We start from the raw sequence: 72,089 nt of genomic DNA, 5'->3' as shown, positions 1-72,089 counted from the left end.
AATTATCTTGGTGCTTCTCACAGAAGAAAACTATCAGGGTATGAGGGGCAAGTTGTCTGAGGTGCACTGGGAAACTACATTAGATAGTATGGTGGGAGACAGGAAATCGCTAACATTGAAGGAATTATTACAGATTTACACGGGGATCGGTTAGCTCAGTTGGCTGCAATGTGGGTCATACAGACCCATATCTCTGCTAAACGCAGACGCCAAAATACTGGCCAAAATCCTAGCCAAAAGGCTAGAAGACTGTGTACCTGAGGTGGTCACAGAGGACCAGACGGGCTTCGTCAAAGGTAGACAGCTTACCGCGAACATCAGGCGCCTGCTGAACGTGATAATGACCCCCTCCGGGGAGAGAACACAAGAGGTGATCGTCTCCCTGGACGCAGAAAAGGCCTTCGACAGAGTCGAATGGAAATACCTCATAGAGGTACTGGAGCGGTTCGGGCTTGGAACAGGGTTCACCGCTTGGGTAAAGCTCCTATACAACGCTCCCATGGCGAGTGTACGGACCAACAATACCAACTCCCAATACTTCCAGCTGCACAGGGGCACCAGACAAGGATGCCCACTGTCCCCGCTGCTGTTCGCACTAGCAATCGAACCGCTAGCAATCGCGCTCAGGGCAGCAAAAAAAATTGGAGGGGGATCCGAAGGGGAGGTAGAGAGCACAGAGTCTCACTCTATGCGGATGATCTGCTCCTCTATATCTCGGACCCACAAAGCAGCATGGACGGAATCATAGCGCTCCTGGAAGAGTTTGGAGCCTTCTCGGGCTACAAACTCAACATGAGCAAAAGTGAGATCTTCCCAGTACACCCGCAAGGGGGGGGGGGGGGGGGGCAGCACGAAAGGGGCTGCCGTTCAAACAAGCCCGAAATAAATTCCGCTACCTGGGGATCCAAATAGCCCGTGACTGGAAAGGGATCCACAAATGGAACCTCACCAGCCTGACGGAGAAAGTTAAAAAGGACCTGCAAAGATGGAACACACTCCCGCTCTCCCTCGCGGGGAGAGACCAGACGATCAAAATGAACGTACTGCCCAGGTTCCTTTTCCTGTTTAGATCCATTCCGATCTACATCCCCAAGGCCTTTTTCAAAGCGCTGGACAAACTCATCATGGCGTTCGTATGGGGGGGTAAAAATGCTAGGATCCCAAAGAAGGTCATACAAAAAACAAAATCCAGGGGGGGGCTAGCCCTCCCGAATCTACAATTCTACCACTGGGCGGCAACAGCCGAGCGAGTAAGGGGATGGATCCAGGAGCCAGAAGCCGAGTGGGTGCGTGCGGAGGAGGCCTCCTGCATGGGAACCTCCCTCCGGGCCCTCGCCACGGCAACACTCCCATCCCCACCCAAAAAACACTCCACCAGCCCAGTGGTGACAGCCACCCTCCAATCCTGGAACCAACTGCGGCAGCAATTTGGCCTGTACAAAATGTCGGACAAGGCTCCCATCTGCAACAACCATAGGTTCAAACCAGCACTGACCGACGCCACCTTCAAAAGGTGGAGGCAGGACGGGGGGACACTGACAGTCAGGGACCTATACACGGACGACAGGATCGCAACACTGGACGAACTGACAGAGAAATTTCAGCTAGCTGGGGGGAACGAGCTACGGTACCTGCAGCTCAAAAACTTCCTACGAAAGGAGACAAGGACGTACCCACAACCGCCACGACAGACACTATTGGAAGACCTATTGGACGCAAGTATCCTAGAGAAAGGGAACTGTAGTGACATGTATGACCGACTGGTAGATAGGGACGACACCGTACTGGACGCAACAAGAAGGAAATGGGAGGACGACCTGGGGATGGAGATAGGGTGGGGACTCTGGAGCGAAGCACTGCATAGGGTCAACTCCACCTCCATGTGCGCAAGGCTCAGCCTGACGCGACTAAAAGTGGTACATAGAGCCCACTTAACGAGAAACCGTATGAGTAGGTTCTTCCCGGAGGTGGAGGACAAATGTGAGCGGTGCCAGAGAGGCCCGGCCAACCACGCCCACATGTTCTGGTCTTGCCCCAGACTTGTGGAGTACTGGACAGCCTTCTTCGAGGCTATGTCCAAAGTGGTGGGGGTGAGGGTGGAGCCATGCCCGATAGTGGCGGTCTTCGGGGTTTCAGACCAGCCAGATCTATTCCTGGGGAGGAGGGCGGACGCCCTTGCCTTTGCCTCCCTGATTGCCCGCCGTAGAATCCTGTTTGGCTGGCGGTCAGCAGCACCACCCAGAGCTGCAGACTGGCTGTCCGACCTCTCGGAATCTCTCCAAATGGAGAAAATCAAATTCGCCATCCGAGGGTCGGACGACGGCTTCCACAGAACGTGGGAGCCATTCATGCAACTGTTCCGGGACCTGTTTGTGGCCAACGTACATGAGGAAGAATAGTCGGGTGGCCAAGAACCAGGGGAAAATGGACGGGAATCGGGGGAAGGTAGCCGGGGGGAGGGGGGGGGGGGGGGATACGGGCTCGGTATGGGGGTTTGATGGCAAGCCAAGGCCCAAAACCAAACTATAAATAAATGCCTATAAACATGTGCCTCGGCCATATTGGGGAATGTAAAATATGTATGCTGGCTAAAGGGGGCGGCCACAATTATTGTTATGAAGATGCTTACCTGTAAATATTCATGTTAAATTTTTGTGTTTTCCTTTTTTTTTTTCTCTCTCTCTAATAACTTGTAATTTGTCATATATAAAATATGAAAACTCAATCAAAAAACATTTATAAAAAAAGCTCAGTTGCGCTGGTTCGTGCTGAGTGACACCAACAGCACAGGTTAAATTCCCATACTGGCTGAGGTTAGCCATGATCTGTGTCAGTATTTATGCTCCACATGATCCTCCACCCACCCCTCTACATCTCCCCACCTCCCCCATCAGCATCTCGTTCTATTCTTTTTCCCTCATGTATGTCTCTAGCTTTACGTTCAATGTATTCCTGCTGTTCACCTCAACCACTCGCTGTGGGAGTGAGTTCCACATTCTCACCACTCGCTCGGTAAAGAGGTTTCTACTGAAATTCCTATTGGATTATTGAATCCTTTCATAATCTCAAAGACTTTCATCAGGTCACCCATCAGTCTTCTCTTATCTAGAAAAAAAACAGCCCCAGCCTTTCCTGAGTGTTAAATGCTCTCAGTTCTGTATATTATGAATCTTTGTTGCACCTTATCCAGTGCCTCTATTTCCTTTATCGAAATGGAGATCACCAATGTTGTCAGTGCTCCCAGTGTTGTCTCACCCTGGGTCTAAACAAGTTGAACATTTCCTCCGTGCTTTTCAATTCTGTCCCTCCAGAATGGAACCCTATATATGGGCCCCACACTTTAGGAAAGATGTGAAGTTCTTAGTGGGTGTAGAGGACATTTTCAAGAATGGCACTAGAGATGAGGACTCCAGTAAGTTGGAGTGACTGGAGCTGCTGAATTTCTCTCCTGAGATCACAGCATCTGGAGGGTGGGGAATGGGGCCATTCAGCCCTTTGAGACCGTGTCGGCTCTCTGTGGAGCAAGCCCAGTCTGTCCATTGCCCCGTTCTATCCCTGAATTCATTTCTCTCAGTGCCTGTCCAATTTTCTATTGAGATCCTCTCGTCGTCTCTGCGTAGGCAGTAGGTTCCAGGTCATTACCACTCGCTTTACATGTACATGAGAGTCCCAGAGCACAGAGGAGTCTATTTGGCCCATTTTTCCCATGCCAGCTCTCTGTACAGCGACCCATTTAATCCCATAGTTCGACTATTTTGTTTTCTTTTTCAGAATGTACCAAATTCCCTTTTGGAAGTTACAGTCCAATGAGATTCCAGCACCATTTATAGACAGTGCATTCCAAATCACAACAACTCGCTATGTTTTACAACAAATAATTGTGCATATGGTGTGTCTGGAGTTTCACACAGTATTCAAAATGGTGTCAACAATGTGCTTATTCCACAAAATTAAGACTCAATCTTTATCAATGGTTTTGGTGAGGACACCGAGTGTAATATATCCGAGTTTGTGGACAATTAGAACAAATGTACATTTCTATAAAACCTCTCATGAACACTGGACCTCTTAAAGTGTTTTAAAGCCAATGGAGTACTTTTGAAATGTATTCACTGTCGTAATGTAGGAAGCTGTAAGTCCCATGTGTGATCACATTTAGTTTTAAAATTGTTATTTTCATAGTGCATTCACTGTCATTAGTAACAAGGTCAAGGAAGCCCTTGACCTTATTTGGATTGGATTGGATTGGATTTGTTTATTGTCACGTGTACCGAGGTACAGTGAAAATTATTTTTCTGCAAGCAGCTCAACAGACCATTCAGTACATGGGAAGAAAAGGGAATTAAACAGAATTCAAGAAAATACAAGAAAATACATGAGAATACATAATAGGGCAACACAATATATACAATGTAACTACATAAGCATTGGAATCGGATGAAGCATACATGGGTGTAGTGTTAATGAGGTCAGTCCACAAGAGGGTCATTTAGGGTCATTTTCATAGTGTATTCACTGTCATTAGTAACAAGGTCAAGGAAGCCCTTTTATACCTCTAACATGTGGCTTCCTGCAGCCATTTCTCCGGGATGCCAGCCCCGGTTTGCTCACAGTCCGGCGGTCCACTCACCTCCTCCCTGGCTGACGAATTTGAAAAGCAGGTGTGTCAGCCGGCGTACTCAACTTGCGTGCCGACGTCAGGACTTCGGCCCATCTATGCCGGAGAATAGCAGGAGGCCGGTTTTGGCCATTTTGGGCAATTTGACGGGGTTATTCGTGGGAAAGGCGGTCGGAAAAATTTGCACGTTGGGGAGAATAGCGGGAGCGTGTCGGACCGGCGTCGCGGGAAAAAACGGCGCGTCCCGCTATTCTCCGCACCGCCGTGGGGTCGGAGAATTCCGTCCCATATTCTGCCAAGACTATGTGGGCTGGGCAGTGGAGTAATGGTATTCTTACTGGGCTAGTAATCCAGAGACCCAGGTTAATGCTCTGGGGGTCTGGGATCGAATCTGGCTCCGACAGATTTGAAATCGAATAAAAGTCAAATTAAAAGTCTGATAACACAAACTAATCGATAACTGAATTAGATGCTATCCAGAGAATTAATTGAACCATTGTTGAAAAAAAGTCTTTTTGATGTAGAAACAGGAAAAGCCGCTCAGGGAGATGAGGAAATCCAAGATCAGTGCGGATTTGCTGTCAACCCTCCTTTCTTAGACATGAACAGTATTTAGGCTGCAGAATGTTTCACACCAAACCACAGAGGGGTCAAATATAAGAAACACATAATTCTCAATTCTCTTCCATTTAACGATATTTAACTTTGTTTGAAAGCTAACTGTGGTCAAACTCAGCAAAGCACCATGTGATTTGTATTACCCAGTTAACTTTCTTTTGTTGCTCAGTTGTGTTTGCAATTCAATGGTGTATATTTCAGAGTTATTCAATTCAAAATGAAGACATATATAATAAATAAAAATACTGATGTTAAGCATTGAATAATGAAACAAATATTGAGTAAAGAAGAATGATTTTTTCTGTAGGAAGATAAGAATGATGCATTAATAATTGAAGAGAAAGCATTGTTCCATTAGATATTTGCTGAACAAATACAAGTTCTATTTCTTCTGGTCTTCTAAGTTGAGACATCGGCTTTCAAGAAACAGACGTCTTTTTGTAAGAAGTGACACGGCCTCTCAACTGAACCATGAGAATAATAATGGCTTATTGTCACAAGTAGGCTTCAATGAAGTTACTGTGAAAAGCACCTAGTCGCCACATTCTGGCGCCTGTTCGGTGAGGCCGGTATGGGAATTGAACCTGCACTGCTGGCATTGTTCCGTATTGCAAGCCAGCTATTTAGCCCACTGTGCTAAATGAGCCCCTGCTGCATCAAGACAGTTCAGATAAATGTGTCACTGGTCCATTGGCTGCCACATTGCCAGCTGTGTCTGTGGTATAGTGGCTATCCCATTCGCCTCACAGGCGAAAGGTTCCAGTTCGAAACCGGGCAGAAACATCACATGCCTCAGGTTTAGTCTGTGCTGAATACTACCTCAATCTCGTAACTGGTCTTCATCAAAAAAATATATAAAAAGCCATGCACCGCTATGGGCCAGTGGCACAACGGATAACGCGTCTGACTACAAATCAGGAGAATCCAGGTTCGACTCCTGGCTGGCTCTCAGTTCAACGTTTCGGCATCCGGTTTAGCTCAGTTGGCTTGACAGCTGGTTCTTGATGGGGAGCAAGGTCAGCAGGGCATGATCAATTCTTGCATCAGCTGAGGTTATTCACGAAGGGCCTGTCTTCTCAATTTAACCCCTCGCCTGAGGTGTAGTGATCCTCAGGTTAAATCGCCACCAGGCAGCTCGCCCCCTCAAAAGGGAGAGCAGCCAGTGGCCAATAAGGACTCGCGCAACTTTACTGAATTTCACCCGAATCTCCTACATTACACGGCTATTATATTTGATTTCCCCTTGGCCTGAAATATTCATTCAACAAAGCCAGATGTACTGAATTTTCAAGTTGCAATGAGAAGCAAAACGTGTTCCAGTTTTGACACAATGCAGATATTATGTCTAATAATAATTGACAGAGAAACACATACCAGGGTTGGAATAACAGGCAGGTTATTGTCTAATAGTAACATTGACAGAGTAATGGGGCGGCACAGTGGTTAGCACTGTTTTCTCTCAGTGCCAGGTACCTGGGTTCAATTCCAACCTTGGGTCACTGTCTGTGTGGAGTTTACACCCTCTTCCTGTGTCTGCGTAGATTTCCTCCAGTTGTTCTGGTTTCCTCCCAGCCTAAAGATAGAACATAGAACAGTACAGCACAGAACAGGCCCTTCGGCCCACAATGTTGTGCCGAGCAATGATCACCCTACTCAAACCCACGTATCCACCCTATACCCGTAACCCTACAACCCCCCCCCTTAACCTTATTTTTAAGGAACTACGGGCAATTTAGCATGGCCAATCTACCTAACCCGCACGTCTTTGGACTGTGGGAGGAAACCAGAGCACCCGGAGGAAACCCACGCACACACGGGGAGGACGTGCAGACTCCACACAGACAGTGACCCAGCCGGGAATCAAACCTGGGACCCTGGAGCTGTGAAGCATTTATGCTAACCACCATGCTACCGTGCTGCCCAAGATGTTAGATGGATTCACTGCGCCAAATTGTACCTGGGTGGGGTTACGGGGATCGGATGGGGGATTGGTCGAGGTAGAGTGACCTTTCAGAGGGCGCAGACTTGAGGCGCCGAATGGCCTCCTTCTGCAGTGTCTGGGATCTATGATTCTACATTGGATCCAATGATGTGTTCACTGCCACTGCAACTTGACTCATTACTGGAACAGACACTGTGTTTGTTACTCTCCAAGTGAGTGAATCCTTTGCTGTTTATCCTCTGGGTCAGCCTGAGCCTGCGGCCGCTCTCACCATCTGTCACCGTCACAATGCTCGGGTGATTGACGGCAGCTCCAGACCAATCGGAAGAGGAGGGGCGGGGTGGAGGACCGACTGTGAGCAACTGGTCCTCCAACTAATCAGAGTGAATGAGGGGTGGGGTCCGCTGTGATTGAAGCATGCGCAGTCTGGGTAATGGCAATGGACAAGGAATGTGTCTTCAGATCCGAAATTGGTAACACACGATTAACAATATGGAGGGAGCGAAAGATCGCAGGGATGGGCGGAAACGTTGCCTCAGCACCTTGTGTGAGGCATTAGCATCGGAAAAGAGTTTACGGGACTCCGTTTGTACCGAGCGGAGCTGCAGCTCATATCCGGCTCAGGTTAACGGCCGCCATCTTTATTGGATGTGCATCAGGGCGCATGCGCGTTTCTCATCTTTGTCGGGGCGATGTTTCAATGAGTGGGAGGAGCTTGTTCCCCATTGTTCAGAATGGAGACAACTTGTCCATCAAACTGGATTAGTCTTTGAGTCCCAATGTCTTATTGATGGGGCAAAGCGGTGGCAGAGATGGAAAGAAAAGGAAGCCAATCCTAGTGAATGAAAGAGGGACAAGTGTATTGATTAGAATTGCAGAGCCTTGAGCCCTTTGTCAAAGATCGAGTGAAACACTTGGCTCACCCTTCCGCAGTCTGGACTACAATCATAGAATTTACAGTGCAGAAGGAGGCCATTCAGCCCATCGAGTCTGCACCGGCTCTTGGAAAGAGCACCCGACCCAAGCCTACACCCCCACCCTATCCCCATAACCCAGTAACCCCACACAACACTAAGGGCAATTTTGGACACTAAGCGCAATTTAGCATAGCCTTAACCTCTTCACTGGTCCACCCAAACCCCTTACGTTCCAGGTGACCAGCCCCGAATCAGGGGTCTCCCATAAATCTTCAAAAAGTACGGGCCAAGGGTCCACCAAGGTGACAGCCACACACACCAGCTATCAGCTAGCTAACCCATCCCACCACCCCCCCATTTCCCATCAGCGCCCGACCTAGACACACAAATTGAATCCAAACCCACCCTCCCAGGTTCCGACGCAGAAGCTAAGCTTTTTTAAAAATTTAGAGTAGCCAAATAATTTTTTCCAATTAAGGGGCAATTTAGCGTGGCAAATCTACCTATTCTGCACATCTTTGGGTTGTGGGGGCGCAACCCACGCAAACACGGGGAGAATGTGCAAACTCCACACGGACAGTGACCCAGAGCCGGGATCGAACCTGGGACCTCGGCGCCGTGAGGCAGCAGTGCTAACCCACTGCGCCCCCAGAAGCTAAGCTTGTCGAACCAGCCGAAACTGGTTCAACCGCTGCTGCTTCACCCCCTTCTCACTCCCATTCACCAGCCTATCTGATGAAAATATTTTCCTGTCGGTGGCATGGTGGCGCAGTGGTTAGCACTGCTGCATCACGGCACCCAGGACCAGGGTTCAATCCCTGCCCGGGTCACTGTCCGTGTGGAGTTTGCACATTCTCCCCATGTCTGCGTGGGTCTCACCTCCACAACTCATGCAGGGTAAGTGGATTGGCCACGCTAAACTGCACCTTAATTGGAAAAAAATTATTTGTTACTCTAAATTTATTTTTAAAAAGAATTGTTTCTTTCCTAATGTTCTCAATTAAAGGGGTGAGTTCTCCAGGAGATGGGTGACATTTCATGGGACATTAAATTAATATTGGACAAAGATATGTCTCGTGTTCGTATATGGAACAGATTAGATATATTATTTACGGTTCTGTAATAACGTAAACGTATAATTATTTCTCGTCTTGTAATATCAGACTGTAGCTACGTTATAGATTTCCAGTCATCTCTTCCCTCAGAGGGTTGTTAGTCTTTGGATTTCTCTTCCACAGGGACCAGTTATATCTGGGGGTCATTGAATATATTGAAGCACAAGTTTGACAGATATTTTATTGACAATGGAGTTAAGATTTTGGGGAACAGATAGGAAAATAGCATAAAAGCTGAGAATAAGCAGGATTTCTTCACTCGAGGATGTGATGAAGCGTCCGAGTTCTCTACCTCAGAGGAAAATGGAGCCTCAGTCACCAAGTATGTTCAAGACAAATATTGATAGGTTTCCAGATATTGAAGATATTGACGGATATGGGGATTGTGTGGGAAAATGGTGCCGAGGGAGATCGGCCAAGGGTCTCATTGCATAGTTGAGCAGACTCGGTGGGCCAAATGGCCTACTCTTGCTCCTATTCTAATCTCTGTGTCCTGGTCAGGAAGCAGTGAGCTGAGCTGGGATCTGTCAATCAGCATGAATCAGCATCTTCAGGATAATTGGGAGGGTGAATAGTAGATACAGCAGAGTGAGAATGGAGGGGGATTGTGTGTGATGGAGATTTACAGTTTGGAGAACGAGAGAGGAACTAGAGTTCTCTGTTCTGAATTTCTATCCTGAACTAACAATGAAGACTTTTGTAAATTGTTTTTAAAGGATATTGGAAGAGGAGGAATTATAGACAGAAATCTCAAACACCACGTCTCTATGTGACAAACTCACTCGATTCCTTCTGATCGGAAAACAACGGGCTCTGAATATCATTGGTGAGAAGGAGAAATGTTTGTCCGATATGTCGGATTCAAAAGATTTTAAACATGAGTGTGACTGGAAAAGCACCGAGACCCACACATCACACACCCGAGTGAGAGTGTTCCAGTGAACTGACTATGGAAACATCAGTGTGACTGGAAAAGCACCGAGACCCACACAACACACACCCGAGTGAGAGAGTTCCAGTGAACTGACTGTGGAAACATCAGTGTGACTGGAAGAGTACCGAGACCCACACAACACACACCTGAGTGAGAGAGTTCCAGTGAACTGATTGTGGAAAGAGCTTCAACTAGTTACACAGCCTGAAAAACCATCACGCTATTCACAGTGAGGAGAGACAGTGCACATGTTCCGTGTATAGACAAGGCTTCCGCTGATTGTCCAATCTGGAGATACACGAGGAGACCCAAAAATTGGAGAAACCGTGGAAATGTGAGGACTGTGGAAAGAGATACAGAGTCCCAGCTAAGCTGGCGATTCATCGACGCAGTCACACTGGGGAGTGGCCGTTCACCTGCTCTGTGTGGGCAGGGATTCACTCAGTTATCTCACCTGCAGTCACATCAGCGAGTTCACACTGCGGAGAAACCATTCACCTGCTCTCAGTGTGGGAAGGGATTCATTGATTCATCCATCCTACAGAAACATCAGCGAATTCACACGGGGGTGAGGCCATTCAACTGCTCTCAGTGTGGGAAGGGATTTATTGATTCATCCACCCTGCAGTCACACCAGCGAGTTCACACTGGGGAGAAGCCATTCACCTGTTCTCAATGTGGGAAAGGATTCATTGATTCATCCGCCCTGCGGAGACATCAGCGAGTTCACACTGGGGAAAGGCCATTCACCTGCTCTCAGTGTGGGAAGGGATTAATTGATGCATCCACACTGCGGAAACATCAGCGAGTTCACACTGGGGAGAGGCCATTCATCTACTCTCAATGTGGGAAGGGATTCACTCAGTTATCCACCCTGCAGACACACCAGCGAATTCACACTGGGGAGAGACCATTCACCTGCTCTTAGTGTGGGAAGGATTACATAGAAACATAGAAAATAGGAGCAGGGAATGGCCATTTGGCCCTTTGCACCTGCTCTGCCATTCATTATGATCATGGTTTATCATCCCACTCAATATCTTAATCCCACTTTCCCCTCCATATCCTTTAATCCCCTAAGTGCTGTATCTAATTGCTTGTTGAAAACATACAATGTATTGGCCTCAACTATTTCCCGTGTTAAAAAATTCCACAGGGTCATCACTCTCTCATTGAAGAAATTTCTCCTCATCTGTGTCTAAATGGTCTCCCCGTATCCTCAGATTGCGACCTCTTATTCAGTACACTCCCACCATCGGGAAAATCATGTCCTGTTAGAATATTATGAGCGATTATAACATAATTTTTATCACGATGGAGAGTGAAGTTGTTAATTCGTAGACTTGGGTGCTAAATCTTAATAAAGGGAACTATGAAGATATGAGGCATGAGTTGGCCTTGATAGATTATGGAGAGTTACTTAAAGGGATGACAGTGGATAGGCAACAGCAAACATTCAAGGACCGTATGGGGGAACTACAGCAACTGTTCATTCCTGTCTGGCACAAAAGCAAAATGGGTAAGAGGGCCAATCCATGGCTTACAAAGGAAATTAGGAATAGTATGCGATCCAAGGAAGAAGCATGCAGATTGGCCAAGAAAAATAATAGGTCTGAGGATTGGGTGCAGTTTAGAATTCAGCAAAGTAGGACAACGGGATTGATTCAGAAGGGGAAAGTACAGTATGAAAGTAAGCTTGCAGGGAACATAAAGACTGACACTCAGAGTTTCTATATGTGAAGAGAAAGAGATTGGTAAAGAGAAATGTAGGCCCCCTACAGACAGAAACAGGGGAATGCAAAATAAGGGGCAAAGAAATGGCTGAGCAATTGAATACATACTTTGGTTCTGCAGAGAGGTAGAGAGAAAGCAGGGAATTATGGACCAGTAAGCCTAATATCGGTAGTGGGGAAAATTCTTGAATCCATTATCAAGGGCTTTGTAGCGGAACATTTGGAAAGTAGTGGCAGGATCAGTCAGAGTCGGCATGGATTTATGAAGGGGAAATCATGCTTGACAAATCTGTTGGAATTCTGTGAAGATGTAACCAGTACAGTTGACAAGGGGGAGCCAGTCGATGTGATATATTTGGACTTTCAGAAGGTGTTTGACAAAGTTCCGCATGAGAGATTATTGTGCAGAATTAAAGCGCATGGGATTGGGAGAAGTGTATTGAGGTGGATAGAAAACTGGTTGGCAGAGAGGAAACAAAGAGTAGAAATTAATTGGTCCTTTTCAAATTGGCAGGCAGTAACCAGTGGGGTGCCACAGGGATTGGTGCTGGGACCCCAGCTATTCACAATATATATTAATAATTTGGATGAGGGAACAAAATGTAACATCTCAAAGTTTGCAGATGATACCAAGTTGGGTGGGACGGTGAACTGTGACGAGGATGCAGGGATCCTGCAGCATGATCTGGACAGGTTGGGCGAGTGGGCAAATCAATGGCAGATGCAGTATAATTTGAATAAGTGTAAGGTTATTCACTTTGGAAGCAAAAACAGGAAGGCAGATTACTACCTGGATGGTTGTAAATTGGGAGAGGGAAGTGTGCAGCGGGACCTGGGTGTCCTTGTGCACCAGTTGCTGAAGGTAAGCATGCAGGTGCAGCAGGCGGTCAACAAAGTTAATGGTATGTTTTGTTTAAGATAAATAGAGTATTCAATTATTTTTTTCTCCAATTACAGGGCAATTTAGCATGGCCAATCCACCTAACCTGCACATCTTTGAGTTGTGGGGCTGAAACCCAAGCAGACATGGGGAGAATGTGCAAACGCCACAGTGACCCAGGGCCGGGATTCAAACCTGGGTCCTTAGCGTCGCAGTCCCAGTGCTAACCACTGCGCCACATGCCGCCCCGGCTAATGGTATGTTGGCCTTCATTGCGAGAGGTTGAGTACAGAAGCAGGGATGTGTTAGTGCAATTGTACATGTCCATGATGAGGCCACACCGAGAAGATTGTGCGCAGTTTTGGTCTCCTTCTCTGAGGAAGGGTGTTCTTGCTTTCGAGGGAGTGCAGCGAAGGTTTACCTGGCCGATTCCAGGGATGGCAGGACTGTCATATGAGAAGAGATCGATGAAGTTGGGATTGTTCTCGCTGGAGTTCAGAAAAATGAGGGGGGATTTCATAGAGACTTTAAAATTCTAACAGGACTAGACAGGGGAGATGCAGGGAAGATGTTACCAATGATGGGTGTGTCCAGAACCAGGGGTTCTGAGATTCATTTTTTCCAATTCAGGGGCCTGAGGATTCAGGGTAAACCATTTCGGACAGAGATGAGGAGACATTTCTTCACCCAAAGAGTGGTGAGCCTGTGGAATTCATTAGCACAGGAAGTAGTTGATGCTAAAACATTGAATATATTTAAGAGGCGGCTGGATATAGCACTTGGGGAGAATGGGATCTAAGGCTTTGGGGAGAAAGCAGGGTTAGGATATTGAGTTGGATGATCAGCCATGATCATGATAAAAAGGCGGAGCAGGCTCAAAAGGCCTCATGTCTTCTATGTATCTATATGTATTATAGGTTTCTATGAGAGCCCCCCCTCATTCTTCTGAAAGCCAGAGAATACAATCCTGATTCCATTTCTCATACGTCAGTCCCACCATCCCAAGAATCTGTCTGGTAAACCTTCGCTGCACTCCCTCTCAAGCAAGAAGATCCTTCCTTCAATAAAGAGACCGAAACTGCTCACAATATTCCAGGTACGGCCTCGCCAAGGACCTGCACAATTGCTGCATGATATCCCTGCTCCTGTCCTCGAATCCACTCACAATGCAGGCTAGCATAGCATTGGCCTTCTTTACCGCCTGCTGTAGCTACATGTTTACCTTCAGTGTCTGGTGTACGAGGATACCCAGGTCCTGTTGCACATTCCCCTCTCCTAATTTATGGCCATTTTATGTGGCCTGGCCGACACGTGACTCCAGATCCGCAGCAATGTTGTGGTTGATTTGTAAGTGACCCTTGAAATAGCCTCACAAGACACGCAGTTCAAGGGTAATTGGAATGAGCAGTAAATGCTGGCCCAGCCAGTGACGCCCACCTCCCATGAATGAATAATTTTTAAGAAGGCTCATTGTTGAATCTGATCATTAGTCAGAAACTGCCTCTTTGATTGGATTTGATTTATTGTCACGTGTACCGAGGTACAGTGAAAAGTATTGTTCTGTGTACAGTCCAGACAGATCGTTCCATACATGAAACAATCTAGGACAGCCGATAAATACAGAATGTAAATACATCGACACAGACACCGTGTGAAGCATACTGAGTGTAGCACTACTCAGTAGATAACCAGTGTATGTATAAACCAAATGTATAAATTAAATATTAATGTATTAATTAGCTACAAGTCTGTAACATGATTCAATAAGTAGTGATCCTTAATTGAGTTATAATTAATTAAACAATAATGAATCAGTAGTTCTAGTAAAAGTCTGAGTTTTATTTGTTGTAAAAATGTAAAAGCTTCATTGCTGTGTATATAAAGAATGTGCGATGAGGATAAATGTACCGGCAAGGGAGCCCTTCCAACTCTGATTAGCCTCAATGTTTGAAACTGTTTGAAGTACAGAATCAGGTAAAGGGATAGTATGAAACAGTTCAATTACATTCCTGTCAAAGGTAATGAGAGAAGGTGGTGTCAGTAATTAAAGATCCAATTGAATTAAACTAGTGCCCAATTGACCAATGGTTATGTTACCACAGGCCCAACTCTGACATGAGGTAATGGTCACTTTGGGGGTAAAAGTCGAGTTTCCAAAGGTCTTCCTTGCTGGCCAAGTACTGAAGACTCTCGAGGCCGAGTTCCAAGGAAATTAGTGTCAAAGAAGGAGCCAGGGTGGGATACGCTTCTACAGACTGATCACCACCTTGAAGTAAACGTAAATGTCTTCAAGTTAGTCAGTAAAGTTTCTCTTTAAAAAAACTCCTTTTTAAATTTACTGTCCAGAATTCTGCCTTTGCTTTAATTGGTTAAAGTCTTGTCCGAACCAAAGCAAATTTATTAATTGGGGATGTCTGAAATCAATGAAGGATCAGAAAGCATCAATCTTCAATTTAAAACTTGCATTTCTGTAGCGCCTTTCATAACCCCAGCATGTCCCAAAGAGCTTCTGAAGTGTCGTCACTGTTATAGGAAATGCAGCAGCCAATTTCCACAAAGCAAGATGCCACAAACAGCAATGTGGCAATGTGCAGATGATCTGATTTTGGTGATGTTGATTTTTTTTTTAAATACATTTTGTTAAGGTTTTGTAATTTTATCATAATAAGTGACAACAGTAAACAATGCAAATCCACATAAAACATTGTGCATAAATCATCTCCATCCCTAACAAGTCCCTCCTACCCTCAACAGAGAATAGCCTAACTACTCCCCTTTAAGTTTTTTGCCTCTGCTGACAGTTAATTTTCTCTAAAGAAGTCGACAAATGGCTGCCACCTCCTGATGAACCCTCGCGTTGACCCTCTGAGGGCAAACTTGATTTTTCAAGTCTGAGAAATCCAGCCACTTCGCTAACCCAGCTCTCTGATTCCGGGGGCTTCGAGTCCCTCCACGCTAGCAATTTCCGTCTCCGGGCTACCAGGGAGGCAAAGGCCAAGACATCAGCCTCTCTCGCCCCCTGGACTGCCGGCACTCCAAAATCCGCCACCTCTGGACTCGGCACCACCCGTGTTTTTAGGGCCATGGACATGACATCTGTAAAACCCTGCCAGAATCCCCCAAGCTTCAGGCAGGCCCAGAACATATGGACATGATTTGCTGCCCCCACCCCCGTAGACATGTCCTCTACCCCAAACCACCTGCTCATCCGGGCCACCGTCATGTGTGCAGTGAATGGGGCAGCACGGTGGCACACTGGTTAGAATTGCTGCCTCACGGCGCTGAGGTCCCAGGTTCGATCCCAGCTCTGGGTCACTGTCCGTGTGGAGTTTGCACATTCTCCCTGTGTTTGCGTGGGTTTCGGCCCCACAACCCAAAGATGTGCAGTGTAGGTGGATTGGCCACACTAAATTGCCCCTTAATTGGAAAAAATAAATGTTGTACTCTATAAATTTGAACAACAAATTGTGCCTGGTGAATGACCTGAAATTGCATCAGGCTGAGCCTGGCACATGATGAGGACGTATTGACTCTGCTCAAAACCACAGACCGGCCTCTATCCCTCCCCAGAGCTCCTCTTCCCATTTCCCCTTTAGCTCCTCTATCTGAGTTTCCCGCGACTCCATGAATTCTTTGTAGATATCCAATACCTTTCCCTCTCCCACCCCTGTTGCAGAAACTATCCTGTCCTGTATCCCTGTGGCAGTGGGAGTGGAAAGGTCGAAACCTGCCTTCGCAAAAAATCCCATACCTGCAGATCCCTGAATCCGTTTCCTGCTGGCAATTCAAATTTCTCCTCTAAATCTTTCAGACAGGGGTAGCTCCCATCTATGAATAAATCTCCCATCCTCTCGATCCCTGCTCCCTGCCACCTCCGAAACCCCCCATCCAGCCTTCCCGTACAAACTGGTGGTTGATACAAATTGGGGGCCAGACCGATGCTCCCTCCACTCATGCGCTTCCTCCACTACCCCCAGACTCTCAGGGCTGCCACCACCACCGGGCTTGTGGAGTACCCGGGCTGGCGAGAATGGCAGAGGTGCCATTATCAATGCTCCCAGACTTGTGTCCTTACACAATGCCACCTCGACCCGCTCCCAGACCGACCCCCCCCCCCCCCCCCCCCCTCCAACTACCTAATCATGGTTTTATTTGCCACCCAGTAATAGTTGCTAACGTTCGGCAGTGCCAGACAACGCTCCCCTCGACTACGCTCCAGCAACACTTTCTTCACTCGCGGGGTTTTACCCGCCCACACAAAACCCAAACTCACCTTGTTTACCGGTTTTAAAAAGGCCTTTGGAATAAAGATGGGGAGGCACTGGAAAAAAAACAGAAATCCCGGGAGGACCGTCATTTTCACGGTGTGTACCCTCCCCGCCAGTGACAGCGGGAGCATGTCCCACCTTCTAAAGTCCTCCTTCATTCGCTCTACTAGCCGGGTCAAATTTAACTTATGTAATGTCTCCCATTCCCGTGCCACCTGGATTCCCAAATAACGGAAGCTCTCCCCCCCCCCCCCCAACCATTCTAAACGATCACCCTCGGAGGTTCATATCGCTCGCGGCTTACTCCCAAGCGCTCTATCTACTTCCAAGGGTCGAGAAAACGCCCCATCTCCCATCAGCTTTTCCAGTATATTTGTCACACATGCCCTTGCGTCCGACCCTTACTGCCCTCCAGGAGGCCGACAATCCTCAGGTTCTGTCTCTGGGACCTGTTCTCCAGCTCCTCCTGCAACTTTTTCTGGTGGTCCCTCATCAGCCCCACCTCCACCTCCAAAGCGGTTAAATGGTCCTCGTGCTCGGCCACCTTCTGGATCGCTGGTCCATGGGCTTCCAGCCCCTGTTCCACCCAATCAATCCTTGCCTTAATTAGGTTGCCTTCATTTGCTTGGCGAAGCTCCTGAATGAACTCCACCCGCAGTAACATTGACCACTGTGCCACCAAACCAGGATCCTGCGCCTCTGCCATGCTTTCCCGTGCTGCAGGTTCTACAGTCAGCTTCGCTGCTCAACTAATTCTTCTTTTACGACCATTTCTGGTCCACGGCTCCACATACTGGTGGGGGATTTCTCCTCACTGTCTCACTCTCCACCGATGTTTCTAATAGAATTCCGAAAAAAATCGGGAGAATAGGTTCAAAATGTCCGTCACGAGCGGGAGCTCCCAAATGCGCGACCTCCTACTCCATGGCCGCCACCAGAAGTCAAAAGGATGAAATTTAGAGGCAGTTTGGTCCGGTGGGCTCGTGGAAGGGAGGGAAGCAGCAGAAACAGCTGATCGGATTGACTCAATCTCAGTCACAAAGAAGCTCCACAAGCTCCTCACACTTCTTGTTGGAGGTGAGGATGGAAGAGACGGGGAGAGCGAGAATACTTCAAAAGGAAATAACTTGTGTCAGAGATAGTAAAAAGTTTCAACACTGCGTATTTAACATAATTCTAATTTATTTAACTTTCAGCCAGAATATTAGCCCCTGTAAATGGGCTGGAGTTTATTATCAGGAGAAAGAGACCCAAATGAACATGGTTCAGTCCTGAATCTGAGTTACAGCAAAATCCAATCACTGTGGTTACTTGTGGCCTCGTTGGTGACTCAGCAGGTTGGATGAAGTGGTGAATCCCTTCCCACAATTGGAGCAGGTGAATGGCCTCTCCCCGGTGTGAATTCGTTGATGTACAGTGAGGTAAGATGATTGTCTGAACCCAATCCCACACTGAGAGCACCTGAATGGTCTCTCGTCAGTGTGAACACGTTGATGGCACATCAATTCCCCAGAACTTTTATAGCTCTTCCCGCAGTCTGGACATTGAAACGGTCTCTCCCCAGTGTGAACCCGCTGGTGTCTCAGCAGGTGGGATGACAGAGTGAATCCCTTCCCACACTCGGTGCAGGTGAATGGTCTCTCCCCAGTGTGAATTCGCTGGTGTTTCCGCAGTGTGGATGACTCAGTGAATCCCTTCCCACACGTGGAGCAGGTGAACGGTCTCTCCCCAGTGTGAACTCGCTGGTGACTCAGCAGGTTGGATGACTGAGTGAATCCCTTCCCACACGTAGAGCATGTGAACGGTCTCTCCCCAGTGTGAACTCGCTGGTGACACAGCAGGTTGAATGACTGAGTGAATCCCTTCCCACACGTAGAGCATGTGAACGGTCTCTCCCCAGTGTGAACTCGCTGGTGACACAGCAGGTTGAATGACTGAGTGAATCCCTTCCCACACGTGGAGCAGGTGAATGGTCTCTCCCCAGTGTGAACACGCTGGTGTTTCAGCAGTGTGAATGCCCGAGTGAATCCCTTCCCACACTCGATGCAGGTGAACGGTCTCTCCCCAGTGTGAATTCGCTGGTGTTTCCGCAATGTGGTTGACTCAGTGAATCCCTTCCCACACGTGGAGCAGGTGAACGGTCTCTCCCCAGTGTGAACTCGCTGGTGACTCAGCAGGTTGGATGACTTAGCGAATCCCTTCCCACACGTGGAGCAGGTGAACGGTCTCTCACCTGTGTGAACTCGCTGGTGACCGAGCAGGGCGGATGACTGAGCGAATCCCTTCCCACACTTGAAGCAGATGAATGGTCTCTCCCCAGTGTGACTGCGTCGATGAGTTTCCAGCTTGGATGGGGAAGTGAATCCTTTCCCACAGTCCGCACATTTCCACGTTTCTCCTCAGTGCGGCTGCATTTCTGTCTCATGGGGCCTGATGACGTGTACGGTTTCTCCCCACTGTGAACGATGCTTTTTCCTTCCATGTTCAAAATCCGCTGATATTTAGGATATGATAAATTGAGGGCTCTGTCAGATCCTGATGTGATGCTTAGTTTGAGTTTCCGGACTTTGAAGCCTCCCCTTCGAACACCCTGTGAAACTGATTGAAAAGAGAAAATAGGTAGTGAGAGAACCCACAAAACACAAAGGCAGGTTGTGAAATTGAGCTGAATGATTCTGGTCATTTGTGGGGCCGGCACTGGGAAAAAGTGACCATGAAAACTGCTGGATTGTCACAAAAACACAACTAGCCTCTTTGGGAGGAGTGAGAAAGAGGTGAAGAGAGATTTTGTATATCTACAAGTCATATTAAAGAGAATAGATGGCAAAGCAAAGTCGATCTTGAGCTTCATAAACAGTAACCGAGGAGATAATGCTGGAACATCTCAGCAGGTCTGGCAGCATCTGTAAGGAGAGAAAAGATCTCATGTTGAGTCCAGATGGTCCTTTGTTAGCTGTTTTCTCTCCCTACAGATGCCTGCCAGACCTGCTGAGATGTTCCAGCATTTTCTCTTTTGCTTCAGAAAATTTGAATTCATTGAAAGTTTACTGATGACCATGAAACCATTGTCGATTGTTGCAAAGACCCATCTGGTTCACTCCTGTCCCTCAATGAAGGAAATCTTCTATCCTTACCTGGTCTGGCCTACACGTGACTCCAGATCCACAGTCAGCTGGTTGACTCTTAAAATACTCTCTAAGATGCACTCAGTTCAAGGGCAATTAGGGCTGGGCAGTGAATGCTGGCCCAGCCAGCGACACCCACATCCCGTGAATGAACAGAAAAGAAAATCTGCCATCCTTACCTGGTCTGGCCGACACGGTTCCAAACCACAGCAATGTGGTTGACTCTTTAAATGCCCTGTGAGATGGCCAAGCCAGCCACTCGGTTTGAGGGAAATTAGGGATGGGCAATAAATGTTGGCCCAGCCAGTGACTCCCACAAATGATTAAAATCAAATCCTGGAGACTCCAGTCAGTCAATCCGGGTGAGTTGGCATCCGGTCCAGGCTCGCAGTGCATAATAATAACAATAATCCCTTGTCACAAGTAGGCTTCAATGAAGTTACTGTGAAAAGCCCCAAGTTGCCACATTCCAGCGCCTGTTCGGGGACCCCGCCCTTCATTCACTCTGATTGGTTGGAGGGCCTGCACCTCCAGGTCAGTCCTCCAGTCCCGCCCCTCCACCTCCTTTTGGTCCAGAGCTGCCGTCAATCACCCGGGCATTGTGACGGTTCCAGATGGTGAGAGCGGCCACAGGCTCAGGCTGACTCGCTGATTGTCCAATAATAACAGTGAGAGTCTCAGTGGGACAATCAGACAATAATAGCGGAGATGGGGCCCAGAGGGGAAACAGCAAAGGATTCAATCACTTTGAGAGTAACAAACACAGTATCTGCTCCAGCAAGAGTCAGGCTGCAGTGTGTGTGAGTGAACACATCATTGCATCCAATGTAGAAATATAGAATCCCCTCAGTGCTGAAGGAGGCCATTCGGCCCATCGAGTCTGCAACAACCCTCTGAAAGAGCACCCTACCAAGGCGAATTCCCCACACTATCTCCACAACCCCTCCCAGTGACAATTTAGCACAGCCAATCCACCTAACCGGCACATCTGTGGACTGCGGGAGGAAACCAGAGCATCCAGAGGAAATCTACGCAGACACAGGAAGAATGTACAAACTCCACACAGTGACCCAAGGTTGTAATTAATCACAGAATCTGCAATGCAGAAGGAGACCATTCAGCCCATCGACTCGGCACCGGCATTACTTGATCTGGCCAACCCACTGAAATGGGGATAATTCTGAATTGCCTTCTGAAATTGCCTAGCAAGCCACTCAGTTTAAGGGCAATTAGGAATGGGCAACCAAGCTGGTTTGCCCATGACACTCACATCCCATAAAGAACAGAGAAAATCAAAGGGCTGTTTCCAGTGCTGATTTCAAAGGAATCGGCACTGGTCCCTTCACTCCTGGTTTACATCACTGATTTGAAAGTAAATGTAGGAACATGAGGAAGAAGTTTACCTGTGACACAAAAATGTTTAAACACTTTTAAAAAATAAATTTAGAGTACCCAATTATTTTTTCCAATTAAGGGGCAATTTAGCGTGGCCAATCCACCTATCCTGCACATCTTTTGGGTTGTGGGAGTGAAACCCACGTAGACATGGTATGTTTAAACACTTGATAATGAGGAAGAAAGCTGGAGGGAAAACAAGGCAAAGGATTACATGATAAATGGCAGGACAGGACTAGTTAGGCCAGAGCTAGATTACTGTGCACAGGAAGACTGCACTGAAGAGAGTACAGAAGGGATTTAAGAACATCAGCCAGAAATTGACAATGTTTGCTCTGAGGAAAGTTTGGATAAACTGGGGCTGTTTTCTTTGGAACAGAAAAGACTGAAGGGAGATCAAAATGAAATTATGAAAAGCAGCCTGGCTAGCTCAGTCGGTCGAGCATGGGAGTCTTAATCCCAGGGCCGTGGGATTACCCACATTAGATTATTCAATACCCACATTGGTCGCTTCAGCTTCTTTAATCTGAGAACATTGAGCCGAACTGTTTTATGGGTGGCAAGGTTAGCACTGCTGTGCCACAGCGCCAGGGTCCCAGGATTCAATTCCCACTTGGGACACTGTCTGTGTGGAGTCTGCACGTTCTCCAGTGTCTGTGTGGGTTTCCTCCCACAAGTCCCGAAAGACGTGCTTGTTAGGCGAATTGGACATTCTGAATTCTTCCTCCGTGTACCTAATAGGTGCCAGAGTGTTACCACTCGGGGATTTTCATAGTAACAGCATTGCAGTGTTAAGGTAAGGTAAGCCTACTTGTGACAATAATGAAGATTATTCTAAATGTATAAACTTCTGGGGGATCATGGCGGCACAATGGTTGCGTGCCTACGTGCTGGGGATCCAGGTTCGATCCTAGCCCCGGGTCTTTTTTAATTCTGAGGGATCTAAATAGATTGGATAGGAAGATCCATTCCCTTTGGTTGAGGGATACATGTAAAAGGGGGCAGATATTTAGGGAAGGACTAGGAGGTTTAGAGGGCGGTGAGGATCTGTGACATGCTGCCTGAAATGATGGCACAAACCTTATAACATTTAAAAAGTATTTAGATAGCCATCTGAATTGATGTTATTAAAAAAACTACAGAGCACAATCTGAAATTTTTTTAAATATAAATTTAGAAAACCAATTAATTTTTTCCAATTAAGGGGCAATTTAGCATGGCCAATCCACCTATCTTTGGGTGATGGGGGCAAAACCCACACAAACACGGGGAGAATGTGCAAACTCCACACGGACAGTGACCCAGAGCCAGGATCGAACCTCAGTCCTCGGCGCCGTGAGGCAGCAGGGCTAACCCACTGCACCACCGTGCTGCCCTCACAATCTGGAAATTGAGATGGGGCTGAATACCTACTTTGCAGCCACAATGAGCTGAATGAAATGCAACAGGAACAATAAACTTTGATAAAATCCAGGATAGTAACTCTCATTACTAACAAGGTCAGCAGTTTGCCCAGTTTACCTGCCAAGTCTGCTAATGCGGTAATTTTAAAATTTACCTGCATACATAAGAGTACAACAGCAAATTATTTAACTTCCCCAATGTGATCGGTGTAGTCTCCAATTTAACCCGGAAATGGTCATTAAAAGTTTACCAGTCACTCTGATATCTGAAATCTTTGTCCTCAGACAGAACAAACCATTTTACCTCCCAATGATATTCAGGTCCTGATGAATCGAGTAACTCAGTCAGATGATGATGTGATGTTTGATTTGAAGTTCCCGTTAGTAAATCCTTCCCTTTTTAAAGGAATTTCCAAAGGAATTTCACTGTCAGTCCTACAGAGAAATTCAGGAGATTCTCTGTTCCTGCTTCCGGTTCCTGGATGGCCGCGCATGCGCCCTGCTGAACATTTCCTCTGAGAAAGATGGCGGACGCGCAGGCGCCCTGCGGCATATCGCCCCCTAAACAGACGATAGCCGTTAACAGGGGCCGATCAGAGAGAAAATCACCGATGCGGCTGCCCCCTTCGGTACAAATACCGAACTGTATCAAAAGTGCCGGAACGTAACTGAATAATGGCGGATAATAAGGCTACCCAGAATGTCGGACGCGGAAGAATACGCCATATCTCCATCACAGGAGCCAGAACGCGCAGGCGCGAGTATGCTCCACCCCCGAAAGTATCCTCTCTGTGCGGAGCATGCGCGGTGCTGCTCCGGGCTGAGCGCAGCCGCAGTGAGAGTGAGTGCGGCTCCCAGAGGCTGAATGGGAGCTGCCGCGAGCGGGGACAATGGTGAGAACCCAAACCCCCCAATAAGACCCATTGGTTTTATTGTCAGTCTGCAGACAGGAGCTGGAGAACTGAACCCAGGCAGAGGAGAGGGAGGGAGAAAACTGGGAGTGGAGAAAAGATATGGTGCAGATGGTGAGATGGAGGGGACATGAGAAGTCTTTGGCAGGTAGGATCAAGGAAAACCCAAAAGCTTTCTACAGGTATGTCAGGAATAAAAGAATGACTAGGGTAAGAGTAGGGCCAGTCAAGGACAGTGGTGGGAAGTTGTATGTGGAGGCTGAGGAGATAAGCGAGATACTAAATGAATACTTTTCGTCAGTATTCATTCAGGAAAAAGATAATGTTGTGGAGGAGAATGCTGAGACCCAGGCTATTGGAATAGATGGCATTGAGGTGCGTAGGGAAGAAGTGTTGGCAATTCTGGACAAGGTGAAAATAGATAAGTCCCCGGGGCCTGATGGGATTTATCCTAGGATTCTCTGGGAAGCCAGGGAAGAGATTGCTGAGCCTTTGGCTTTGATTTTTAGGTCATCATTGGCTACAGGAATAGTGCCAGAGGACTGGAGCATAGCAAATGTGGTCCCTTTGTTCAAGAAGGGGAGTAGAGATAACCCCGGTAACTATAGGCCGGTGAGCCTAACGTCTGTGGTGGGTAAAGTCTTGGAGAGGATTATAAAAGATACGATTTATAATCATCTAGATAGGAATAATATGATTAGGGATAGTCAGCATGGTTTTGTGAAGGGTAGGTCATGCCTCACAAACCTTATCGAGTTCTTTGAGAAGGTGACTGAACAGGTAGACGAGGGTAGAGCAGTTGATGTGGTGTATATGGATTTCAGTAAAGCGTTTGATAAGGTTCCCCACGGTCGGCTATTGCAGAAAATACAGAGGCTGGGGATTGAGGGTGATTTAGAGATGTGGATCAGAAATTGGCTAGTTGAAAGAAGACAGAGAGTGGTAGTTGATGGGAAATGTTCAGAATGGAGTTCAGTTACGAGTGGCGTACCAAAAGGATCTGTTCTGGGGCCGTTGCTGTTTGTCATTTTTATAAATGACCTAGAGGAGGGCGCAGAAGGATGGGTGAGTAAATTTGCAGACGACACTAAAGTCGGTGGAGTTGTAGACAGTGCGGAAGGATGTTGCAGGTTACAGAGGGACATAGATAAGCTGCAGAGCTGGGCTGAGAGGTGGCAAATGGAGTTTAATGTGGAGAAGTGTGAGGTGATTCACTTTGGAAAGAATAACAGGAATGCGGAATATTTGGCTAATGGTAAAATTCTTGGTAGTGTGGATGAGCAGAGGGATCTCGGTGTCCATGTACATAGATCCCTGAAAGTTGCCACCCAGGTTGATAGGGTTGTGAAGAAGGCCTATGGTGTGTTGGCCTTTATTGATAGAGGGATTGAGTTCCGGAGCCATGAGGTCATGTTGCAGTTGTACAAAACTCTAGTACGGCCGCATTTGGAGTATTGCGTACAGTTCTGGTCGCCTCATTATAGGAAGGACGTGGAAGCTTTGGAACGGGTGCAGAGGAGATTTACCAGGATGTTGCCTGGTATGGAGGGAAAATCTTATGAGGAAAGGCTGATGGACTTGAGGTTGTTTTCGTTAGAGAGAAGAAGGTTAAGAGGTGACTTAATAGAGGCATACAAATTGATCAGAGGGTTAGATAGGGTGGACAGCGAGAGCCTCCTCCCGCGGATGGAGGTGGCTAGCACGAGGGGACATAGCCTTAAATTGAGGGGTAATAGATATAGGACAGAGGTCAGAGGTGGGTTTTTTACGCAAAGAGTGGTGAGGCCATGGAATGCCCTACCTGCAACAGTAGTGAACTCGCCAACATTGAGGGCATTTAAAAGTTAATTGGATAAGCATATGGATGATAAGGGCATAGTGTAGGTTAGATGGCCTTTAGTTTTTTTTCCATGTCAGTGCAACATCGAGGGCCGAAGGGCCTGTACTGCACTGTATCGTTCTATCATTCTATGTTCTATGGGTTTGGATTTCAGCCCAGGGAGGAGGGAGAGTGTGTGGGACGGGGATTTACAGCTTTGGGGGAACAAGAGAGGAAAAAATGTTCGAAAAAAACTAGAATTGTCTGTTCAGAATTTCTATCTTGGACTGACAGTGATGGCTTTTGTAAACTCCTTTTACAGGATATTAGAATTGGAGAATTGGCCGGCAGAAAACTCAAACCAAACATCACATCGAAATCTGACAGCCACTCTTTTCATTAGGAGCTGAATATGATCAGTCTTTGAATTTGGAAGGAGAAATGTTTGTTCTGTTTCAGCAGTGTGACAGCAAAAGCACCCGAGTGTTCCAATGGACTAACTGTGGAGAGAGCTTTAACCAGTTACACATCCTCAAAAAAAGTATCGCACCATTCACTGCAGAGAGAAATTATACACATGTTTTATGTGTGGACAAGGCTTCAACCGGGAGAGACACTCTCACCATGGAGAAACCGTGGAAATGTGCAGACTGTGGGAGGGATTTAGTTACCCATCACAACTGGAAGTTCATCGGCACAGTCACACTGGGGAGCGACCATTCAGCTGCTCCATTTGTGGGAAGGGATTCACTCTTCTGACACACCAGCGAGTTCACACTGAGGAGAGGCCATCCAACTGTTATGTCTGTGGAAAGAGATTTACTCAGTCATCCCACCTGCTAACACACCAGTGAGTTCACAAGTGACGACAAGGTTTAGATTATACCCTTACTGATGCTGTTAGTCATGTACAGGACTGAATAATGTTCACTCTGACAGTCTTAATCTGCTGATGATGATCTGCTTCTGAATAAATGTAAAATAAATCAGCTTTGTTTAAAACGTTGTTGCAGATTTTTATCTTTCCCACCTCAGTGTTTAACATCACCTGCCTGGAGCTCAGAAAGGACAATCTGGGGGAGGATCACACAGCAGGAACAGAACTTCAGCCTGGTCACAGTCCTTCAGGGTCACACTGAGAGGGACAAATGACACTTTCATCTCTCTTCACTGTCAGCAAAGTACCCGTGTGGGTTAATCCTGAGGCGTGTAAGAAATGTGTCCCAATCACTCTCTTCCGCATCTCAGAGCTCCTGGACATAGAACTGACAATTGTGTTTAGAGTCAGGAAGAACAATGGTGAATGCTGGAAACGTGATGTCAAATCTGAGATTGGTGTAAAACTGTGATGTTCTTGATTGAATGTAAAACAGCTAGTTTAAATTTGTGTGACACTCACAATGAATTAATTGAATAGAAACCTACTTAAAATAGATTGGTTGAAGTCTGTGTTAAAATAGCAGCTGTTAACTGCTGGGACAATTAGACAATAGATTGATTCTTGGATAAAGATGAAGCTCCAGTGTGTGTCCAAGAATTCCCAGTTTTGTTGATGTGTGCTTACCACATTCTGTCCTTTAAAATAAACCTCAGCCCTACCAGCCTTTAACAATCAGAAACATAACAGAGAAAAGTTTGGGCAGCACGGTAGCCTTGTGGTTAGCACAATCGCTTCACAGCTCCAGGATCCCAGGTTCGATTCCGGCTTGGGTCACTGTCTGTGCGGAGTCTGCACATCCTCCCCGTGTGTGCGTGGGTTTCCTCCGGGTGCTCCGGTTTCCTCCCACAGTCCAAAGATGTGCGGGTTAGGTGGATTGGCCATGATAAATTGCCCTTAGTGTCCAAAATTGCCCTTAGTGTTGGGTGGGGTTACTGGGTAATGGGGATAGGGTGGAGGTGTTGACCTTGGATAGGGGGTAGGGTGCTCTTTCCAAGAGCCGGTGCAGACTCGATGGGCCGAATGGCCTCCTTCTGCACTGTAAATTCTATGTAAAAGGGTGAAGCTGTGTCTGCCCCTTTAACTGGGAACTGAGCAGTGTCAGATCCCCGACTGTCCCTTGAAGACTGAGTGATGTGTTCAGCTGAAGATTCCTCTTGGCTGTTTTCTGGGTGGTCTCCTTATTCTGATCATTCTCAGTGATTTGATTGGATTTGTTTATTGTCACGTGTACCGAGGTACAGTGAAAAGTATTTTTCTGCAAGCAGTTCAACAGATCATTCAGTACATGGAAGAAAAGGGAATTAAACAAAATTCAAGAAAATACAAGAAAACACATAATAGGGCAACACATGATATCCTCGGGTATGTGAACCTGCTCTTCCTGTCTCATTCACTGAACATCTCTCTTCTCTCTCAGATTCTCACTTAACCTCCCTCCACTCTCACACTCACTCATTTCACATATCTCCCACCTCTCTATCTTTCTGTCTGACACTCTCTCTGTTAACCTTTCTATTTCACAGAGCGCCTAAATTCACTAAACTTTTCTCTCTCTCATTATCTCTCTCTGAAGAAGAACCGAACACACTGAACCTCTGCTTTCTGAGTGAACATCTCATTTATGGAGACTCAATATTTTCTCTCTCTTCCTCTCACTTTCTCTCTCTCTCTGATTGGCCCTGACTCACTTTTAATCTCCTATTTTCTAATAACCTACTTTGAGGAAAATTTAAGTTTCTATAATGTCCCCTCATTTCTCCCAGTGATATCCTCAGTCCATCTTCCAGTTCAGTGAATATGTTAAACATCTAAATAACCTCATATTTTAATGTTTAAAATGAGAATGGAGGTGAATGTAATGCTGAGGCCGGCAGCAATCTGTGTGGGTGTTCTTGATGCTGTCACAGTGAGTTCACCCTCACAGGCAGGAAGACTGTTCACGGTGATAACATGAAACTGACGCCTGCTGTTTCATTCTCAGGTAACACAACTTCCTGTTTCTCTGCTGCCGGTTCCAAACCGCACATCTCACTTCTGAGCAGAAAATAAATCCAGGGACCACAATCTGGTGAGAACATCTGTCAGTGCGGCTATATCTGTCCACAGAGTGAGGGCAGAGTCACGTAGATCACATTGTGGTGACATTTACAAATGTGCCGGTTATTTCTGTTCAGAGTCTCTCTTCCCGGACAGAACCGGCTGTGTCTGTGGATCAGACACTGAGTTCCCTCTGCCCTCTGTAGCTGGGAACTGATAACCTGCTCCCTTATATTTTATATCATTCTTTCTGTGTTACTTGTTTCCTCTATTTCTCAGCTTTCATCTCTTGCCACCTCATCTTTCTGCTGTTTAAAATCTCAGTTTTTCTCACAGTTCTTCTGCCTCTCCTTTCCTCTGTATCTCTCTCTCTCGATATCTGTACGTTCCTATTTAACTGAGGCGTTGAATTTCATGAACGAGTTGTAATGGAGAGAAAACCAGTAAATGTTGGAAAAACTCAGCAGTTCTGGCAGCATCGGTACTGAGAGAAACAGAGTTAACGTTTCGAGTCCCTGTGACTCAGAGCAGGAGAAACAGGGATTGTCCCTCTGAGATCAGGGAAGGTGAAGAGGAGATTTAATAGAGGTGTTTAAAATGAGAAAGGATTTGTGATAGTGTCGATGGGGAGAGACTGTTTCCCAAGAGCAGGAGGGTTTGTAACCAGAGGACACAGAGATTTAAGATATTTGACAACAGAACCCAAGGGGGTGATGAGGAGAATGGTTTTTACACAGTGATGTGATGTGATCTGGAATTCACACTGACAGGCTGCAGGAAGCAGATTTACAGTAACTTTCAAAGGGAATAACACTTGTAGAGGGTAAATTGGCAGAGTTATGGTGAATGGGGTTAATTGGACAGTTCACTCATCTTTGTGACATTCTGAATTTTCCTCAAACTGAGATTTTAACATTTGACCTTTTCAGTCACACTGTGTCTCAAAGAGAAGATTAAAACTTTAATTTTGATGAGCTGTCAGATCCATTTCTTGTGTGACTGTGTAACTCGAGAACTATGAGAAGGATCTGAATATTTTCAGTTCCTCTAACAGATGTACCTCAGATATCAGAAATCTCTGGAGTTCCCCATGTCCTCATTGCTGTCCCCTTGGGTATAACAGCTCTCAGTCAGGTGGAGTCAGTCACACGTGTCTCTGTCATGTTTCCATTCCTATTTTATCACACACCTCCCAGTGACACTCACCACAACACAGAAACCTCAAAATATCATTGCTTCCTTACACCTTGTCCGCCTATTACAATTGGAGGTTTATTGGGCCACTTGTCTCCATTAACATCAGATTATCTGCAATTGAAATGACCTCAGAGACACTGGTACCAGACTCTGATTGTTATACCCGACTCCCAGGACCCGCAGTGGCAACATACACCAGAATTGGAATAAAAGGCAGGTTATTGCCTAATAAAGGGGGCGGCATGGTGGTTGAGTGCTTAGCACTGCAGCCTCATGGTGCCGAGGTCCCAGGTTCGATCCCGGTCCACTGTCCGTGTGGAGTTGGCACATTCTCCCTGTGTCTGCGTGGGTCTCACTCCCACAACCCAAAGATATGCGGGTAGGAGGATTGACCAAGCTAAATTGCCCCTTAATTGGAAAAAAATGAATTTGCAACTCTAAATGTTTTTTTTAAGTTTATGGTCTAATAGTGACAGAGTAACACACACCAGAAGTGGATTATATTATGTTGTCAACAAACCATGACTAACTCACTATTATATGAAAACCAAATTTAGTTATGGTTCTCTGGATACTGAGTGTATTATCATTACATTGGATCCAATGATGTGTTCACTCACACACTGCAGCCTGACTTATTATTGTAACAGACACTGTGTTTGTTACTCTCAAAGTGACTGAATCCTTTGCTGGTAATCCTCTGGGCCCCATCTCCACTATTATTGTCCGAGACCCTGTGGTTTTATAGGGTTCAACGACTGTCATATGATAAGGGCAGTTAATTAGAACAATTTTATTTTTAATTTTTTTTTACTTTCGTGAGTGATGCTCATAGAGCGTTATCCAGCCCATTCCTCCAGGGTTAGGTACGTTTTGGCGCAGCCATTTGGGCGCGGCCGTTGTGGCGCGGCCGTTTTGGCGCCAGCCATTTTGGCGCCGGACGTTTTGGCGCCAAAATAACATTTCTTTATTTGTGAATTAGCCTCAGTTGAGTTGGCTGCGGGTACGTTGAGTTGGGTGCTGGTGCGTTCTATCACCATCTTTTTATATATTGGCGTTATATATTGGCATTATTGACATTTATATATTGGCATTATTGACGTTTTGGCGCCAAAATAACATTTCTTTATTTGTGAATTAGCCTCAGGTGAGTTGGCTGCGGGTACGTTGAGTTGGGTGCTGGTGCGTTCTATCACCATCTTTTTATATATTTTTTAACTAAACCAATTCGCATACCCATATGATGGCTGAGGCAGTATCAACGAAACGTGGTAAAGAAAAATTTGTTCATAACGGATTCCTTTACGTCTTTGACAAAACAAGCAAAGGTGACAGCGAAGTGAAATTTTGGCGTTGTGAGCAAAAAAAACGGTGGAAAGCACAGCTCCATACTAAAGCTGCAAACGTGGTGAGGCAGCTGAACAGCCATTCACATGATGCTTCTGCTGCACAAGTAGAGGTTGCACTCGTGAAAACTAAAATAAAAAAGAGAGCACAGGAAACCCTTGAGGCACCGACTGTAGTTGTTAATGAATGTTTGACAGACATATCCCAAGCTAGTCTACCAGCCATTCCTAATATATCTGCTTTGAGGAGAATGATAAGCAGAAAGCGTAATTATGTATTGAACGCCCCCACCAATCCAAGTGATTTACAACAATTGATTGTGCCAGAATGCTACGGGATATATGTCCGTCAACCAGGAGTGGAAGAAAATGTTTTACTTTGTGGTAGCGGACCAGGTCACGACCGGATATTAATCTTCGGAAGACAGAGCTGGCTACAGCACTTATTGACATCTGATATGTGGTTTGCAGATGGCACATTCAGTATTGCTCCCAGCCTCTTTTCTCAGATTTATGTAATTATGGTAAAAAAACACGGAGGAGTTACTCCTACAGTTTATGCTCTTTTGCCCAACAAGCACCGCACCACATATGCAAGAATATTCGCATTATTGAAAGAAATCGAACCCAACTTGAAACCCAGTTCAATTGTCTGCGATTATGAACAAGCTGCGCACAGTGCTATGTAAGACATATTCCCTGATGTTCAAATAAAAGGATGTTTTTTTCATTTAGCTCAAAATATGCAAAAACATCTAGCTAGTATGGGGTTCCGTAGTTTGTATAACACTGATCCAGATTTTGCGTTAAAAGCTAAAATGATTATTGCCATTGCCTTTGTACCTTTGAACAAAATCGATGAATATCTGGATGCTTTAGCGACGCAACTGCCGCAAGAACTTCAAGATTTACTCAACTGGTTTGAAGATACATATGTTGGTCATCTGAACAGACGAGGAAATGGTAGACGAACACCTTTATTTCGCCCTGAGATTTGGAACCTTTATCAGAGAACATTAAACGGGGAAGACCGCACAAACAATAATGCGGAGGCAGCCCACCGTCGATTGAAATACGATCTTGGCATGCATCATCCCACCATATGGAAACTAATTGATGGCCTGCGTAAAGTACAGAAAGGTAGAGAGGCATATTATGAAATCGGGGCCTCACGGTAGCATGGTGGTTAGCATCAATGCTTCACAGCTCCAGGGTCCCAGGTTCGATTCCCGGCTGGGTCACTGTCTGTGTGGAGTCTGCACGTCCTCCCCGTGTGTGCGTGGGTTTCCTCCGGGTGCTCTGGTTTCCTCCCACAGTCATAAGATGTGCGGGTTAGGTGGATTGGCCATGCTAAAATTGCCCGTGGTGTAAGGTTAATGGGGGGATTGTTGGGTTACGGGTATACGGGTTACGTGGGTTTAAGTAGGGTGATCATTGCTCGGCACAACATCGAGGGCCGAAGGGCCTGTTCTATGCTGTACTGTTCTATGTTCTATGTTCTATGAAAGGTTACTAGCCGGCCATGAACCGCCACAAAAACTAAAAAAGTATAGAGATACAGATAAAAGAATACATGAAACTGTTCTTAAATTTGAAAACATGGATGCTATCGAGTACTTGAGGAGCCTTGCTCATAATCACCAAATGAACTAAACTAAATGAACTAATTTAAGGTTTTTAAATTTACTTGCAACAATTTGCAACAATTTACTAGCCACAAAAACTAAAAAAATTTCTGTCGTCTGCGCCCAAATGGCCGCGCCAAATTGGCTGCGCCCAATTGTCCCATACCGATTCCTCCACCACCCAGCACGCCCCGATCTTGGTCATCCCAGCATCCACAGCCCTCCTCCCTGCCAGCCACTGGAATGGATATTGGCGGAGGTGTGGATTCCTGAGCAGCAGCTCCCTTACGATAGCCACTACCCCTAATGGGAGACGGCTGCGGCGCATGACGACCATGTTCCAGACTTTGAGAAGGTCCTGGTACAAGACGGGCAGTGCCAACAAAGAACTCAGAAGACCCTGCTGGTCGACGAACAGGAGTTGCACGTTGTAGTTCAGGCCATACATCTGGCAGAAGAAATACGTCGCCAAGGCACACCATCGTGGAGGAGGCTCAATGTCCAGGTAACACTGCAGACTCTGAAGGCGGAAAGTCACTACCTGGGTGCGAAGGCAGACCAGCGCCCAACCGACCTCCGCAATCAGGAGATTCATGACCTCTGCAGCGACTCAGTGCACTCCATTGTCCCAGAAGAACCGAATCAGAGTTCTCTGGCTGCGTGTGACAAAGTCAGGTGGAGGAGTCAAAGTGACCAGCCAGTACCACAGCATGGAGGCAATCAGCTGGTTTATGACGAGAACTCGACCCCTGCAGGACAGCACTCGGAGCCGTCCTGTCCAGCGTCCCATGCGAGCGGTGACCTTGGTCTCCAGCTCCTGCCAGTTCGCCGGCCAGGCTTCCTCTGCCGGGTAAAGATGGACTCCCAAGTAGAGGATGTTGGTCCAGCTCCAGCTGAAGGGCCTGAGCTCCTCTGGGACGGGGTCCATTTGCCATGGACCGACCAGGAGTCCAGAACATTTAGCCCAGTTGATCCGAGCAGAAGACGCGGCGGAGTACACAGGCACTCTCGCATCCTCCGCAGGTCACCAGGATCAGTGAACATGAGGAGCACGTCATCAGCGCAAGCCGGGAGAACCACCTCCATGTCCGGCTCGTGCAGAACCAGCCCCGACAACCGCCTCCGCAGGAGGCGCAGGAAAGGCTCCACGCATAGAGAATAAAGTTGGCCGGACAAGGGCCGGCCCTGACGCACTCCTCTCCATAAGCGAAGGGGCACCGTCAGGGACCCGTTAACCTCAATCAGACACTCCGAGGCAGCGTACAGTAATCGGATCCGGGCGACAAAGTGCATCCCGAACCCGAAAGCTCGCAGAGTCCGGAGCAAATACTCGTGCCCCACCCTGTCGAACGCCTTCTCCTGGTCAAGAGACAGGAAGGCACTCGACATATCAGATCTCTGCTTCGGACTCATGGAGCAGCCCCAGATTTCCCCAGCGGTCCAGGGCCAGCCGCACGCAGTCCCGGTAACCATGATGCTTTTCAAAAATGCCCGGAGGGGATGAGGCGAGACTTGGTGCCGGGCATGAGGGCGCCCTCTGCCTCGCTGCAGACAGCATCTAAATCCTCCTCCTGGCCCGCCACTGAGCAGCCTTCCTCCTCCGAGCAGTCACTGCCTGAGCCCGAGCCCCCGTGGCAGGCACCGCGGGCCCATCGACAAGCCCTTGACTCGAGTTGACCGGGGCTGGTTTAGCACAGGGGTAAATAGCTGCCTTTTAAAGCAGACCAAGGCAGGCCAGCAGCATGGTTCAATTCCCGTACCAGCCTCCCCGAACAGGCGCCGGAATATGGCGACTAGGGGCTTTTCACAGTAACTTCATTTGAAGCCTACTTGTGACAAGCAATTTTCATTTCATTTTTTTTCATTTCATGCCCTCTCAGAGCTCAACTTGTCCATGAGACCCAGCTCCTGCTCCATCGACCCTATTCCCACTGAGCTACTGATCAGCTAACTACCCTGTGTCCATGGATATTGTCAACATTTCCCTCTCTTCAGGTACTGTCCGTCTGTCCTTCAAATCTGCCATCATCACCCCTCCGCAATAAAACAAACCCATGACCCTGCCATCCTTACAAATTACTGCCCCATCTTCAACCTCCCTCTCCTCTCCAAACTCTTTGAACATGTTGTCACCTCCCAAATCCTTGCCCATCTTTCCCAGAACTCCCATGTTTGAATTCCTTCAATCAGGTCTCTGCCCTGTCACAGTGAAATACAAGAGACAATCAGGATCTCACCCAGAGAGAAAGACAGACAATCCAGGAACTTAGGATCGAACACGGATGTGTTCATAAGACCAGAAGACAAGGGTAGCAGCACAGTCATTATCGAGAGACAACAATACCTGCTGGAGACAGACAGACAACTGAACAACATGAATCACAACACCAAGCTACCAAGACTCGCCCGCCACTGAGCAGCCTTCCTCCTCCGAGCAGTCACTGCCTGAGCCCAAGCCCCCTGCTACAGAGTGTGGCGGGCGAGGCCCATCAACTAGCCCTTGGCTCGAGTTGATCCGGAGCTGGTTTAGCACAGGGCTAAATAGGTGGGTTTTAAAGCAGACCAAGGCAGGCCAGCAGCACAGTTCAATTCCTGTACCAGCCTCCCCGAACAGGCGCCGGAATGTGGTGACTAGGGGCTTTTCATAGTAACTTTATTTGAAGCCTACTTTTGACAATAAGTGATTTTCATTTCATCCCACCCCCAGGATCGTCCTCAGGTGGGTCCCTGCAGCTCACCCCACAATCAGGGTCCGTGGACAGCGGCGGCTCCTACCCTGCCTCCGCCTTCGATGGAGTGACCCTGGAAGTCCACGGGAATAGGTCCAGGATGGAACCTGGCATCATCTACTTGGGTGTTATGAGCGGGGAGCCTTCCTCGCCGTCGCCCGCCCATGACCCGAATATATAAGGACACTAGTGGCTGCCGCCAGCCTCCGGCGACGAACAAAAGGAGGTGACCGGGGAGCAAAACTGTACCGGGTGGAACGAGGCCTCGGGGGGTCACGTCTCTGCCCGGCCCCGGGCCTCCCTGCTCGGGGGATGGCAGAATGGGCACCTCGGTGGCCTTGGAGACCGCCTTGACCTTTTTAACGGGGCTGGGCCTCAGGGTGATGGGAACAAACACAGGAGACACCCAACCCCGCTCGTCTGGGGAGGGGTAGCGAGATCCACCACCTGTTCCAGCCCGGACAGGCGGCACTTGCAGGGGGGCAGGCTCACGTCGCTGCGGGGCCTCCACTGCTGGAGGGCCCTCAGCAGCGTCCCACCCGTCCGCAACGCCCAGCCCCTGGGATTGTGGCGAGGCTGGAACAGCCTCCAGCCCGGGGCCGTACACAGGCTCCCCACCACACTCTGGAGCCCGTGTGGAGGTCTCTCCAGGCACCTCAGGTTGTTGTGAGGTGGTGGCGGTGTCCCGAGGTGAGGTTGAGGCCTCCGAGTTGGTTGAGACGGGCACGGGGTCAGTACCCATGATGAGGGCCAAGGTATGGATGGGCCCGGTCTGACCGCGTGCCGTCTTCCGTTTGGTGTTTTTAGGCCGCCACATGTCTAGCCGAGGCCCCCTCTCCCCCCCCCCCCCCCAGCAGCCGCGGTGTGGCCAGGGGCCGGCTGCTGGGCAGACAAAGAGGTGGCAGAGGAGAGAGGGTGGCAGTGCCAGCCGTGGCCACCCTGGAGGTGGTGTTGGTGGTTGCCGTTAGGGTGGGACAGTTCCAGCCAATATGCCCCAGCCCTCTGCAGGCATGGCACCGGAGGTCATCCGCAGACCAGAACACTTTACGGTCCTCCCCTTGGTGGGAGACCACAAAGCCTCCCTCTATGACCTCCTCCCGGGTCAGGCGGACAAAAACCTGACGCTGGAAGGAGTAGACATGGCGGAGGGAGGGGTCCCGCAGGCCGGGTGTCAGCGGCGCCACCCAGGACCTGACCTCCCCCAGTAGTTTGAGATGGGGGAGGAGGAGCTCGGTGGGGAGGTAGGGCGGGACGTTTGAAAGAACCACACATTCAGCAATGGCCTCCAGTGGGTCCACCGCCACGTGTGTCCCGCACTCCATGAGCCCCCTTTCCAGGACATGGTGGACCGTCTGCTCGGCCCGCAGGAAAAACACGACCTTGCTGTACATCCTGGAGGCGGCTACGATGGCCGAGGGGCCAAGAGCCCGGCCATTGCACAAGTGCCCACCTCGATGGTCATGGTGGGGTGGGCATAACATTTGACCCCAAGTTGCCCTGTTCGTAGGCAGAAAGGTGAGGGCGCCGCGGAGGGTCGAGAGGCTCCCGTCCCTCCATAGGTTCTTGGCCGCCCTGCCCCTGGCAGAGTGGAGGATGCCCCTGGGGTATTGGCCATGCCCACCCTTGGTACGGTCTGGCCATGTATCTAAGACCAGGGTAGTAGGGAAAGGGAGGGGGGAGGGGTGATGGACGTGGCACCACAACAGCAGGTGCCACAAGGGAAGGTGCTGCAGGGCAACAGCAGAGCGGGGCAGCATTCTTCAGCCCTGGAGGGGCCTAAAACAATGTCCCAGGCTGCCCCACACCCACCACAGGTGGTCAAAGGCAGGCGGTCGGCGGTCTTCAGCCCTGTGGGGCACAAAACAAAGCCCTTGGTCTTCACTCCCACCTCAGGCAGAGTGTCGAGAGGTCAGAGGGCAGGGTCTGCAGTCCCAGGTGGTCCCACCTCAAACAGAGGGGTGGGAGGTCAGAGGGCAGCAAGAGTGGGGTTTGGGGAGGGGGAGGGGCAGAGACAGGGACAATCAGCGAGTGGACGCTCTCACCATCTGTCACCGTCACAATGCCCGGGTGATTGATGGCGGCTCCCGACCAATAGGAAGAGGAGGTTGGACTGGAGGACCAAGTGAGGGTGGCTGGTTCTCCAACCAATCGGAGTGAATGAAGGGCGGGGCCAGGCTGTGATTGAAGCATGCGCAGTGTGGGTAATGGCAAAGGAGAAGGACGTATTTTTTAGATCGGAAAGTGGTAAGAGGCGGTTAACAATATGGAGGGAGCGAGAGATCGCGGGGGTGGGCGGAAACGTTGTATAAAGCTGTTGGGAGCCGCAAATCGCGGAAAAGAGATCCCGGAACCCGTTTGTACCGAGCAGAATTGCAACTCCTCATGTTCGGCTCGGGTTAACAACCGCCATCTTTCTTGGATGTGCATCAGGGCGCATGCGCGTTTTTCATTTTTGTCGGACCGATGTTTCAATGAGTGGGAGGGGCTTGTTCCCCATTGTTCAGAATGGAGACAACTTGTCCATCAAACTGGATTAGTCTTTTAGTCCCAATGTCTTATTGATGATGCAAAGCGGTGGCAGAGATGGAAAGAAAAGGAAGCCAATCCTGCTCTCCTGATTTCACTGTCTCATTGGACATCCTGTCCCATGTCTGTGCTGTACTGTTCTATGTTCTATGTGTCCAAAGCTCTGCGGCTCTGTTCGGCCACATGAAGCCCCAGGGTGGAAACTCGCAACCCTGAGTCAACATCACCCTCAAATCAGGGGACTGCTGATGACGAGGGTCAGTGTGCAGCGGGGGGCGGGGCATGAGTGGTCATCGTGGACCAGGGAGCAGAAGAAAATGTTGTGAATTTCTATCCTGGACTGACAGTGATTAATTTTGGAAACTCATTTTACAGTGGGCTAGTAGGGGAGGATTTACGCACAGCAAATTCAAACCAGGAGAAATATTTATCTTTCCTGAATTACATTTCTGGACTGACAGTGATGCCTTTGTAAACTTCTTTCACAGGGACTTAGAAAGGGATTCGCAGACAGGAAACTCACAACCAATCCTCACAACCAATTCTGACACCACCGTTCGAGTTATCAAGACCTGGAGATTATCGACCTTTGTGTGTAAGCATTGAGTTCCAGATCATTATCACTCACTGTACAAAATGTCTACCTCCTATCTCCCCTGTAGATCTTGTTCACAACCTTAAATCTGTGTCCCTTTTACAATCTGCTGATGGGAACAGTTTTTAAAAATCTTTTGCTGAGTTTGCCGTTGTTGTTTCTGGTGCCTGGGTCGATGCCGGGTGGTCCGTCTGGTTTCATTCCTTTTTCATGTTTTTGTAGCGGTTGAATCAGCTTGGACCAGTCCATTTAGGGTCCAGAACACAATTGAAGTCTCCTCCAAGAATCAATTGATCTGTATCCAGGTCTGGGATGGATCCCAACAATTTTTTCACAAATGCCACATAATAATAATCTTTATTATTGCCACATTCTTTATTATTAAGACTGCAATGAAGTTACTGTGAAAATCCCCTGGTCACCTATTCCAGCGCCTGTTCAGGTACACTGAGGGAGAATTCAGAATGTTTCAATTACCTAACAGCACGTCTTTTGGAACTGTGGGAAGAAACTGGAACACCCGGAGGAAACACACACTGACACGGAGAGAACGTGCAAACTCCGCACAGACAGTGACGCAAGCCGGGAATTGAACCTGGGTCCCTGGCGCTGTGAAGCAACAGTGGTAACCAATGGGCTGCCGTGCCGCCCATCGTCCCAGTTAGGGTCATAGACATACACCAGCACCACCAATGTACCTGCCAACGACCCACTGACCACCATGTATCTCCCATTAGTGTCAGAAAAGAGCCCAGTGACCGAAAGAGGAATCTGTTTATTGATTAGAATTGCAGCAGCTCGAGCCCTTTGTCAAAGCCCGAGTGAAACACTTGGCTCACCCCTCGCCATCTGGTCTGATCTCTTTTTTTTTCTATATATTTAGAGTACCCAATTATTTTTTTTTCCAATTAAGGGGCAATTTCACGTGGCCAATCCACCTAACCTTTGGGTTGTGGAGCGAAGCCAATGCAGACATGGAGAGAATGAGCAAACTCCACACGGCCAATGATGCGGGGCCAGGATCGAACCTGGGACCTCAGCGCCATGAGGGAACAGTGCTAACCACTGCGCCATCATGCCACCCTGGTCTGATCTCTAATCAACCAATGAAACTGAAACCAACTCAACCCCCCCCCCCCCCCCCCCCCCCCCCCCATCCCCAGGCCCTGACCAAGACAAAACCAGCCAAAACTGGTTCAATAGCTGCAGCCCTCACCTCACTCTCATTCACCAGCTTACTTCTGGCAGGGCAAGCCTTCTCAGAACAAAAAGAACGATGATATTGCCCACCTCGAGGATAAATCCTCACTGGAATAACTGGGTGAATCCCTTCCCACGCTCAGAACAGCTGAATAGTCCGTCACCGGTATGACTGGTGATCAGTCTCCAGCTCACATGGGGATCTGAATCCCTTCCACAGTCCCCATATTTCCAGGCTTTCAGCATGCTGCTGGTGACCTTGCTGCTTTCCACATTGACGATCAGTTGAAGTCCCCATATAGAGCATGTGTACGGTCTCTCCCCACTCTGAATGGTGTGATGTTTTTTCAGACTGTGCAACTGGTTAAAGCTCTTTCCACAGTCAGTTCACTGGAACACTCTCACTCGAGTCATGTGTGTATTTGTTTTTTTTTCCAGTCACACTGATCTTGAAAACATTTTCCTACAGACAGAACAGCCAAACATTTTTTCTTCCACATTCACAGGCCACTGATCTGCAGGTTCTGATGAATGGAGCAACTCTGTTAAATCTTGATGTGAAGTTTGATTTTAGTTTCCATTTGTAAATCCTCCCCTTGTAATGTCCAGTAAAAGGAGTTTACAATAATCATCAGTAGGGGCAGGTACGGTGGTTCAGTGGTTAGCCGAGGACCCGGGTTTGATCCCGGTTTTGGGTCACTGTCAGTATGGAGTTTGCACATTCTCCCCATGTCTGCGTGGGTCTGGTCCCCACAATACAAAGAGATATGCATGTAGGTGAATTGGCCAAGCTAAAATTACTCTTTAATCGGGGGAAAAAAGAATTGGGTACTCTAAATTTATTTCAAAAAAGGATTGCCTCTTTCCTAATGTTCACAATTAAAGTGGTGGGTTGGCTGAGGTGAAGGCTGACATTTCACGGCAATTAAATTAATAATGGACTGTTATTATGGAGGACCAAACCGGGCTTGTTGAGGGCAGGCAGCTGGTGGTGTTTATAAGAAACTGCTCAATGTGATCATGATGCCCCTGGAAAGAAGGGAGGTGGAGGTAGTTGTGGCGACGGATGCGGAAAAGGGGTTCGACCGGGTGGAGTAGGACTAGTTATGGGAGGTGCTGGGACATTTTGGGTTCGGGAAGGGCTTTATCGGCTGGGTTAGGCTGTTGTACCAGGCCCCAGAGGCTAGTGTGAGGACGAATAGGACAATCTCTGACTACTTTAGACTGTACCGGGGGACAAGGCAGGGGTGCTCCCTCTCCCCACTGTTGTTTGCGTTAGCTATAGAGCCACTGGCAATTGCTCTGAGGGCTTCAAAGGGCTGTAAGGGGCTGGTCGGGGGAGCAGGGGGTGGAACATAGAGTCTCGCTGCACGCAGGCGACCTGCTCCTATAGGTTTCAGATCCGGTGGCAGGGATGGGCGAAATCGTGGCGATCTTAGGGGAATTTGGCCAGTTTTCGGGGTATAAATTGAACATGGCAAAGAGTGAGATGTTCGTAGTCCAGGCGAGGGGTCAGGAGGATCGGCTAAGGGAGCTGCCATTTCGGTCGGTTGGGGACAGCTTCAGATATCTAGGGATACAAGTGCCGCGGGTCTGGGGCCAGTTACACAAGTTGAACCTGTCCCGGTTGGTTGAACAGATGAGGGGCGAGTTTCGGAGGTGGGATGCGCTCCCGTTCTCGTTCACTGGGAGAGGGCAGGCGGTTAAAATGACGGTCCTTCCGAGATTTTTGTTTGTTTTTCAGTGTCCCCATTTTCATTCCGCATTCCTTTTTCATGAGGGTCATAAAATTTTAAAAATAAATTTAGAGTACCCAATTCATTTCTTCCCAATTAAGGGGCAATTTAGCATTGTTCAATCCACCTACCTTGCACATCTTTGGGTTGTGGGGGCGAAACCCACACAAACACGGGAAAATGTGCAAACTCCACACGGACAGTGAGTCAGAGCTGGGACCTCGGCACCGTGAGACTGCAGTGCTACCACTGCGCCACCGTGCTGCCCTGAGGGTCAATAAAATTATCCTGGGCTTTGTATGGGCGGGTAAGTCCCCGCAAGTGAAGAAGGTGATGCTTGAGCGGAACCGGGGGAAAGGAGGGCTTGCGCTGCTGAATTTTAACAATTATTGGGCGGCCAACATAGCCAGGATCAGGAAATGGGTGGTGGGGGGTGGGGTCGATCTGGGAGCAGATGGAAGCAGCATCGTGTAGGGGCACCAGTCTGGTGGCATTGGTAACTGCGCATCTGCCATTCCCGCCGGCGCGGTACTCCACCAGCCCTGTAGTGGTGGTGGGTCTGGGGTCAGTGGAGGAGGCACATTGATTGGTTGAGCAGACCCAGTGGGCCGAATGGCCTACTCTTGCTCCTATTATAATCTCTGTGTCCTGATCAGGAAGCAGTGAGCTGAGCTTGGATCTGTCAATCAACATGAATCAGCACCTTCAGGTGATTTGGGAGGGTAAATATTAGATACAGCAGAGTGAGAATGGAGGGAGAGTGTGTGGGACGGAGATTTACAGCTTTTGGAGAGCGAGAGAGGAAATAATGTTCCATAGGAACTAGAATTGTCTGTTCTGAATTTCTATCCTGAACTAACAATGATGATTTTTGTAAATTGATTTAAAGGATATTGGAAGAGGAGGAATTATAGACAGAAATCTCAAACGTCATGTCTCAATATGACAAACTCACTCAATTCCTTCTGATCTGAATATCATCGGCGCGAAGGAGAAATGTTTGCCCAATCTGTTGGCTTCAAAAGATTATAAATGTGAATGTGACTGGAAAAGTACCGAGACCCACACAACACACACCCGAGTGAGAGTTCTAGTGAACTGATTGGAAAGAGCTTCAACTATTACACAGCCTGAAAAAACATCACACCATTCATAGTGAGGAGAGACAGTGCACATGTTCTGTGTGTAGACGAGGCTTCCGCTGATTGTACAATCTGGAGAGACACGAGGAGACCCAAAACATGGAGAAACCATGGAAATGTGGGGACTGTGGGAAGGGATACAGAGTCCCATCGGAGCTGGAGATTCATCGCCGCAGTCACACTGGGGAGGAGCCATTCATCTGCTCTCAGTGTGGGCATAGATTCAATCAGTTGTCTCACCTGAAGACACATCAGCGAGTTCACACTAGGGAGAGGCGATTCGCCTGCTCTAAGTGTCGCCTGCTCTAAGTGTGGGAAGGGATTCATTGATTCATCCGCCGTGCGGCAACATCAGCGAGTTCACACTAGGGGAGAGACCATTCACCTGCTCCGTCTGTAGGGAATGGATTCACACAGTTATCCATCCTGAAGAGACACCTGCGAGTTCACACTGGGGAAAAGCCATTCACCTGCTCTCAGTGTGGGAAGGGATTGACTCCGTTAGCCTGTCTGCGGAGCCATCAGCGAATTCACAGCGGGGAGACGGCATTCACCTGCTCTGAGTGTGGGGAGAGATTCAGTAATTTATCCAGTCTGCAGACACACCAGCGAATTCACACCGGGGAGAAGCCATTCACCTGCTCTCAGTGTGGGAACGCATTCAGTGATTTATCCAGTCTGCAGACACACCAGCGAATTCACACCGAGGAGAGGCCGTTCACCTGCTCTTAGTGTGGGAAGGGATTACATAGAAAATAGGAGCAGGAAGAGATAATTTGGCCCTTTTCACCTGCTCTACCATTCATTCTGATCATAGTTTATCATCCAACTCTCCATAGCCTAATCCCGCTTTACCTCCATATCCTTTGATCCCCCTTGCCCTAAGTGCTACATCCAACTGCTTCTTGCAAACATACAATGTATTGGCCTCAACTATTTCCTGTGGTAACAAATTTCACAGGCTTACCACTCTCTGGTTGAAGAAATTACTCCTCATCTCTATCTAAATGGTCTCCCCCGTATCCTCAGACTGCGACCCCTGGTTCTCTGGTTCTGTACACTCCCACCATCGGGAAAATCTTTCCTGCATCTCTCCTGTCAGAATATTGTAGGTTTCAATAAGATCCCTCGTTCTTCTGAACTCCAGCAAATACAATCCCAACTGATTCAATCTCTCATTCGTCAGTCCCACCATCCCAGGAATCAGTCTGGTAAACCTGCTCTGCCCTTCCTCTCGAGCAAGAACATCCTTCCTCAGATAATGAGACCAAAACAGCACACAATATTCCAGCTATGGCCTCGCCAAGGCCCTGTATGGAACAAAGAACAATACAACACAGGACCCTCCAAGCCTGCGCCGATCACGTGTTCTATCTAGACCAACTGCCTGTATCCTTCTATACCCCATCTGTTCATGTGCCTATCCAGATAAGTCTTGAAGGTCGCTAATATATCTGCCTCAACCAACTCACTTGGCAGTGCATTCCAGGCCACCAGCACCCACTGAGTAAAAAAAACTTCACCCACACAACTCCACTGAACCTTTCCCCCCTCACCTTGAACTTGTGGCCCCTTGTAATTTCATTTCTGCCCTGGGAAAAAGCCCCCAACTGTTCACCCTATCTATTCCCCTAATAATTTTATAAACCTCTATCAGGTCACCCCTCAGCCTCCGTCTCTCTAGGGAGATCACAGCAATCCCAGTTTATTCAATCTCTCCTCATAGCTAATACCCTCCATGCCAGGCAACATCCTGGTAAACCTTTTCTGTACTCTGTCCAAAGCCTCCACGTCCTTCTGGTAGTGCAGTGACCAGAATTGGGACACAGTATTCCAAATGTGGCCAAACCAACATTCTATGTAATTGTAACAATTTTTGAGCTTTTATACTCGATACCCCGTCCTATGAAGGCAAGCATGCTGTCTGCTTTCTTCACCACCATTTCCACCTGTGCTGCCACTTTTAAGTATCTGTGGACCTGCATGCCCAGATCTCTCTGTGTCTCTATGCTCCTGATGGTCGGCATCTCCACATCATGAGTGTTAAATGCTCTCAGTTCTGTCTATTATGAATCTTTGTTGCATCTTATCCAGTGCCTCTATTTTCTTTTTCTAAATGGAGATCACCCATATTGTCAGTGCTCCCAGTGTAGTTTAACCCTGGTTGTAAACAAGTTGGACATTTCCTCCATGCTTTTCAATTCTATCCCTCTGGAATGGAACCCTAGATATGGGCCCCACACTTTAAGAAAGATGTGACGTTCTTAAAGAGGGTGCAGAGGACATTTACAATAATAATAATCTTTATTATTGTCACAAGTGGGCTTTCATTAACACTGCAATGAAGTAACTGTGAAAATCCCCTAGTCGCCACACTCCAACGCCTGTTTGGGTACATTGAGGGAGAATTCAGAATTTCCAATTCACCGAACAAGCACATCTTTCGAGACTTGTGGTAGGAAACTGGAGCACCCGGAGGAAACCCACGCAGACACGGTAAGAACGTGCAGACTCTGCACAGACAGTGACCCAAACCGGGAATCGAATCTGGGACCCTGGTGCTGTGAAACAACAGTGCTAACCATTGTGCGAGAATAGCACCAGGGATAAGGAACTCCAGTTAGGTTGAGAGACTGGAGCAGCTGAATTTCTCTCTGAGATCAATGCATCTGGAGGGTGGGGAATGGGGCCATTCAGCACTTTGAGACCAAGTCGGCTCCCTGTGGAGGAAGCCAGCCTGTCCATTGCCCTGTTCTATCCCCAAATTTGTGCACGTTTATTTCTCTCAGTGCCTGTCCAATTTCCGATTGAAATCCTTCCGTCATCTCTGCATCTCCTACTCTCATAGGCAGTAGGTTCCAGGTTGTTACCACTCACTTTATATGTACACAAGGCTCCGAGAGCACAGAGGAGTTTATTTGGCCCATTTTCCCCGTGCCAGCTCTTTGTTCAGTGAACCATTTAATCCCAGAGTTTGACTATTTTGTTTTGTTTTTCGGAATATATCAAATGACAGTCCAATGAGGCTCGACCACCATTTACAGACAGTGTATTCCAAATCACAACAACTCGCTGTGTTTTACAACAAATAATTGTGCTTATGGTGTGTCTGGAGGCTCACAGAGTATTCATAATGAAGTCAACACCATGGTTATTACACAGAATTAATGATTCTGGTGAGGACACCGAGTGTAATATATCCGAGTTTGTGGACAATTAGAACAAATGTATATTTCTATAAAACCTCTCACAACCACTGGACCTCCAAAAGTGTTTTAAAGCCAATGGAGTACTTTTGAAACATATTCACTGTTGTAATGTAGGAAGCTGGAAGTATGCATGTGTGATCACATTTAGTTTTTAAATTGTTATTTTCATAGTGTATTCACTGTCGTTAGTAACAAGGTCAAGGAAGCCCTTTTATACCTCAAACATGTGGCTTCCTGCAGCCATTTCACCTTCTGTACCTTTTCTATATTAACTATGTATTGATTTCACAGCAAAAAATAATAATTAAATTGATGATTATTCAGTATTGAACATTGGTTATCATTAGTGAATTGTTGTATTAGGTAATTGTATTGCAGACTAGATCTTTGTTTCAAAAAATAACACGATCAACCAAAATGTTTCCAGAGACTGCAGAGCTATCAGAATTTGTTTGAAAAAATAAATTACTCAATAATTTTGAGAAGTTTCTCCATTAATAAAGTCACCAGCAGTTCTGTGGAATCTTTGCAAGACAAGATCACAGAACACAGCATTAGACATTATATCCTGTCAAGAATATGAAATGAAAATCGCTTATTGTCACGAGTAGGCTTCAATGAAGTTACTGTGAAAAGCCCCTAGTCGCCACATTCCGGCACCTGTACGGGGAGGCTGGTACGGGAATCGAACCGTGCTGCTGGCCTGCTTGATCTGCTTTAAAAGCCAGCAATTTAGCCTGGTGAGCTAAACCAGCCCCATATTTGTGGGCTAGGTAGTGGTGGAATGGTATTGTTTAAAACATTTTTTTTTTTTTAAGAGTATCCAATTATTTTTTTTCCAATTATGGGGCAATTTAGTGTGGCCAATCCACCTACCCTGCACATCTTTGGGTTGTGGGGGCGAAACCCACACAAACACGGGGAGAATGTGCAAACTACACACGGACAGTGAAAATGAAATGTAAATCGCTTATTGTCACAAGTTGGCTTCAATGAAGTTCCTGTGAAAAGCCCCTAGTCGCCACATTCCGGCGACTGTTTGGGGAGGCTGGTACGGGAACTGCACATGGACAGTGGACCCGGAGCTGGGTTCTAACCTGGGACATTGGGGCTGTGAGGCAGCAATTCTAACCACTGAGCCACCGTGCGGCCCTGTATTGTTACTGGGCGAGTAACCCAGAGACCCAGGTTAATGCTCTGGGGATCTGGGATAGAATCTGCCTTTGACAGATATTGAAATTGAATAAAAGTCCCGAATTAAGTCTGATGATAACATTGTCGATTGTTGTAAAAATCCATCTGGTTCACTAATGTACTTCAGGAAATCTGCTCTTCTTACGTGGCCTGGCCTACACGTGACTCCAGATCCACAGCAATGTTGTGGTTGATTTGTAAGTGCCCTCTGAAATAGCCTCACAAGACACGCAGTTCAAGGGCAATTGGAATGAGCAGTAAATGCTGGTCCAGCCAGTGACGCCCACCTCCCGTGAATGAATACTTTTTAAGAACACTTTTCAATTTGAAGATGAGTAAGAAACTGTCTCTGATTGGATTGGTTTATTATCACATGTATCGAGGTACAATGAAAAGTATTGTTCTGCGTACAGTCCAGACAGATCGTTCCACACATGAAAAAACAAAGTGCTGATCTTGGCAGTTTGCTCAGTTCACAAAAGAATTTAATGGCATTGTAGACACCGATTAATATTTTAATCACCATCCGAAACATGTCTAATGGTAATGTATACTCATAGAGACAGACAAAAACAATACTGTAACTGAATTTGTGGAAATGGCAGAGATTGAACTGAACCACTTTTTTGAAAGATTCGGCCTTAATGATAGAGAATCAGGAAAAGTCACTCAGAGAAATTAGGAAATCCAGGCTCAGTGCGGATTTCCTGTCACCCCTCCTTATACGTGAATGGTATTTAGGCTGCAGAACGTTTCACACCAAAACACAGAGGGGTCAAATAGAAGAAACACATAATTCTCAATTCACTTCCATTTAACTATATTTGACTTTGTTTAAAAGCAACAATCTCAACAAAGATTCATGGGATTTGAATTACTCAGTGAAACGCTTTCTTTTATTGGTCAGTCATGTTTGCAATTCAATGGTGTATATTTCAGAGTGAAGACTCGAGAGCGATTCAATTCAAAATGAAGTCACATGTAACATAAATATACTGATGTTTAATATTGAATAATGAAACAGGTCTTAAGTAAAATTGGTGGAATTTTTTTATAGGAAGATAAGAATGATGCATTAATGATTGAACAGAGAGCATTGCTACGTTAGATATTTGCTGAACAAATAATAAAGTTTTTAAAAAAATAATTTTTATTCAAATTTTTCAACAACACATTTTCTCCCAACAATAAAATAAACAAGGTATAGAAATAAACTGAAAGAAGGACCCCCCCCCCCCACCAATACAAAGCAATAAATTAATAACAATACAAAAAATAAGAACGTAGCAAACAAACAGTCGCAAAAAGAAACCCCCTTTCCAGACCCCAAACCTAACCCCCAGTTGCTGCTGAGATTTTTTTTTGGAATAATTTTTATTCAAGTTTTCAACAACAAATTTTTATCACAACAGAGAAAAACAGTAACCCCTCCCCTCCAATACAAAAACAAGAAAAAGAAATAAGCGTAAAACCATGCGAACAAACCCCCATAACGAACCCGTTCCCCCCCCCCCCCCCCCCCCCAGCTACCTTCCCCCGATTCCCGTCCATTTTCCCCCTGATTCTTGGCCACCCGACTATTCTTCCTCTTGTTCATTGGCCACAAACAGGTCCCGGAACAATTGCATGAATGGCTCCCACGTTCTGTGGAAGCCGTTGTCTGACCCTCGGATGGCGAATTTGATTTTCTCCATTCTGAGAGATTCCGAGAGGTTGGACAGCCAGTCTGCAGCTCTGGGCGGTGCTGCTGACCGCCAGCCAAACAGGATTCTACGGCGGGCGATCAGGGAGGCAAAGGCAAGGGCGTCCGCCCTCCTCCCCAGGAATAGATCTGGCTGGTCTGAAACCCCGAAGACCGCCACTATCGGGCATGGCTCCACCCTCACCCCCACCACTTTGGACATAGCCTCGAAGAAGGCTGTCCAGTACTCCACAAGTCTGGGGCAAGATCAGAACATGTGGGCGTGATTGGCCTGGCCTCTTTGGCACCGTTCAGATCTGTCCTCTACTTCCGGGAAGAACCTACTCATACGGTTTCTTGTTAAGTGGGCTCTATGTACCACTTTTAGTTGCGTCAGGCTGAGCCTTGCGCACGTGGAGGTGGAGTTGACCCTATGCAGTGCTTCGCTCCAGAGTCCCCACCCTATCTCAATCCCCAGGTCATCCTCCCATTTAATTCTTGTTGCGTCCCGTATGGTGTCGTCCCTTTCTACCAGTCGGTCATACATGTCGCTACAGTTCCCTTTAACAAATAATAAAGTTAATTATAATTTCTATATCTTATGGTCTTACAAGTTGAGACATCTATTTTAAAGGAACAGCTGTCTTCTTGTAATCAGTGACCTGGCCTCCCAGCTGAACCATTGAAAGCTGCAGCAAGACTGTGCAGTTGAATGTTGCACAGGGCCATTGGGTACTGTGCTGCCAGCTGTTTCTGTAGCATAGAGGTTATCACATTCATCTAACGCACGAAAGGTGTCTGATCCGAAATTGGCAGAAGCATTAAATGCTTCTAATTTATGATGTGGAGATGCCGGCGTTGGACTGGGGTGGGCACAGTAAGAAGTCTTACAACACCAGGTTTGTTTCGAATCACTGGCTTTTGGAGCGCAGCTCCTTCCTCAGTGAATGAAGATGTGGGTTCCACAAACACACATGGGCAGCATGGTAGCAGAAGTGGATAGCACTGTGGCTTCACAGTGCCAGGGTCTCCCAGGTTCGATTCCCCGCTGGGTCACTGTCTGTACAGAGTCTGCACAGTCGCCCTGTGTCTGCGTGGGTTTCCACCGGGTGCTCTGGTTTCCTCCCACAGTCTAAAGACGTGCAGGTTAGGTGGATTGGCCATGCTAAATTGTCCTTAGTGTCCAAAAAGGTTAGGAGGGGTTATTGGGTTACGGGGATAGGGTGGAAGTGAGTCAGTGCAGACTCGATGGGCTGAATGGCCTCCTTCTGCACTGTATGTTCTATGTTCTATATGTAGAAAACTTCAATGATGCAAAATGGTACTTTGAATGCGAATCTTTGCAGGTAATTAAGTCTTTGCAGGTCCAGATGGTGCGACTAGAGAGAGGGATAATCAAAGCTTAAAGACGGGTGAATTGTCTCAAGCCAGGACAGTTGGTAAGATTTTGCAAGCACATGTAATGGGACATGAATCCATGGTCCAGGTTGAGGCCGTACTCACGTGTGCGGAACTTGGCTATCAGTTGCTGCTTGGCCATTCTGATTTGTCGCAAGTCCTGAGGCCGCCTTGGAGAACGTTTACCCGAAGATCAGAGGCTGAATGCCCTTGACTGCTGAAGTGTTCCCCAACTGTAAGGGAACATTCCTGCCTGGCAATTGTTGCGCAATGTCCGTTTGTCTGTTGTCGCAGTGTCTGCATGGTCTCGCCAATGTACCATGCCTCGGGACATCCTTTGCTGCAGCGTATGAGGTAGATGGGCAGCACGGTAGCATTGTGAATAGCACAATTTCTTCACAGCTCCAGGGTCCCAGGTTCGATTCCGGCTTGGGTCACTATCTGTGCGGAGTCTGCACATCCTCCCTGTGTGTGCGTGGGTTTCCTCCGGGTGCTCCGGTTTCCTCCCACAGTCCAAAGATGTGCTGTGCAGGTTAGGTGGATTGGCCATGATAAATTGCCCTTAGTGTCCAAAATTGCCCTTAGTGTTGGGTGGGGTTACTGGGTTATGGGGATAGGGTGGAAGTGTTAACCTTGGGTGGGATGCTCTTTCCAAGAGCTGGTGCAGACTCAATGGGCCGAATGGCCTCCTTCTGCACTGTAGGTTCTATGATAGCGTTGGCCGAGTCGCACAAGAATATACTGCATACTTGGTTGGGTGGTGTTCTCACGTGTAATGGTGGTACCCATGTTGATGATCTGGCACATCTTGCAGACGTTGCCATGGCAGGGTTGTGTGGTGTCATGGCTGCTGTTCTCCTGAATGCTGGGTAGTTTGCTGCAATCAATGGTGTGAGGTTGTGCAGTTGTTTGAAGGAAAGTAGTGGGGATGGCCGTGGCAAGATGTTCGTCTTCATCGATGACTTGTAGAAGGCTGCGAAGAAGATGTTGTAGTTTCTCCACTCCAGGGAATTCATCAGGCGAATGAGGCTCTGGGAGTTCTTCCACAGACCCCAAGAGGCCAACAGTGAACCCAATGAGAACCAATGAGCCGGAACAGCAGACTGAAAGGTCTGTGGGACTGGAAGATCCAGCCAGCAGGAAGGACTGGAAAACCCCACCCATTGAAACAATCCGATCAGGTGCTTCTCCAGCTCCTCTTCCATGAAACCACTCAGTAAATCTCTCTTGAAGACCTTTCTTGTGCAAATTCTGAACTCACATCTTTCCCCTCTTTTCCTGCTATCTCCCATCCTGCTCTCTCAGCGTTCATCTTGTCTGAGACTTACCATTGCTCCTTTGACCGATTCTCACTAAACTCTTGAACATCCAACTTCCACAATCGTCGAATTTACAGTGCAGAAAGAGGCCATTTGGCACATCGGGCCTGCACTGGCCCTTGGAAAGAGCACCCTTCTCAAGCACACACCTCTACCCTATCCCCGTAACACTACTTAACCCTTTTGGACACTAAGGGCAATTTAGCATGGCCACTCCACCGAACCTGCACATCTTTGGACAGTGGGAGAAAACCGGAGATCCGGACTAAACCCACGCAGAAATGAGAATGTGCAGACTCCGCACAGACAATGACCCAATTGGGAATCAAACCTGGGACAGTGGAGATGTGAAGCAACTGTGCTAACCACTGTGCTGCCCCGATTTATTGGATTCAAGTTCAAATACAAGCCACAATGGAGCATCTGCCGGGGTGGGGTTTGAACCTGCATTCTCAGGGTGTCGGGTCTCGGTATTACTCATCCAGTGACAATACCACGACACCATCACCTGCCCAGTCAAGCGCTTTGCAGGGGTCCTCCGGGATATGAACCCGGGAACTCTCACATTTTGGAAACCCCCGAAGCGAAAACCATACCCTGCAGTTTCAACGGTATCTTCATGGAGTCAGCGTCTTTGTCCGTTTCCTCTTTAGACAATCAAGTGAAGCTTGGTGCTCACTCAGACCACGTGTATGGTTTTTACCCTTAGTGAATGGTGTGTTTTTTCAGGCTGTAACTCAGGGGTGTCAAACTCAAATACACCGTGGGCCAAAATTAAAAAATCGGGACAAGTCGAGGGCCGGACTGGTTCAATGTTTTTTTGCAAAACTTATTGAAATGAACTTATTGAACCTGGAACTAATAAAGCTTAGGTTATTGCCTATAAAAACAACATTAAATATTAAATAAATAAAAAAATTAGTTGCATTTATTTCTTATTGCTTTATCTGGAGCTTTTCCAGAGTAATTTCTAATGAAAACATTTTTCCACAGGCCAACACTTTGTGATTCACACTATACCGGAATAAACTCGGCATCAGCCATATCATACGCCATAGGCACTTCAATTGCTGGGGCCAGCTTTAATAGTAATTAGATATTATTAGGGCAGCATGGTGGCCTAGTGGTTAGCACAACCGCCTCACGGCGCTGAGGTCCCAGGTTCGATCCCGGCTCTGGGTCACTGTCCGTGTGGAGTTTGCACGTTCTCCCCGTGTCTGCATGGGTTTCGCCCCCACAACCCAAAAATGTGCAGAGTAGGTGGATTGGCCACGCTAAATTGTCCCTTACTTGGAAAAAATAATTGGCTAATCTAAATTTTAAAAAAAAAGTAATTAGATATTATCTCGCGGGCCAAAGATAATTCCACCGCGGGCCGGATTTGGCCCGCGGGCCTTGAGTTTGACATATATGCTGTAACTGGTTAAAGCTCTTTCCACAGTCAGTTCACTGGAATACACTCACTCAGGTGCATGTGTATCTCGGTACTTTTCCAGTCACACTGATGTTTGAAATATTTTCCCACAAACAGAACAAACATTTTTCGGGCACCACGGTGGCCTAGTGGTTAGCACAGCAGCCTCACGGCGCTGAGGTCCCAGGTTCGATCCCGGCTCTGGGTCACTGTCCGTGTGAAGCTTGCACATTCTCCCCGTGTCTGCGTGGGTTTCGCCCCCACAACCCAAAGATGTGCAGAGTAGGTGGATTGGTCAGACTAAATTGCCCTTAATTGGATAATATAATTGGGTAGTCTAAATTTAAAAAAAAAAAAAAAACATTTTTCATTTCACATTTATATTCTGAGGATATTCAGGTCCTGATCAATTGAGTGACACTCTCAGATCTTAATGTGATATTTAGTTTGTGTTTCCTGTCTGAAAATCCTCTCCTAATGCCCTGGAAAAGGAGTTTACAACGGTCACACTATCAGTACAAGACAGAAATTGAGAACAGATAATTCCAGTTTCTGTGGAACATTTTTTTTCTCTCTTCTGTCCCTAAAGCTGTAAATCCCTGTTCCACACACTCTCCCTCCTCCCTGGGCTGAAATCCAAATAAAGTATTCAATCATTATTTCTGTATCCTTTTCCCAAAGTTACATAATTAGAGGTAAGAATATGCTTTATAAGTCACTTCATTCATGACTTGTGTAAATTAATCTGAATGACCCTGACTGACCAATTAGAATTCAGAGGTGAACTTTCTGTTCAGAACTGATCATGTGGAGATTTGATGAGCAATTTCGAAGGTTGTTTCTCCAAATCTTCCAGGGTTTCCTTTGTTCTTCCTCTCCCTCTCAAACTATGTTATACCGGATATCAGACTCAGGGCCCATTCTGGTTCTCTTCCTGCTGACTAAATAACTTCAATCAAATATGGAGAAGACTGAATCCACTGTTTGGTCCCTGCTCCAAATTCCATTCCTGACATACCGACTCCATCCCTCTCCCTGGCAACAGTCTGAGACATAGAACATAGAACAGTACAGCACAGAACAGGCCCTCCGGCCCTCAATGTTGTGCCGAGCCATGATCACCCCACTCAAACCACGTATCCACCCTATACCCGTAACCCAACAAACCCCCTTAACCTTACTTTTATTAGGACACTACGGGGAATTTAGCATGGCCAATCCACCTAACCCGCACATCTTTGGACTGTGGGAGGAAACCGGAGCACCCGGAGGAAACCCACGCACACAGGGGGAGGACGTGCAGACTCCACACAGACAGTGACCCAGCCGGGAATCGAACCGGGAACCCTGGAGCTGTGAAGCATTTATGCTAACCACCATGCTACCCTGCTGCCCAAGACTTAGCCAGTCTCTTTGTAAATTTGGTTTCATACTTGATCCAATATGAGCTTCTGACATCACATAATTTACAGTGCAGAAGGAGGCCATTCGGCCCATCTATTCAGCACTGGCTCTTGGAAAGAGCACCCAAACTAAGCCCAGACCTCCACCTATCCCCATAACCCCACCAAAACTTTTTAGATACTAAGGCAATTTACCATCGTCACCTCCCGATTCGACAATTCTATTACACACCTGGCTGCTCTCCCACAGGGGTTGGTTCAGCACACTGGGCTAAATTGCTGGCTTTTAAAGCAGACCAAGGCAGTCCAGCAGCATGGTTCAATTCCCATACCAGCCTCCCCGGACAGGTGCCGGAATGTGGTGACTTGGGGCTTTTCACAGTAACTTCATTGAAGCCTACTCATGACAATAAGCGATTTTCATTTCATTTCATTTTCACATTCTACCTCTGGAAACTTAAAGCCATCCAAAAGTCTGCGACCCATGTCTTAATTCACAGCAAGTTCCTTTCCCCCTATTATCCGTGTGGTCAGAGACTTGCATTCACTCCCAGTCAATTCTCACCCTTGTTTTCAAACCCCTCCATGGCCTCGTCTCTCCCGTGTCTGTCATCTCATCCAGTCCCACAACCCCCTGGGATATCTGCACAGCTCTGATCCTGGACTCTTGTCCATTTCCGATTCTAATTACTCCACCATGGTTTTAAGTTCCCTCGGCCCCAAGCACTGAATCCCCTCCCTATATGTTCTATAGTGGACTCACCAACACAAAACACATTGAAATGGTCTTTGGATAGGCATATGGACGATAAGGGCATAGTGTAGATGGACTTTAGAGGGGTTTCACAGGTCGCCGCAACATCGAGGGCTGAAGGGCCTGTACTGCGCTGTTATGTTTTATGTTCTAAACCTCCCCGTCTCCACCTCACTTAACTCCTTTCAGACTCTTTAAAACTCACCTTTGTCCAGGTTTTTGGTCACCTTCCCTAATATCTCCTTTTGTGTCTGGGTGTCTCACTTTGTTTTATAATGTTCCTGTGAAGTTGACTGGGATGATTTATGATGTTAAAGGTGTTAGATAAATATAAGTTGTTGTTGTTGACTGCAACGCTGACCTCCTGTTTTACAATATCCCATTGGTTTTAGAACAAACTCTATCTCTGATGTTTTGCCCCCTGCGGGTTTGCAGCCTCTATAAAGACGGCGGCCGTTAACTCAGGCCTGTCACCGGGAGCAGGCCGCAGCTGTCCCCCCGCTCCATGCAAACCCGGGCCCGGAAACTTATTGGACTTTGGAACCTCCACCGCGTTTCCGTGAAACCTCCAGGCCGAGTCCAGCATCAGCTCTGCGCATGCTCCAGCTCACAATGCCCGGGGAGTGATTGACGGCAGCACTGGACCAATAGCAAGAGAGGGGCGGGACTGGAGGACCGAACAGAGCGGCTGGTCCTCCAAGCAATCGGAGTGAATGAGGGGCGGGACTGAGCCCCGGTGTCTCCCACGTGAACTGGAGCATGCGCAGTGCCGATGACAGCTGAGGATTGAGGTGGTCGGGTGGAAATCCTTCGCTGATCAGATCCCGCTCGGTGAGTCATGAGGGAGGGATGGAGCCGGTGGATGGGTCGGGAGGCTTCATAAACACTCCGTGTAGCCCAAGCCCCGAATACGAAGCTCGGATACGGCAGCTGAACCGGCGAAAGCTCCTCGGGCTTTTCCCCGACACAGGCCCGAATGGCTGGGCGCAAGCGAAGGGAACGAAAGCCCCGGCTTTGCTCCGCCTCCGATTCACTCTGATTGGTTGGAGGACCAGCCGCTCTCGATCGGTCCTCCAGCCCCGCCCCCTGATCTGGAGCAAACCCTTCAGAGTCATCCCACAGAGCGAAGTCTTATAACACCAGGTTAAAGGTTTGTTTCAAATCAATGGCATTGTTCCTTCCTCAGTTGAATGAAGAGGTATGTTCTTGAAACATATATAGACAATGTCAAAGCTGCAAGAAAAGGCTTTGAATGCGAGCATTTGCAGGTAATTATGTCTTTACAGATCCAGAGACGGGTACATCCTAGTTTGCGGACTATTAGAATAAATGTACATTTCTATAAAACCTTAAGAGTCAACAAGCTGACTCTGGATCTGGAGTCACGTGTAGGCCAGACTAGATAAGGATAGAAGATTTCCTTCACTGAAGGACATCAGTGAATCAGATTGGTCTTTTCAGCAATTGACAATCGTTTCAGGGTCTTCAGTAGGCTTTCATGAATTAAAATGTAACCTTCTTTCTTGGCAAGATTTGTTTCTGGGAAATCATTAGGACAGTAAAAGAAGATTTTTATGTAATTTTCTTTGAACATTTCTCTTCAGCGAATATAAAAATATTGAAAATGGGATAAAGGTTGTTTGGCTGACAGTCAATCACTGTCCTGGAAGGTAATGAGTCCTTTTGCTTCCCAATTGGCCGAGGAAGGCAGTGTGTCACAAGGATAGATGTGTTGACCGATAAATGGCTGGAAAATAGGGGCAGGTCATGTGATCAAACCTCCAGGAATACATTTAATCAAAGTTGGCGAGGAGAGAATGTTGTGAATTTCTACACTAAACTGACAGTGAGGTTTCTGCAAAGTTACAGGAAAATGGAAGTGGAGGTTGAACAGACGGGAAACGCAAACCAAATGTCACATCGTAACCTGGCGGAGTCACTCGATTCATCAGACCCTGAATATCAGCAGCATCTGGGTGTGGAAGGTAAAAGGTTTGTCTGTTCTGACTGTGAGGGAAGATTTCAGGTCTCAGTGTGACTGGAAAAGCCCCTGGTTAGACCAAACCTGGAGAACTGAGTTCAGTTCTGGGCAACAAACCTGAGGAAGGATAGAGTGGCCTCGGAGGGAGTGAGCACAGATTTACTGAGCACTGAGTGATATCTGAACCTCGCCGGGGTTATATTAGTCATAATGGCACAGAGAATGGCATTTGGCCCATTGAATCCATGCTAGCTCTCTGGAGCAATCCAGACAGTGCCATTCTCCTTTTCCTTTTGAAATCAAATCATTATTTTTTCTATTTTCAAACTCCCTCGTAGGCAGCAAGTTTCAGGTAATTGCCGCTCGCTGTGTATAAACATATCCCATATCTCCTGTACCTTTTACATAAAAATGAGAGCAGGCCACTCGGCCCCTCGAGCCTGCTCAGCATTCAATAAGATTGCAGCTGATCTCTTTCTAACCTCAACTCCACATTCCTGCCTACCCCGATGACCTTTCACCCCCTTGCTCATCAAGAATCTATCCAGCTCTGCCTTAAAAATATTCAAGGACTCTGACCCATTGCCTTTTAAGGACGCGAGTTCCAAAATCTTGCAACCCTCAAGAGAATAAAAAAATCCTCACCTCCATCTTAAATGGGCGACTCCTTATTTTGCAACAGTGACCCCCTTGTTCCAGATTCTCCCACAAGAGGATTGGATTGGATTTGTTTATTGTCATGTGTACCGAGGTACAGTGAAAAGTATTTTTCTGCAAGCAGCTCAACAGATCATTCAGTACATGGAAGAAAAGGGAATTAAACAATTCAAGAAAATACATGAGAATACATAATAGGGCAACACAAGATATACAATGTAACTACATAAGCATTGGCATCGGTTGAAGCATACAGGATGTAGTGTTAATAAGGTCAGTCAATAAGAGGGTCATTTAGGAGTCTGGTGACAGTGGGGAAGAAGCTGTTTTTGAGTCTGTTCGTGCGTGTTCTCAGACTTCTGAATCTCCTGCCCGATGGAAGAAGTTGGAAAAGTGAGTAAGCCGGGTGGGAGGGATCCTTGATTATGCTGCCCGCTTTCCCCTGGCAGCGGGAGGTGTAGATGGAATCAATGGATGGGAGGCAGGTTTGTGTGATGGACTGGGCAGTATTCACGACTCTCTGAAGTTCCTTGCGGTCCTGGGCCAAGCAGTTGCCATACCAGGCTGTGATGCAGCCCGATAGGATGCTTTCTATAGTGCATCTGTAAAAGTTGGTAAGGGTTAATGTGGACATGCCGAATTTCCTTAGTTTCCTGAGGAAGTATAGGCGCTGTTGTGCTTTCTTGGTGATAGCGTCAATGTGAGTGGACCAGGATAGATTTTTGGTGATGTGTACCCCTAGGAATTTGAAACTGCTAACCATCTCCACCGCGGCTCCGTTGATGCTGACAGGGGTGTGTACAGTACTTTGCTTCCTGAAGTCGATGACCAGCTCTTTAGTTTTGCTGGCATTGAGGGAGAGATTGTTGTCGTTACACTACTCCACTAGGTTCTCTATCTCCCTCCTGTATTCGGACTCGTTGTTATTTGAGATCCGGCCCACTATCCTCTCCACATCCACCCTGTCAAAACCCCTCCCGGTCTTATATCGTTCAAGCCAGGTTTTACCCAAAACTTTAAATCTGTGTCCCGACTGCTTGTACTATCAGTGAATGGAAACAGAGTTTCTTTGTCCACCCAATGGAAATCTGGCATAATCTTGTAGACCTGAATTAAATCTCCCCTCAACCTCCTTTGCTGGAACCATTCTGGTAAATCCCCTCTGCACCTTCTCAACAACCTTCACATCCTTCCTGAAGAGTGGTGACCAGAGCTTTATAACAATTCATAGAATAGAATTTGAACCGCAGAATTCCTGCACTGCCGAAGGAGGCCATTCGGCCCATCGAGTCTGCACCAACTCTCTGAAAGGGCACCCTGCCTAGGCCCACACCTCTACCCTGTCCCTGTAACCCCATAGCCCCACCTAACCTGCACATCCCTGGACACTAAGGGGCAATTTATCAAGGCCAATCTACCTCGCGTTCCTTTCTTTGGATTGTTGGAGGAAATCTGAGCACCGGGTGGAAACTCTTGATGAAGCTCCGATCGAATTTGCTTTGCCAGCTACTCTGTTAATATGTCTTGTAGATATACAAAATCCCTCTTCGCCTCTTTCTCTCTCCTCCCAAAGAGGCCAGTTGAATTTTATAACAATCCAGCCATTTTCATGGTCACTTTTTCCCAGAGCCGGCCCCACAAGTGACTCGATTCATTCAGCTAAATTTCACAACCTGCCTTTGTGTTTTTGTGGGTTCTCTCTCACTCCCTATTTTCTGTTTTAAATCAGTTTCACAGGGTGTTCGAAGGGGAGGATTCAAAGTCTGGAAACTCAAACCAAGCATCACATCAGCATCTGACAGAGCCCTCAATTTATCATATCCTGAATATCAGCGGATTTTGAACATGGAAGGAAAAAGCATAGTTGACAGTGGGGAGAAACCGTGCATGATTTGTTTGTGTGGACGAGGATTCGCACCATCAGACCTCACAAGCCACAAATGCAGTCACACCGAGGAGAAACCGTGGAAATGTACGGACTGTGGGAAAGGATTCACTTCCCCATCCAAGCTGGAAACTCATCGACATAGTCACACTGGGGAAAGACCATTCACCTGCTCCAAGTGTGGGAAGGGATTCAATCAGTCGTCCCACCTGCTGAGACACCAGCGAGTTCACACTGGGGAGAGGCCGTTCACCTGCTCAGAGTGTGGGAAGGGATTTTCTTTTTCAACCCACCTGCTGAGTCACCAGCGAATTCACACTGATGAGACACCATTTCATTGTCCAGACTGCGGGATGTGCTATAAACGTTCTGGGGAACTGATTCGTCATCAACGTGTTCACACTGATGAGAGACCGTTTAGGTGCTCTTACTGCGGGACTGGGTTCAGACAATCATCTGACCTCACTGTACATCAGCGAAGTCACACTGGGGAGAGGCCATTCACCTGCTCAGAGTGTGGGAAGAGATTCACTCGATCATCTGACCTGCAGAGGCACCAGCGAATTCACACTGGGGAGAGGCCATTCGCCTGCTCCAAATGTGAGAAAAGATTCTTGCGATCATCTGACCTGGAGAAGCACCAACAAATTCACTCTGCGGAGAGAACATTCAGCTGCTCCAAGTGTGGGGAAGGATTCACCCAGTCATCCGACCTGCTAAGTCACCAGCGAATTCACACTGATGAAAGACCGTTTCAATGTCCAGACTGCGGGAAGAGCTATAAAAGTTCTGAGGAACTGATGCACCATCAACATGTTCACACTGATGAGAGACGGTTTAGGTGCTCTCATTGTGGGACTGGTTTCAGGCGATCATCTCACCTCACTGTACATCAACGAATTCACACTGGGGAGAGGCCATTCACCTGCACCTGGTGTGGGAAGGGATTCACTCAGTCCTTCAACCTGCAGAAGCACCAGCGAATTCACACTGGGGAGAGGCCATTCACCTGCTCCCAGTGTGGGAAGAGATTCACTGAGTCATCCGCCCTGCAGAAGCACCAGCGAGTTCACACTGGGGAGAGACCGTTCATCTGCTCCAATTGTGGGAAGGGATTTGCCACTTCATCCCACCTCCTGAGACACCAACAAAGCCACAAATAACTGCAGTGATTGAATTTTCCTGTTACTCACATTCAGGACTGAACCATGTTCATTTGGGTCTCTTTCTGCTCATTTACAGGGACTAATATTCAGGCTAAAAGTCAAATAAAGTAGATTTGTGTTAAATGCGCAGTGTGTTGTAACTTTTTAATATCTCTGACACAAGTTAGTTTCTTTTGAAGTTCTCTCACTCTCCCGTCTCTTCCATCATCACCTCCAACAAATGTGAGGAGCTTGTGGAGCGTCTTTGTGACTGAGATTTAGTAAATCCGATCAGCTGCCTCTGCTGCTTCCCTCCCTTCCACGAGCCCACCAGACCAAACTGTCTAAATTTCATCCTTTCCCGAGCCCTGAACCCACATCTTTCTCTAGTTTCTCTCCCATCTCCCCTCATGCCCTCTTAGGGCTCATCTTGTCCATGAGACCCAGCGCCTGCTCCATCGACCCTATTCCCACTGAGCTACTGATCAGCCAACTACCCTGTGCCCATGGATATTGTCAATATTTCTCTCTCTTCAAGTACTGTCCCTCTGTCCTTCAAATCTTCCATCATTGCCCCCTCCTCAATAAAACAAACCCTTGACCCTGCCATCCTTACAAATTACTGCTCCATATTCAACCTCCCTCGCTCCAAACTCTTTGAACATGTTGTCACCTCCCAAATCCTTGCCTATCTTTCCCAGAACTCCCAGGTTTGAATCCCTTCAATCAGGTCTCTGCCCTGTCACAGTGAAATACAAGAGACAAACAGGATCTCACCCGGAGAGGAAGACAGACAATCCGGGAGCTTGGATCCAACACGGATATGTTCATAAGACCAGAAGACAAGGGTAGCAGCACAGTCATTATCGAGAGACAACAATACCTGCTGGAGACAGACAGAGAACCAAACAACACGAATCACACCAAGCTCCCTAGACCCATATACCCCAGACAGGAAGGAGAATTGGAGACAGACTGGAAGAACTCAGACTCCAGACACATTAACCAAAAACAGATGGAATATCTGAGGGACAACAGGTAGAACAAAGGAGGGTCTAGCTGCTCCTTAAAATATCCACACGCTGAATAATAATAATCTTTATTATTGTCACAAGTAGGCTTACATTAACACTGCAATGAGGTTACTGTGAAAATCTCCTAGTCAACGTACTCTGGTGCCTGTTCGGGTACACAGAGGGAGAATTCAGAATGTCCAATTCACCGAACAAGCGCATCTTCGGGACATGGGGGAGGAAACTGGAGCACCCGGAGGAAACCCACACAGACACTGGGAGAAAGTGCAGACTCTGCACAGACAATGACCCAAGTGGGAATTGAACTAGGAACCCTGGTGTTGTGAAGCAACAGTGTTAACCACTGTGCCACCATCAGGGAAATACCATCAGACAGACCAATCGGATCAGACTGAGAGAGAAAATCCTACCGAATCGGTGCAGAAGGAGGCCATTTGGCCCACTCAGCCTGCACCAGTCCTTGGAAAGAGCACCTGACTTAAGCGCATGCCTCCACCATATTAAGGGGCATCTTGACAATTACATGAATAGGATGGGAATAGAGGATAGGGAGCCCGGAAGCATAGAATATTTTAGTTTAGCCGGGCAGCATGGTCGATGCAGGCTTGAAGGGCCGAAGGGCCTCTTCCTGTGCTGTACTTTTCTCTGTTCTTTGTTTATCCCCGTAACCCAGTAACATCACCTAATCTTTATATGGACACTAAGGGGCAATTTCACGGGGCCAATTCACCAAATCTGCCCATCTTTGGACAGTGGGAGGAAACCGGAGCACCCGGAGGGAACCCACACAGACATGGGGAGAATGTAAAAACTCCACACAGTCACCGAAGGCTGGAATGGCTGAAACATCAACACACTGCTCCTGGGAGTTAATGGTACAGTGGTTCAATAAATATAATCAGTGGATTATAAAGGTGTGTAATGTAGAGTAAAACCAGAAAATGCTAGATTAACTCAACAGGTCTGGCAGCATCATGGAATCCCTACAGTGCAGAAGGAGGCCATTCGGCCCATCAAGTTTGCAACAACCTACAAAAGAGCTCTCACCCAGGTGCACTTCTCTCGCCCCATAACCCCACTTCACCTTTGGACACTGAGGGACAATTTAGCATAGCCAATCCACCAAATCTGCACATCTTTGGACAGCGGGAGAAAACGAGCACGCGGAGGGAACCCACACAGACGGGGGGGGGGGGGGGGGGGGGATGTGAAAACTCCACACAGTCACCCAAGGCCGGAATTGAACCCTGCTCGCTGGCGCTATGAGGCAGCAGTGCGAACCATTGTGCCACATCTGTTGCGAGAGACACAGAGTTAATGTTTGTTGTTCCTTGTAACTGTTCTGTAGAAGGGTTAATGGACTCTAATTTAAAATCCATTGAAGTGAAAAGCGGAAAGTGTTTTACTCAGGTTTGACACAGGAAGACGTTTTAGTCTGTGTGAAGTTCAATCTTCATTTACACAAAGCCCGCAGTCTGATTGGCTGGAGGACCAGAGTCCATCCGGTCTTCCAAATCCTCCCATTGGTCAATATTGCTGAGGCAGGAAATGAGGTTTTTGAACCCGCACCCATGTGGCCAATGGGAAGAACTCAAATTGATACAGAGTCTCAGTCAATGAGGGAGATCTAGGATCACCCCCACCCCCCCCCCTTGTTCATTCCGATTGGTTGGAAGACCAGCTGTAACTTTAAGAAATGGGTGTTTATCAAATAGCTTCAGTGATATCAGAGTGTGGGTGGAGTTGGGGTGTCTGTCTTCACTACAGCTATTTGATATACACCCAGTTCTTAAAGGTACTCTCACATGACAATTCTGAATTCTCCCTCTGTGTACCTGAACTGGCTCTGGAATGTGCTGACTAGGGGCTTTTCACTGTAACTTCATTGCAGTGTTAATGTAAGACTACTTGTGACAATAAAGATTAGAATTATCAAAAAAAATGTTCTGGCAAATTTCCATCCCGCCCGCGATGATTCGCACGGCCGGAAATATGACCCCAACAAATGGGATGAAGCCAAATCTTTAAAAGTCAAAGTCTTTATTTCAAATTGTTGCCGTGCTGTCTGGGAAAGGGTTAACTTCTTTGCTTGTTTACAAAAGGGAAGAGGAAACATTCACAAAGCTTCCCACAGCTTGTGAGCTCCAAAACATAACTTCAAGGCTGAAGTTTACCTTCAGAGATTGAAACATTTTGGTGCCTTTTCCAATTGTCCCAGTAAATTGTGACTCACGCTGAAAGGTTTACTTTCACTCAGTAATTAGAACATTTCACTTTCTCAGCACTGACACTTTAGATCAAATCCCAATTGTTCTCTTCCCTTGTAGCTGGTGTGTGGAGAAGATCATGTTCACTGTAGATCTGTCAGCACAGAAACCGCACTGTGCTTCTGGATAAACTCAGACTGCAAGTAGATGAATCTTTTAAACATCACCCAAGTGAAGGTCTTCCCCTGACTCTAAGGAGTGAGATGTCCCTGTAGTTGATGCTGTCTCCTCTGTCACTGCTGTTTTTATTGCATCACACATGTTCCATGGACCAGTCTCACAGCCCAAAAGGGGAGGGCAGGAAGGTGTGACAGTCGATGGGACTTTCTGTGTGTGAGCAGTTCAGCTGGAATTCCATCCTTGCCGGGCACCTTTCTACTTGCTCAGCAATCAATGGCCTTTTCCAGCTCAAATTATGAGGGTTCCTTGTCCAAATCAACCATGACAGGAAGCTGCAGGAGAGTCAAACAGAGACTGAGAGATGCCCGTCTCACAGGGGTACAGGTCACTGTTGTGTTCAACCCAGCTCCTCCTCACTCTCTCACCATGACTGACACTGAGCATGCTCAGAGCACACATCCACACTGCACCTGCGAACTGGCCTCGTACACTCACTGATAGGGGACTTCCTGCAGCATGGGGGATTCTGGGTAACACAGCTGCCATAGAGCAATTAGTAAACAGGGAGATTCTATTTCCCAGTCAGCAAAACAGAAGATCCACAGTGAGGCAAGATGCTGGACATGAAGCACAATGAGAGGTTTGGATACTTTATTTAATACAGAAACACATTATTCTGATAAGATATCACTGAGACATGGGCAGCAAGCAGGCTGATCTACAGTATGTACAGTATTTACAACACCTGGGACACGGTAAATCATCTCATCAAACCAGTGATAGATTTGTTTACTGTTCACACTCACGATTAATGCAAAATGCAACTCCCCAGGTTCATTGGCCCACTCCCTCCAGACCTGTTTTCACTCCAAGGGCCTTGACATCTGCCTTAGTCTCTATCCAGCCATGTATGTTCAGCTCACACTGAACCAGCCTCTCCTGCACTGGGGCACAGTGTATCCATCACCAAAAATCAATCCTGGCCACGCACATCAACGCTACCACTAAGAAAGCACAACAGCACCTATACTTCTTCAGGAAACTAAGGACATTTGACATGTCCATACTAACTCTTACCACCTTTTACAGATGCACCATAGAAAGCATCCTCTCTGGCTGCATCACAGCCTGGTTTGGCAACTGCTTGGCCCAAGACAGCAAGAAATTTCAGAGAGTAGTGAACACAGCCCAGACCATCACACAAACCTCCCTCCCATCCATTGACTCGATCCACACCTCCCGCTGCCTTGGGAAAGTGGGCAGCATAATCAAAGACCCCTCCCACCCAGCTTACTCACTCTTCCAACTTCTTCCATCGGGCAGGAGATACAAAAGTTTGAGAACACGCATGAACACATTGAAAACAGCTTCTTCCCCGCCATTACCAGACTCCTAAACCATCCTCTTATGGACTGACCTGATTAATACTACACTCCTGTATGCTGCACTCAATGCCTTTGTCGAGATATTTACATTGTGTACCTTGTGTTGCCCTATTATGTATTTTCTTTTTAGTTCACTTTCTTTTCATGTAGAAATGATCTGTTTGAGCTGCTTGCAGAATAATACTTTTCACTGTATCTCGGTACACGTGACAATAAACAAATCCAATCCATATCGAGGGAGCAATCTGCCTCTCTTGCATTGATGCACTGCATTTCCCCCATAACACAGTGGCAGAGAAAGGTGACAGCACAAAACAAAGGCACTCAACAAATTGAATCTGTGCCAACTTTCTGCAACAGTCACAATCCCCTGTCATTGGCCCTGAACTCTGCAGATATTTTTCTCCTCAAAAGATTCAAACAGATGAGCAAGGAGCTGGAGTTGGCTATTCAGCCCAGTCTGCTCCACCATTTAATAAGGTCATGGCTGATCTGACAGAAACAGATAGTTGTCCAATTATTTTCAAAACACCAATTGAATCTGCCTCCACCACATTTTCGAGCAGTGCATTCATGATCCCACATGCAGCACAAAATGTTTTTCTTCACATCATAAGACATAGTAGCAGGATTAGGCCACTCGGCCCATCGAATCTGCTCCGCCATTCAATCATGGCTGATATTTTTCAAATCTCCATTCTCCTGCCTTCTCCCCATAACCCCTGAACCCCTTATTAATCAAGAACCTATCTATCTCTATCTTAAAGGCACTCAGTGATTTGGCCTCCAAGTCATTCTGTGGCAAAGACTTCCACAGATTCACCACCCTCTGGCTGAAGAAATTCCTCCTCATCTTTTTTAATTCCTCCTCATCACCTGAGCGAGTGAGTCGAAACAAAGCTGGACTTAAACCTGGTGTTGTAAGACGTCTTACTCTGTTTTAAAGGATCGCCCCTTTAGTCTGAGATTTTGTCCTCTGCTTCTAGTTTTTCCGACAGGTGGAAACATCTTCTCCATGTCTACTCTACCCTGGCCTAGCAGTATCCTGCAAGTCTTAATAAGATCCACCCATATCCTTCTAAACTCCAACGAGTACTGACCCAGAGTCCTCAACCGTTTCTCATACGACAAGCTCTTCATTCCAGGCACCATTCTTGTAAACCTTCTCTGAACCCTTTTCAAACCCAGCACATCCCTCCTTAGATACGGGGCCCAAAACTGCTCAAAATACTCCAAATGGGGTCTGATCAGAGCTTTATACAGCCTCAGAATTACATCCTTGGTCTTGTATTCTAGCCCTCTCGACATGAAGACATTGCATTTGCCTTCCTAACTGCTGACTGAACCTGCACGTTAACCTGAAGAGAATCTTGAACAAGGACACCCTTTGTGCTTGCGATTTCCTCAGCATTTCCCCATTTAGAAAATAGTCTATGCCTCCTTTGAAAGTCCATAACCTGACACTTTTCCACATTGTATCCCAGCTGCCACTTCTTTGCCCACTCTCCTAGCCCTGCTCAGCATTGCTTCTTTTTCTCATCACTTTAAATGAATGCCCTCTGTTTATAATCTTGCCCCAAATATGACTTGCTAGATCAAACGTCTGTTGCAGATCCTGATCTTTAATGTGGTCAAGTGCCTTTCCATTTGAGAAGTGTTCAATAAAGTTATTAGAATTATTTGTAGCTAGGGCAGCACGTGGAGCAGTGGTTAGCACTGGGACTACAGCACTGAGGACCCGGGTTTGAATCCCGGCCCTGGGTCACTGTCCGTGTGGAGTTTGCACATTCTCCACGTGTCTGTATTGGTTTCACCCCCACAACCCAAAGATGTGCAGGTTAGGTGGATTGGCCAGGCTAAATTGCCCCTTAATTGGGAAAAAAATAATCATAATTGGGTACACTGAATTTTCTTTTTCTTTAAAGGATTATTTGTAGCTTCCCCACCAATCAGTTTTGTCCATTATCCTGAAGTGACCTTATTTTTATCGGGCGTTAACTTAAGTGTGTTCCTAACCTCTCATTATCTAAGTTTCCATTCACCACTTTTCTGTCCACCTGACCCAGTCCATGGATTTCTCCCTCACTGTCTAAAACACATCAGCAACTTTTGTATAATCCTGGTGCATACATTTCAGTCTAAATCACTGATATATACCGGAAACTGTGGAGCCCCACTGGATACAGACGTCCAGGCATCATTCAGTCCTGGATGTGACTAACAGCAGCAACAACAGTTGAATCCAAACCCTGCTGTTGCCTGTGAACTTGCTGATGTCTGTTCAGATTGTTTGACTGAGTGAATCTCCTCCCACGCACGGAGCGATTGAAAAACCTCTCCCAAGTACCACTCCCACGTTTGGGTGACACAGTGGTTAGCACTGTTGCTTCACAGATCCAGGGTCCCAGGTTTGATTCCCGGCTTGGGTCACTGTTTGTGTGGAGTCTGCGCGTTGTCGCAGTGTCTGTGTGGGTTTCCTCCGGGTGCTTCAGTTTCCCCCCACTGTCCAAAGATGTGCGGGTTAGATGGATTGACCATGCAAAATTGCCATTAGTGTCCAAAAAGGTGAGGTGGGTTGTGTTAGAGGTATGGGCTTACGGTGCTGTTTGCAAGGGCCGGTGCACTCGATGGGCCAAATGCCCTCCTTCTGCACTGTAAATTCTATGATTCTGTTTCAGTGTGAACTCGCTGGTGTTTCAGCAGATTTGGTTTACTTTTAAAGCTCTTCTCGCAGTCAGCACATTTAAAAGGTCTCTGATCAGTATGAACAAGTTGGTGTCTCAGGAGGAATGATGACTGAGTGAATCTCTTCCCACACACGGAGCAGGTGAATGGCCTCTCTCCAGTGTGAGTGCGTTGATGTGTCAGTAAATCCATTCTGCTTTTAAAGCTCTTTTCACAGTCAGCACATTTAAACGGTCTCTGGTCAGTATGAACAAGTTGGTGTGTCAGGAGGTGGGATGGCCGAGTGAATCCCTTCCCACACATGGAGCAGGTGAAAGGCCTCTCCCCAGTGTGAGTGCGTTGATGTAACAGTAAATACATTTTACTTTTAAAGCTCTTCTCACAGTCAGCACATTTAAACGGTCTCTGGTCAGAGTGGACCTGATGGTGAGCCCGGAGGTTTGACAAATCATAAAATCCCATCCCACATTCCAGACAGGTGAATGGCCTCTCCCCAGTGTGAGTGCGTTGATGTGACAGTAAATCCTTTCTGCTTTTAAAGCTCTTTTCACAGTCAGCACATTTAAAAGGTCTCTGATCAGTATGAACAAGTTGGTGTCTCAGGAGCTCGGATGACTGAGTGAATCCCTTCCCACACACGGAGCAGGTGAACGGCCTTTCCCCAGTGTGAGTGCGTTGATGTGTCAGTAAATCATATCTGCTTTTAAAGCTCTTCTCACAGTCAGCACATTTAAACGGTCTCTGGTCAGTATGAACAAGTTGGTGTCTCAGGAGGATTGATGACCGAGTGAATCCCTTCCCACACACGGTGCAGGTGAACGGCCTTTCCCCAGTGCGAATACGTCGAGAGTTTCCAATTGAGACGGGCAGTAGCATCCCATCCCACAGTCCCCACATTTCCACGGTATCTCCATGGTTATCGACACGTTATCAGGTGTAGGTGGGATGCAGATTTGACATCACTATCAGATCAGCCGTGATGTTATTAAATGGTGGAACAGGCTCACGGGGCTGAATGTCCTATTGCTGCTTCTTGATTCCTATGGTCCGAATGTCCTTATGTCTCTCCAACTTGCATCATCAGTTGAAGCCTGAGTACGGTGTCTCCCTGATGTAACTGCTGCAATTTAATTTTGTGCTGTGTGATTGCGCAGTTCCAGCTAAATGTGGAAAATTACTTAGATGTCTGAGTCTCGGTGTTTTTCCAATCACAGTGATTTTTTCAAAAGACAAAACAGACAAACATTTCTCCTTCCACGTTGAAAGGCCAGTCCTGATGAATCAAGTGACTCTGTCAGATCTCGACAGGATGCTTGCATTTGCAAATATTCTGTAAAAGGAGATTACATTGAAATACTGTGAATATATAAGACTCAAACATGCCATTCTGTACAGATTCTGCTGCTGTCAATACTCGGCACACGTCTCCGACTGTCACACCTGTCAAATCTCAGCCCTTCAGCTGATTTTTGATTCATTTTTCTCTCACGTGCTTGTCCCGTTTCCTTTTGAAAACATCTCAGCACTTTCCTCAACTCCTTTCCATGGTAATGAGTTGCACACCCTGAACCTGTGAAAAATAGATTTGTCTGTATTGCCCCCTTGTATTTATTTGTAACTATCTTGTATTTATGACGTGGTGTTTATTGATGGTCACTCTCTCACATTGCCCCTCTCCAAACTACTGATAATTGAAAAGATTTATAGCAGGTCACTGCTTCATTTATTGTTGTCAATAGAAAAAGGGCTCCACTCCATTTAATCTTTCCTGCGAGGTGTAATCTTTCATGTTACAAAGTCATCACTGTCAATGCAAGATAGAAATCGCAGAGACAAACCTTTCTGTTGGGTTCAGTTTGCTGTGTGCAAATTCTCCAATTCTAACCCCCTGTAAAAGGAGTTTACAAAAGCTATCACTGTCAGTCCAGGGTAGAAATTCTGAACAGACAATTTTAGTTTCTCTGGAACATTTTTCCCTCTCTCGTTCCCCCAAAGCTGTAAACCCCCGTCCCACACACTCTCCCTACTCCCTGGGCTGAAATCCAAATCTATCTGCACCATTTCTTTCCTCCACTCCCAATTTTCTCCCTCCCTCTCCTCTGCCTGGGTTCAGTTCTCCAGATCCTGTCTGCTGACTGACAATAAAATCAATGGGTCTTATTGGGGGGTTTGGGGCCTCCAGCGGGTGTTTGTGAATCCTCCCCGCCCACCTGCCAGGGTTTCCTTCCTTGCCAGAGATCAGAGTCCTCATTGATTTGAGTGCAAAGTGTCAGCTCTTATTTATTATCCCCTCCCCCCTCCCTCTGATGTGAACCACCCTCCAGTGTGTGAAGCAGGATGGTGCCCGTTAACCTGGGCCTGTTCCCGGGAGGGAGGGAGAAGCTCCGCAGCTGCAAACCAGGGAGCTGACAATGATGGTGAAGGGTTTGCTCCAGCTCACAATGCCCGGGGACTGATTGACAGCGGGTTTGGATCAATAGGAAGAGGGGGCGGGGCTGGAAGACCGAACAAGAGCGACTGGTCCTCCAGCCAATCCGAGTGAATGGGAGGCGGAGCAAAGCCGGGTCTCTCGCTCCTTCCGCATGCGCCCGGCCACCCGGGCCTTTCTCAGGGAAAAGCTCGAGCAGCTTTCGCCGGTTCAGCTCCTCACTTCGTATTCGGGGGTTGGGCTGCACGGAGTGTTTATGACGCCTCCCGACCCATCCGCCGGCTCCATCCCTCCCTCATGACTCAATAAACCGAATTTGACCGGCTCACAACTTCCACCCAACCGCCTAAATCCTGAGTTATCATCGGCACTGCGCATGCTCCAGCCTCACGTGGGAGTACGGGGCTCAGCCCCGCCCCTCATTCACTCCGATTGGTTGCAACCACTCGGTCCTCCAGGCCCACCTCCCTGTTCCTATTGGACTAGAGCTGCTGTCAATCACTCCCTGGGCATTGTGAGCTGGAGCATGCGCAGTGCCGATACTGGGCTCGGCCGGGAGGTTTCACTGAAACCCGGTGGAGGTTCCAAACCCCAATAAGAAGTTTCCGGGCCCGGGTTTTGCATCCAGCGGTGGGACAGCTGCGGCCTACTCCCGGTGACAGGCCTGAGTTAACGGCCGCCGTCTTTATGGAGGCTGCAAACCCGCAGGGGGCAAAACATCACAGACAGAGTTTGTTGTGAAACCAATGGGATATTGTAAAACAGGAGGTCAGGGTTTCAGTCAACAACAACTTCTATTTAAAAGGAGATGTTAGGGCAGGTGACCAAAAACTTGGTCAAAGAGGTGAGTTTTAAAGAGTCTGAAAGGAGGTAAGTGAGGTGGAGACAGGGAAGTTCAGGGAGGGAATTCAGTGCTTGGGGCCGAGGGAACTGAAAACCATGGCGGAGTAATTAGAATCGGAAATGGACAAGAGTCCAGGATCAGAGCTGTGCAGATATCTCAGGGGGTTGTGGAGCTGGAGATGACAGACACAGGGAGAAATGAGGTCATGGAGGGATTTGAAAACAAGGGTGAGAATTGACTGGGAGCGAATGCAAGTCTCGGAGCACAGGGATTGGAGGGGAAAGGAAGTGGCTGTGAATTAAGACATGGGTAGCAGACTTTTGGATGGCTTTAAGTTTACAGAGGTAACATGTGGGAGAGCAGCCAGGTTTGTTGAATTGTTGAATCGGGAGGTGACAATGGTAAATTGCCTCATTATCTAAAAAGGGGGGGGGGGGGTTAAGGGGATAGGGTGGAGGTATGGGCTTAGCTAGGGTGCTCTTTCCAAGGGCTGGTACAGACTCAATGGGCCGAATAGCCTCCTTCTACACTGTAA

General features: G+C 47.4%; 1 protein-coding gene, 3 long non-coding RNA genes and 1 other non-coding gene across 6 annotated transcripts; 4 read left to right on the top strand and 1 right to left on the bottom strand.

Moving 5' to 3' along the window:
* Nucleotides 1–6,112: 6,112 nt before the first annotated feature.
* Nucleotides 6,113–6,185, top strand: trnac-aca. The gene has a single exon. It is a non-coding gene; the product is annotated as a tRNA-Cys (tRNA).
* Nucleotides 6,186–18,350: 12,165 nt separating this feature from the next.
* Nucleotides 18,351–19,415, bottom strand: LOC119951166 (zinc finger protein 229-like; the record flags this gene model as incomplete). Its single annotated transcript, XM_038774198.1, has 1 exon — nt 18,351–19,415. A coding segment is annotated over one exon (1,065 nt), but the record flags the coding sequence as incomplete, so codon positions are not given.
* Nucleotides 19,416–23,658: 4,243 nt separating this feature from the next.
* On the top strand, nt 23,659–26,680 carry LOC119951179. The gene is made up of 2 exons (XR_005457536.1): nt 23,659–23,841; nt 26,001–26,680. It is a non-coding gene; the product is annotated as an uncharacterized LOC119951179 (long non-coding RNA).
* Nucleotides 26,681–37,715: 11,035 nt separating this feature from the next.
* LOC119951174 lies at nt 37,716–43,384 on the top strand. Its single transcript, XR_005457530.1, has 3 exons — nt 37,716–37,796; nt 38,567–38,673; nt 42,499–43,384. It is a non-coding gene; the product is annotated as an uncharacterized LOC119951174 (long non-coding RNA).
* A 12,497-nt stretch (nt 43,385–55,881) lies between these two features.
* On the top strand, nt 55,882–59,550 carry LOC119951170. Of its 2 annotated transcripts, none has more exons than XR_005457525.1 (3): nt 55,882–56,391; nt 56,987–57,115; nt 59,491–59,550. It is a non-coding gene; the product is annotated as an uncharacterized LOC119951170 (long non-coding RNA). The 2 variants fall into 2 exon arrangements; XR_005457524.1 differs by having other exon boundaries at nt 56,987–57,108; nt 59,491–59,548.
* Nucleotides 59,551–72,089: the final 12,539 nt, after the last annotated feature.

The sequence above is a fragment of the Scyliorhinus canicula genome, chromosome 17 (genome assembly GCF_902713615.1).
Source record: "Scyliorhinus canicula chromosome 17, sScyCan1.1, whole genome shotgun sequence".
NCBI classification, from domain to species: domain Eukaryota; kingdom Metazoa; phylum Chordata; class Chondrichthyes; order Carcharhiniformes; family Scyliorhinidae; genus Scyliorhinus; species Scyliorhinus canicula.
This window is presented reverse-complemented; position numbering and strand designations above follow the sequence as displayed.